Here is a 71,707-nt window from a genome sequence, read left to right as displayed (position 1 = left end):
AGTTTAGTTAACAGTAGTGGTAGTTTACAGGTTAGTACGTGAATATATCTCTGATACGTAATTAATATACCACTGTAAGAATGGGAAATATATAAATAATTAATAATGCCATTGTCGAGATTAATACCAACCGCTTTAAAAAACACAAACAAACGAATCGTAGCAGCAATGCTTTGCACTTTTAGGACTGACTATAAGAACAGATGAGGGAAATATATTGCGGTATAACCTAGAATTTATAGAATATACTAACTACTGTTATTTTTACGGTATCAAAGGAACTGCGACAAGATAAGAAAACAATCGTGTAACGTTATCTCAACTAAAGTGATTCATTTTTTTCAAAACTTCTTCTATAGATAAATGGTAATCAAAACGGTTATCAAGCATCGGCGACAGACATCGATATTTATAATGCCAGATACATAAAGTTGGAGCCGAACGGAGGAACAAAATTTTGCCTTAGAATAGAAGTGTGTGGTGAAGGTGAGTTGGTAGAATCTTTAACTGCCGGAAACGTTTTAATTTACCTTTTGATGTTAGCAAGAGAAGGGAGAGATGAGGTAGAGATGGTTTTGAAAATACGGCACAAAAATAAACCTAAGACTTTACTATAATGAGATATTTTTTCAGTTTAAATTTTCTCAGCTCAATCATGTCCACCTGTTGTAGTATAAAGCGAATAAACGTTTTGGTATTCTCGTTCCAGTCCAAACGCCTGCTCCCGTACAAAGGATTGTCGCCGAACCATCGTTCTATTCTGTTAATCTAACGTGGACAATACCAGTGGCTAAAAAGTCTTCTTTTATTACACATTTCATCATTTACTTGAACGGCACTGAAAGAGAAAGAATATCTCGTGTACAACATGGAAATAATTTCATTCTTCGAGGTCTGAAACCTAACACTTATTATAAAGTTGGCATAATGTCACAGGATGGATATTCAAAAAAGTCCATAGCGGTCTACAAAAGTTATAAAACTAAAAGAGCAGGTAAGAATAAAGATGCCAAGTCTGAACCTGGTTGGGCTTTATTATTGAGTGAGCCACTCTACCAGTTGCTTTTACTCCAACTTCTACGCTTTGGTTTCAAGTCAGCTTTAGTACGTTTGTAGTAAATTTAGATTGTTGATTTGGAAACTGACTGCATGTCTCCATTTTGCCCTATTACGTCATCTTGATTTGTTTTTTCACGCAAATAATAAAGGCTAGTATACTGTCCTTTCTACTTCAACACTGCTATTGTGAAGGTTGTATTGCAGCAATGAAAATATTTTGCACAAGAGTATAAAGAACACCGGAAATACAGTAGTAATTCAACATATTTGCAACTAACCGCACTTCTAAAAATTATGTTCTAATTTTCCCTGTCGACACTAAAAATAAGTTAAAATAAATTTTTTCGATCATGATTTAAAAGGTGTTTTTGGCTTTCTTATCCACCCTCAAGAATGAACATCTTAAGTTCGTATGATCTGTATTAAAGGGAATGTTAAAAAATGTATTTTTATTCTTCCGTTGTCAAGGGTTTTTTCTTAGACACACTCAGTCAGGAAAGTCTCGCAGCTAAAACTCCAACCTTTCTAAAAGATAAATATGGCACCCGTTATTGGGCTGAAATGGTCACCAACTGCTTGGATGATCTTGCACTGTTCCGTTATTTGGATAAAGAAATGTTGCATAATATCGAGACAGAAGGGAACGTCGTGTCTTCTTATGGTTCATACAGTAATCGTTTGTTTATATATGACGGGATAAATCAGGTTGGGAGAGATTTTGCAAACAGCACAAAACATCGTATAAAACAAACAGCTGCTGGATCTCTATATCTTTACAATGTGAATGATTGTGTGCAGCCTAATGTGCAGTATGTTGACGTGAAAGATACTTCATGCACCGAAGTAGCAGAACAAAAAATTACTTTTGGTAAGTAAAATTACTTTGCCGTTGAACTTATAAATTGGGTCGTTTCTGAACGTTCTTCCTGTTATAAGTGCTACATGCATTCTGTTGTCTGTAAGTAGTAATCAGAGAGGGAATCCTTTAAACCGACTTCTCACCGTTATTATGCTGTTTAGTTGATTTAAAACTCTTTTGCGGGCCTTCTAAAATAGCACCGTGTAAACTAGCACATTTTGCGGGGAGAGAAAATTAAAGAGAGAGGACTAAACCAGTGTCTTTTTAGGGATTTCTTCGTCGGGGGGGGGGGGTGGTGACAAAAGGAACCTTATGTCATGATTTAGAGGGAAAGCAGAAATAAAGAGAAAATATTTCATTCACTGGGGAGGGGGCGAAAATCCATCAATGGGGACGGAAGAGGGGCTAGGGGTTTATAACCTGGGGTCCCAGTTATAAGTTGAGAAGGCCCTGGCCTAACTAATGGAGTATTCCTTTTAACTTGTACTATTCGTGCTCTTCATTTTTCCCATTCTCTTGATGTTCATGTAATGATAACTACGAAACACTATGGATAGAGAAAATCTATAGATAGGGGTAATACCTAGTGTTAAACTTTGTCATCTCTGTACAGGGAATATCCTGCTGGGCTGATCATGTCGGACGACGCCTTTTATTTTTTATCGCCAGGCAGGGGCGCCGGAATATAGATAATAACGGGGGCAGATATTCATATATTCGTGTTCTGCATTATTAACTCCTTTTGAAATCGATTGTTTTCACGATCTGCGAACACGAATATATGAATATCTGCCCTCGTTATTATCGATATTCCGGCGCCCCTGTCGCCAGGCATATCGCATTAAGTTTCATGGGCCGAGTGTCTCTTCTGTTTGTTTCCAATATGACATGAATGTGCATTTTTTATAAACTTCTCCGTTGTTAGGTTCAGCGACCCAGTACGGCGACAAAATGAAAGATGTTCATTGTTCTCCAATACAACGTATGGTGATCCACAAAGCTAATTATGGAGATTTCATTGATGCTGCAACATTCAATGCCGGTGCAACGATTGATAAGAAATGTAGTGGACAAGCAAGTTGTGAAGTGAAATCTCTATGTAGTGGAAACAGATCTTGTGAACTGACCATTGACAATAATTTACTATCATCACCATATTGTCCTGACACAACGAAAGAACTTTATATCGAGTACACTTGTGTCGATAGTTATATGAGTCCCATAACAACAGGTATGATGCCTTATCTTTCAGTCTTTTTATATTTTATATTACTATAAAAAGCCCAATGATAGAGAAAATAAAATTTTGTGATGCCATGTATAAAAATCACTGTATTAGAAATCAACCTTAGGAATGTTTTTGACATCGACCCATGGTGAACCGTCTTCCACTGTGAATATTCCTCGCACGAAATTCCTCGCAATTTCAGATGGAGGAAGTTGGGATCTCAGATGAAAAAGCAAAATATTCAGATAATAACGCTAATTTGAAATGATATACATTGTTCGACAGTTTCAGCTCCCGACATAAGATTATCAAAGTCACCGAGCGAAGGTTTCATTGAAATAAAGAATTTTTCCACTTGGAGAAAAGTGCAAGAGGAAAACTGGGATATCACTCGTGAAAAATCGCTGTGTCAGCACTTCGGGTTTAATGGGACACTGGGGAACGTGAGTAAAACTCAAGGAATTGAAGATGGTCAAGCATTCGTAAGTGGTGACTTATGTTATGATGTACCTCAAAACGAGAGATGCTGTGTCCATCTTTATCCCGCTGTAGCAACGTCAAAAGTTGATGCGTCATATGTAACTTGTGAGTAGGATTTTAATCAAATCATTCCTGTGAATTTCATCGTAAAAACAGACAACAAAACCGTTTGGTCTCGTTTAGCTTGCTGACCTTTAAAAAAACTATACTCTGTTTCAGGTAAAATTTGTGAGAACCCATTATTACAGAACAAAACTAAGTTTCCAGACACGACATTTTCTGGAAGTGGTTCTACTGACAATACCAAGTACAAAGAAGCGAGGTTCTCTGGCGATGGTTGGTGTCCAACAGAGTCTAGAGACAAATATCTTAAAATTGACCTTAAAAACGAATATCACATAACGCGAGTTATGGTTATGGGTGATAAAGATCAGACAAAGTGGAGTGGATCATATTCATTGAAATACAGTGATGATGAAAGTTTGGTGGATGCCAGTCGTGCAGTACAGGTGTATAAGAATAAGAAATATATAGATTTATGTCAATATCATAATGAGTAAAGTTATCAAGATTTACTAACTTCTTTTGCTGTCAAGATTTACTAACTTCTAGCCGTTGTTGTTTATTTCAAAGCAACCAACGTTGGTGCAAGCTACGTTATGCATGAAAAAGATCAGAAAGCAATCGTGGAACGTAATCTTAACTGAAGTAACTCATTTTCTTCTAAACTTCTAGATAAATGGAAATCGAAACAGTTATCAAGTATCGGCCACAGACCTAAATATCTATAATGCCAGATACATAAAGTTGGAGTCAAACGGTGGAGCAGACTTTTGCCTTAGAATAGAAGTCTGTGGAGAAGGTGGGTCGGTAGAATCTTTAATCGCCGGAAACCTTTTAATACAGAAATTATATCGGACAGCTTGATGTTAGCGAGAGAAGAAAGAAACGAGGTAGAGAAGGTTTGGTAAATATGACACCAACCTGAAGACATAACCTTTGTCCATATGCTTTAAATTGTCAAAAAGCCAAAATGCACTGTACTGTAATGAAATATTTTTTCAGTTTAAATCCTCCCAGCTCAAGCGTAACTTGTGTTTACTTTTCTTTTCATTCCAGTCCAAATGCCAGCTCCGGTATACAGGGCATTGTAAATTATATAATCCTATAAATATCACAAATTTTCACGAGTGAGGGCAGCGAACGAGGAAATCATTGTGCATAATATAGTAGAATCTTGAATGAGGATGAACATGATATGAAGGATAATTAAGTTTGTCGTTATTAATTTTGATTAATTTAAAACTTTATTCACATTCGGATTTCACATTCTCGCTAATTATTCCAGTGTCTAGCGAACCTCCACAGAATGTGATTTTCAAATCTCGCGGTACGACATCGCTGGGAATTTCGTGGACAGCCCCTGTGAGTACAAGAAACGATGAATTGACAGGATATCAAGTTTGCTTTTCTACAAGAGATAAACTAAGTCTTCCAGAATGTTTAGTCCATAACAACACAAAAACACTTTCATTTACAATCACCGATCTTCGACCTTTCACAAAGTACTTTGTGACGGTTTCAGCCATCACAAAATTTAGTCATGGGAAGAAGAGTTTGAACGTCAGCAAAATAAAAAATGGAGGTAATGACGATTTCAATGTAAAATTTCAGGCCTGCCTATAGTGCTGCCGCACAGAAATACCCTTAAACGATGAACACTCTGATAATATTGGTAATCTCTGCATTTGAATATATATAGAACCAGTTATTCCAATCGCGACTTCCTATTATACTTTGACTTTGAGCATACCACGACCAGAAGGATATATCAAGTAAGTATTATCGTCACAATTTCTCTCTTTCTGACGTTTTAATCATGTTAATTAATTAATGCTTTAGGGAAGTTATGATCATCGTCCAAAGATCCAAAAGTAGAAACGTCTCGAGCGAGGAAATTACAACAAGTGATCTCAAAAATTACCAGCTAGACACACAAGATCCATACATCACTGCTTATATGAAAGCTGATGTTTTACCCTTGACGTTCGTGATAGGAAATGGCAAGAATTACAGTTCTGACAAAAATAACTACCACAACCAACCTTTAACGAGAAATTCAAGTTATAATGTGTTCTTGAGGTTTTTTGAGAGTCAGGTGAGTATTTCAATGGAATTAAAATATTTAAGTAGGTTACAGGAAGAGGACTTGAATGTGTAGAAAGCGACAATGCAAATATTACCGTTTCCTAGGACTCATACTACTCGACAGAGTGGAGTGGTAGCATTTACACAATGGGGAGACCTTCAGGTAACTAATTACCCGAAATTCAAGCGTTTTCATTATACGTTGAAATATCTTATCTGTATTCGTTTCTGCATAATTTTTTGTTTACAAACTAATAAATATCTTAAATATTTTGATGAGAACCGGAGTTTCATTATAGATGGGAGTGGGAAACAGTCAGTTCACGAGTGTACGGAAGACAAAACCCGGCTTGATCTCCTTATACCACTGAGTATTCTAGCATTGTGCCTTCTTCTCTCGTTTGGCGTAATCATATATCTATGTCGTCGTCAAAACAGCTATTCTAGCTCTGAAGGAGTTAGCCAAGCAATGGAGCTGGGTAAATAAACCATATTTTACTTTACAAGCATTTTAGGATTCATTTTAGGAAGAATTGTTGTCATTGTTCGAGCTAAAAATCGAATTTCTTTGGTCTTCGCTTACCTTTTTGATATCATTTCTTTTCGTTCAAAATCAGCCACAATCCTATTGCATGTACAGATTAAATGTTTGTCTTTTAATCTGTTAGTTTCCATTTAATATTTTTATCTGTTAGACTCCATTCAAACCCCTACCAGTCGCCAGACTGAAAATGCGAATGACTGTGTCCCTGTGACTGTGTACGAGATTCCAGACGAAATTGAGCAACATGAGGCTCCATACGAGACAGACAAAGAACAGGAATCATCGGATTACATGCCGTTGAATGACAACAGAGAACCAGCAAACGTTTATCAGTCACTGCAACCCCCCGGGACCAATAATGGTCAACGTCATCCTGAGGGGAGTGGTGAATTAATGGAATACGAAAATGCTGCCTTCAATTGAGATTTTAATTCTTACTGATATATTCACTAAAAATGCATGTATTGCTGAACTCCCTGCACATATATAACACTTAAATTCGAGTCATCAGACCATTTGCTGGTTTTTTATTCATAGACGTGCGAAATTAAATTATCCGCATTAACAATACACTTAAGTCTTTCCTTCTTCACTTTTATCAAATATGTAAAATTTCGTCCATCAGCCTAGGGCGTGAATTCCACAGAACCTTTTTCTCGGCGAAATGTGAAATATTTCGGCTGTTTTTTTGAATTTCGACTACTTGAATAAATTAATTCAGGCAGGCAAAATATTTCGCATTTCGATTGAAAAGTTTAGCACGTAGAAAATGTTCACTTTGTGAGCTACACAATTAAAAGTTTTATTGTACTATTGTGTTTATTAATAACGATATGGATTTTTAGGCCTGTTTTAGACGTCGAACATTTCATGTGCCGAACATAATGCAAATGAACTAAAGTCTTTGTTTTTGTTCATTTTCATTCGATTCGGCACATGAAAAGTTCGACGTCTGAAATCAAACGGGCCTTAATTGTCTTTTTTTTTGATACATCTGATATACCCTGCATGTAAACCTGTAAGACAAGACGACCCGCTCGCCTTAATAATTATAAGGTACAGCGGCATATGGAGGAAAAATATTCTTCTGAAATCGGTAAAAATAATGAAATCGAATGAGGATCGAAGATCTTCCTATTGACAAACGTATATATGCAAGGTAAAGTTTTCCTTCCGCGAAGGACTTGTTTACATCGACATGTCGCTATATCTTACCGCTTGCAGATAATTATGCATGGCTTTGTTGACAAAAATAGGGCGACGTGTGGAGAACAAACTCGTCAAAAGGAAGTCTGTCCTCGCGAAATTGATCATTTGATCTGACATAATATACATTTTGAAATTCTTTCTTGACTAATTTGCAGTGGCGTAGCCAGCCTGACAATTTAGTCATGCTATGCTAATAATTTGGTGTTCATTGAGTGTGAAAACAATGCGGAATTTCTAAAGAATTTAGTAATTCTAATGACTCGAAATTTGCATAGCATGACCAAATTGTCAGGCTGGCTACGACACTGCTAATTTGCAGTTGCAAAAAATTGTTTTTAACTTTGAAGATCGACACGCCGCCACCTTTATTGTAAAGGCTTGTTTTCATATAAAATTCGTCGTAATTCACATGCATGTCATAATTCCTTGTAATCATAGTTGTAATTCGTTGTTATGCAAAATCCGACATTATGAAAACAGAATTACAACAAACTACAACTGAATTATGACATATGAATTTCGACGAATTATGAAAACAAGCCTAGCTTTACGGCGACCTGCATGGCCAGGCGTGGGTTCGCTGATATCCGTATGAGAACTCTGCCGAGTTGTGTTTTCCGCAATGCTCACGGATCAGTCCATAAATTGTAATCAGTTTTAATTCCACAAATCCGGCCGTCTATTTAAATTTTAAAAACCCTTTACGCGAACCTGCTTAAGGCTACTTTCAACTTACGTATTTTTTACGCGCGGTAAACTTAAAAGCTTCCAAATTTTTATTATTTGACACATAGGCCAACAAATGCATACTAAAATATGCGGAAAACCAAGTTTTTTTTATCCTTATTTCAAACATCCTTATTTCATACAGACAAATGCGGAAGTATACTACAATATTGAGCAACGCGTGTCAGTTAGAGAGACAATTGTCAAAATGTCGTGGTTATTTTATCGATGGCTGCTTTTCTTTTATATATCAGTAATAACGATTCAAGGTAAGATATTTAGGTTTTATTGTAGAGTATAAGAGAAGCTGCGCCTGCGGTCCACAGTACAACCGAAATGAAGTGTTGAAGTGCTCGCATGACAAAAATCTTTGTCTAAAGGCCGTCCGACACACTAGAACTAAAAAGTCATTCGTGGCCATGGCCATTGGCGTAAGCCTTGCTCTCGTGTGCTGGCGTGGTTATTCGTACCAAAAAGTTGCCGGAAAAGTGACCCGCACACGAGAGCAACTGGCTTACGCTAATGGCCACGAATGACTTTTTGCAAAGCGCATAGGCTGATATAGCTCTATTGTGAGTAAATCAAGAAATCAACAGACCGCTTTCGCTCTTTTGGTCTGCCATGTCAATCTTTGGAATCCTGACGCCTGCAATGCTTTGATCAATCTTCAGCATAGACGTTGTCTATAGCGCCTAAAATCATGGACTGTTCGCATACATAGCTTATAAATAAACGGAGGAATTTGGGACCGTCTTTATCTAAATCGTACAACATCGATGTTCAGAACAGACAACTATAGACCAAACCAATAAAATCTTACGTAACCAAACATATGTATGCTTTTTTATCGTTTCATTGTAAAGGAAAGCTATTGTCTAAATATGATTACATCAAAATATTATGCCAATGTATACGCTATCCGTTTAGCGGGCGGGTAAAAACCCCTGGTAAAAACTCCCGTAGAGATGAGAAAATGGAACAATACTGGCGTTCAATTCAACTATACTGCACTGTTTCATTACTTTCCCTTTCAGATTTTCAGATTCCACGACATATATATATATATATATATATATATATATATATATATATATATATATATATATATATATATATATATATATATATATATATATATATATATATATATATATATATATATATATATATATATATATATATATATATATATATATATACAGTATTAAGTTAATGAATTTCTAAGCATTGCATATTTACGCTTCTATCCCCTCGAGTGTATTTCATGCACTTCAATACTTTGCAAATTTTCTTGTACTTATTGCTTCTGAAAGAGGATGAAAATTACTAACATTGAACAACTGCACTGTTTAATTCACGATTTATTTTTTTCTCGCAGATTCCTGGGAATTTTTTCTCAGGCAGACTGAAACCTCAGAGTGTATTGCACCTGAAGATAGTTATTTTGGGAGAGGTGATCATTCGAAACGTTATTGGGCTAGAATGGTTGACAACTGCTTGAAGAGTAGTGCACAGTTCCGTTATATTGACAAGACAGAAGTGATACACAATATCGACAAGAGAGGTTCGCTTATATGTATACCAAAGGATAGAACATATCGTTACAATCTGCTCGTTTATGATGGCGTTAAACCTGCCGCAATAACATTTGAAAAGGATAAAGATCATAGTATTAAACAAAAAGTGTCAGGATCTCTCTTTTTTTACGAAAGAAAGTATTGTGTTCGGTCTAATGGTCTAGGCGCTAGCGTGACAGTAGTAACGGAAGCTAATTGCAAAAACGCAAGAACTTTCACATTTGGTAAGTTAAATATAAAGTAATAATTACATGTAACCAAACGTATAGTAACATATATCCTACAATATCAGTCACAGCATTTGGAGTGTAAACGATGTTGGTAAACTGCTTTTTTTACAAAAGAATATGACTGTAGACCTGTGACGTATTTCAATAATGCATTTCAATTTTTTATGCATTTTTAAACTTATTCATTATTACCATTATTGACAGGTTCAGTGACCCAGTTCGGTGACAAAATGAAAGATGTTCATTGTTCTTCAAAACAACGTATGGTGATCCACAAAGCTCATTATGGTGATTTCAATAATAGCGGGAGCTTTAATACCAATGCAACTGTTGATATCAAATGTAGTCAACGAGCAAGTTGTGAGGTGAAACGTCTTTGTGGTGGAAACAGATCTTGTGAACTGATCGTTGACAACAATTTACTGTCATCACAACATTGTTCTGACACAACAAAAGAACTTTTTATCGAGTACACTTGTGTGGATAACTATATGAAGCCCATAACAACGGGTCAGTAATGCATATTGTAGAGGGGAAGACTTTTAAGGTTAAAATCGAGCGCCTATTATTGTATAGATATGCCACAATGCTTTGAATTTGCTAATTTGGAAGATTATGGATATTCTCCAAAATTAAATGTATAAATGTTTTGTATTTTACGCCAATCGACAGTCTGTTACTGTACAAGGCTTTTCAAAAGATCAATAAAATTCGAAATTATATGTACACGGTACTACTTTACCAAAGAATTTTTGTGGTTTTAGCTCCCAATATAAAATTATCAAAGTCACCGAGCGAAGGTTTCATTGAAATAAAGGATGGTTCCACTTGGAGAAAAGTTAAAGAGGAAATTTGGGATATTATTCGTGAAAATTCGCTGTGTCAGCACTTAGGATTTAATGGGACACTGGGGAATGTTGCTAAAACAAGGAGAATTAAGAAAGGTCAGGAAATTGCAAGTGGTAACCTTTGTTATGATGCACCTCTGAACAACAGTGTCCATTTTTATCCCTTTACAACAACGTCAAGCGTTGATGCGCCATATGTGACATGTGAGTAGGATTTTGGTGCAACTTTTTTAGTCGATTTGCCGAACACTTTTTAAAACACTGTTCCTTCACTTCCTTGTCTTAGGCAAGATATGTATGAATCCATTATTACAGAACAAAACTAATCTCCTCGACACGATATTTTCTGGAAGTGGTTCTGCTGACAATACCAAGTACAAAGAAGCGAGGTTTTCTAGCGATGGTTGGTGTCCAACAGAGTCTGGAGACAAATATCTTAAGATTGATCTTCAAAACGAATATCAAATAACACGAGTTATGGTTATGGGTGATAAAAATCAAACAAAGTGGAGTGGATCATATTCATTGAAATACAGTCATGATGAAAGTTTGGTAGACGGTAGTAGTGGTTTACAGGTTAGTACGTGAATATCCTTGATGCGTGATCAATATATTGCTGTAATCAACCTTAGTTTAAAGACTTATATTTTCTTTGCAAAAGTACTGGCTCGAAATATTCTTTGCATTTATGCTATGAAATAAGAAAGTGTGTTTCTTCCTAAATCCTCTTTTAGATAACAGGAAACATGTACAGCTTTCAAGAATCGACTACTGACGTTGATATTTATAATGTGAGATATATCAAGTTACAATCAACTGAAAACACAGACTTTTGTCTCAGAATAGAACTCTGCGGAGAAGGTGCGGCTTTTTTACAAGTTACTTGTCATTTTACTTGTCAAAGTTTCATCGAACTGAATTAACACCATCTTTCTCCCAGTGCAATCTCTGGCTCCTGTTCAAAACGTTGTTGCTAAACCATCAAATTTCTCTGTTCATCTGTCATGGACAATACCATCACCTGAGGCATCCACTTTTATCACACATTTCATCATTTACTTAAACGGTACCGAGGTCAAAAGAATATCGCGCGCATATTATGTAAATCAGTACAATCTTCGAGAGCTCACACCAAACACTAATTATGTTGTTGGCATAAAGACACAGGATGGTCAACTAAAGAATACACAGACAATAGTTTACCACAAGTTCAAGACCAAAGAAGCTGGTATGCATAATGCTGGGAGGCGTCTGATTTTTCTCTGAATAATTCAAATAATTGTTTTTATTTTTTATTATCATAGTTCCAAGTGGAGCTCCACGGAGTGTTATGATTAAATCTCGTAGTAAAAACTCGCTCGAAATTTCTTGGAAAGCGCCTGATAAGATATTTTGGAACGGTGAATTGGTGGGATATCAGATTTGTTTTTCTACAAAGGAAAATGATGAAAGTCCGAAGTGTTTAAACATAAACGTTTTGTCCGCCTTATCATACGTTTTTTCTAATCTTATTCCTTCAACAAAATACTTTGTGACAGTCTCGGCTGGTACAAAAATTGGTTTTGGAAACAAAAGCTCAGAAATAAGTGAAATAACAAATGGAGGTAAAGAAAATAAAAAAGGACTTTTTAAAGAAGCGTACAGCATGGAAAAGAATTGCCGAATATGCACTATTTGATCACATGTAAAAATTGTTAATTTTTTACTCCAAAGTTAAATTAACGTGTGTTATTTTATGATATAGAGCCTGTGAACCCTGTTGTGATGTCCCACTTTGATCTTGGTTTAAGGATACCTAAGGCAGCGCCGTATATAAGGTGCGTGTACATTTCAGGCGTAACATTTTGTCAAAGCAAGTGTGTGTGAACATCATTCATGTTTTTTCCATTCAGAGAAGTACTGATTATTGTTCAAAGAGCCACAAGAAGTCAAACACCAAGTGAAGACATAAGAGCAAGTAAACTGAGACCATACAAATCAAACACTCAAGATTTTTACATCACCGCTTATTTGAGAGCAGACGTTTTCCCTGTGTCGTTCGTGATCGGTGATAGCAAGGAATACAACTATGAAAACGTAACATACGTTAACCAACCTCTTCAACCAAACACAAGTTACAACGTGTTCCTGAGATTCTTTGAAAGCCAGGTAGCTAACTAAACGAATGTGATAGCATGTATGTATGTATAAATAATAAATTTGTTTCCATTGGATCCCAGAGTTAACTATATGTCTTTCGTCTAGAATTCCTACTACTCCACAGGGTGGAGTAAAGGTGTGAAGACGAAGGTAACCCCAGGTGAAAAATTATGAATATACAAGTTTTTTATTGTTCAAATATTTCATTGCAACTGTAAGTTTACGTGAATTATATCAAATCAGATGTATCAGATACTTAGTCTAATTCACACCCCTAAAACTATTGGATTTGGTTCACTATTTGATTCACTAATCTGTTTCTCGTTCAAAAAAGGACCCAGTGGACCTCCACTGGATGTTTCTTTAAAATCTCGTGGTAAATACACATTGGAAGTATCGTGGGAGGCTCCTGAAGAAAGTTCAAGAACTGGAGAATTGATTGGATATCAAGTTTGCTTTTATACCAACGAGACTCCTTTAGAATGCTTTGTGCTGAAAAACACGAATGTGCTTGCACTTACTCTGAAAAACCTTCAGCCTTCTACGAAGTACTTTGTGACTGTCGCAGCGAACACAAAAGCTGGTTACGGAGAGAAAAGCTCGGTAGTGAGTAAGATAACCAATGGAGGTAAGAAAGACCACAGTATATAAGTTCATATGCATTATCACCAAGCATGTTTTAGTATAATATAACTTAAATGCATATATACTTTGAATCTATTATTCATGCTATACCAGTTTATTGTTTCTAGAGCCGTTGAATCCTCTCACAACTTCCTATTACACTCTGACGTTAAACATCCCCAAAGCAGCAAACTATATTAGGTAGGTAATTTTTGAAACTTTCAAAATGTTTATTCAGAATTACATGTACAGGCGTCGGGTCAACGTCAATTGAAAGCAAACATTACAATAATAAATAAATAACGTCTGACAGAACCAGAAGCCTATAAATCCTGTTGACACATACAGCAACGCGTTTAATTTGAAGCTTATCATTTGTACAACTCTAGGATCCCTGTAATGAATAATAATTTTATACCTTAATTATGACCAAATATTTTCCATAAATTTAGGCAAGTGATGGTGATCGTTCAAAAAGCCGCGAGCAGTTCACTACAAAGCCAAAATATTGAAACAAGTAAACTCAAGGCATATCAGGCGAACACCCAAGATCCTTATGTCACTGCTTATTTAAAAACTGATGATCTTCCTTTGATGTTTGTGATTGGCGATGGCAAAGAATATAATTTTAAAACAGAAAAATACTTCAACCAACCTTTGACAACCAATTCGAGTTATATCGTGTTTTTGAGATATTTTGAGAGTCAGGTAAATGAAAAAAGAAAATAAATATTATGTTAATGATTTGAAATAAGGTGTTTCAAAATAATTATTGAATCACTAAGAATGTGTACATGTATGTACTTATTTGCCCAAGTAATTACAGGCAGATCTAGAATTTGTGCTAAATAATTACTTTCCAGAATTAATACTCCAGTGAATGATTTTAATACTTCTGTTAAGGATTCGTACTACTCGACGGAATGGAGCAGCAGTTTTAAAACTATAGCAAAAGCACCTGCAGGTGAAGATCTTCTATTTATTAATTTCCAGTTATACTTTTGTTTCATCGTTCTCTGCACCGCAGATTACCGTGCGAACCAGATAAAGATTCTTAAATTGTTTTTCTAGTTTGTTTGAAAAGTAACATTTCTAAACAATCAGCTAAAGACAAAACACACATGGGTTTTCTTATACCGCTGATTATTCTGGCTTTATGTTTTCTGGTTTCACTTGGTGTTATTGTGTACCAACGTCGTCTTCTTCGAAATAAAGATGCGAATCATGGATATGAAACCTCAAAGCAGACGAACGAAATGAAAGAGTTTGGTAAGTTTAAAGTTTTCGAAGTGGTAAACTAAGTTGCCATTACTTGGTTACTTCAGCATAATGATTAAGTTTAGATATTAAGAAAAAAATATTTGTTTGTCATCATGCAGGAAAATATAAGTTATGGAAAGTTTAGTAAAGAAAAGTTTGAAAAAATCAGTAGTTGTCATAACATTCGTAGCTACTTTTTTACACTTCCCTATACTCGTGCATGATTATAGGCAATGGAAAAGTAATAATGTGTTATAGATAGAGTATAATCGTGTAAAACTTTCAAAAAAAATTGATTGTACAAATTATTGCTAGATTCTAGAAAAAACAAAAGAGCAAAGTATGATCAAAGAACTCAAAATGATGAGACTGTTTACGAGACTCCAGATGATGTTATTGAAGAAATTGAGCGAAACGAGGGTGCACGTTCACGTGGAACAGAAAAAGGACAAGAATCATCGAACTACATGTCGTTACAAGACAAAAAAGAACCAGCAAACGTTTATCAGGCATTGCAACCCTCCGTCACAAACGATAATCAACGTCACACTAAGGAGGGTGGTCAATCAGTGGAATATCAAAATCCTGCTTTCAATGCAGATTTCAGTGGTGAATAGTTATTCGAGAAACAAATTCTACAAATATTATAATATAGACATAGTCATACATGCATTGGCATTTCTTAGCATTACATACACATGAAAAAATTCTCTCAACATAATTTTAGTAATGTATACTATATTTGTCGGGTTTAATTTGACTGTGTATACAATGAACAAGAAGGAATTTCGTTTTAGCCAACCAGCAAGTTTGTTTACATTTTCAGTAACCCAATCAGAATGCATAAACTTTGATAAGAAGTACAATACATATCATTTTACATGAAGTACTAAAAATTTAGGCATTCTGATTGGCTTTGCTTAAAAAATGTAACCAAATATGGTGATTAGTTGTAAACAAAATTCCTCGTTGTTTATACAATGACAATATAGTCCACAGACTCGCGGTAACTCGTTACGTTCGTTCGTGTAAAGGCAACACTTAAGGCCATTTTATACAGTGCAATTTTTCCTGGAATGCAATTCTTCTTTTGAGAGATGTAAATTTGGCAACTACCAAACTTGTCTTTATTGCACTCCGTGACGTTTCTTACACTTACATTTCGAAGACTTCTTCGACACAATTAAACGCAAAGCACAAACTATATAGAAAATTTGTCAGAGTTAATGATATATACGCAAGGAAATATTCTGGTAGTCTTTTAGCGCCGCAAAATTCGCCATGTGAGTGAATTTACATAATATTCGTTTTCGGAATTTGATGCATCGCGAATAGTCGATGAAAGAGTCCACGGCCCACGGATATAATATCGCTAGTACGTATTTTGCACTGAATGGAATGAATGAAAATTTTTTATAATGAGGTAAATATAAGCGATCAATATTAAATTTCCAAGGGATCGTATTTATCTGTGTATTCAATATTCGAATATATAAAACACATTTTCAATATTTTCAATGGTATTGTGATTAACGGATAAGATTGTTTATTTTTCTTCAGATAATATAATACAGGCATAAAACTAAAAAGCAAGACTCAAAACGTTAAAGCACCGGGATCGAGGATCAACGTTAAAGAGCTCATCCTAATCTCGAAACGAAAGCCAGCGATCGATCGGGGGAAGCTTATCCTCGTGGAGAACAACGGAGCTAGGCTCTGGTGACGAGGATGTGTAGAGCTATATTTGCTAATACGTTCATCGTGCACCACCAATTAAAAACGTTTTTTCTTGAGGTTCACCACAGTGACGATGTAAAACTAACAGCTTCCGTCACAAAGAAGTTACGGTACATTTATACTATAATTATAGTGATAATTAATAATTTTCTCAGGCATAATAGTCCCGGAAGTGTTTTGCAGCTGAAACCTCGCTGATAGTATAGGAAGCGAGTACCTTTGTTTGCTCTGTTTAATGGTTGGACTTTACTGCGCAAATACGATATTTGAATTATACAGAATGATGTAGCATAGTACATGCAAAAGATAGCGAGTAGAGAGATGCTAAATAAGGTTTCTCGGCGGTCAGATTGTTATGTTGTGTAGACAAAAGGCTTAGTGTAATGTATGGAATCGAGGTCGACGTACAGGGTGATTAAGCGAATCATCACGAAAGCGGAATGTTTTAGTACCGGATTCATGTTGCTGTTTATACACGCAGCAACGAATCCGATAGAAAATGTACTCGGTTTTAAGCCGTATCCGGAAACTTTGAATGCGTAAAAGTTTGTGGAAACTTCGTATCCAGAAACATTTGAATCCGGAAAATTTTCTTGTGTAAACGCTTTGCACGACGAATCCGAAGAAATTCAAACGTGACGACCAAACAATTCTCCAAGAACAAGTAATGTAAGTTAAAACGGACAAATCCGCATACATGCAGAGACAACTAAAGTGTAGTGTAAACACCTGACGAATCCGATACATGTGTGTAACAATGAATCCGGATAATTTTACAAATCCGGAAACTTTCATTCTAGTGTAAACGCGGGGTCTAAGAAATGAAAACATTGTCTGCACTTTGCATAAAGTAGATTTCAACACCTATTATGCTTTTAGCCTCTACTCTCTAGTCTCTAGGATTTGAAGATATATTTCAACATTTCTTTTCACGACTACACAAGTTCAGTTGGGAATATCGATTACTTGTGAGAGAATTAAAGAAGTTGAAATGTGAATCAACGAACTCAATGATGGCTATAGAAATCCAAGTATTGTGCCATAACCCGATACCGGCTTGAATAGTGATTAGAATTAAAGTATTTTGTTTTGTACAGAAAAATGCGGAAGTATGACGACGTATTATTGAGCTATTTGTGTCAGTTGTCAGTTGTCAAAATGTCGTGGTTATTTTATCGATGGCTGCTTTTCTTTTATATATCAGTAATAACGATTCAAGGTAAGATATTTAGGTTTTATTGTAAAGTGTAAAGGCGGATTTCCACTTACAGCGAAATCGTTCGCTGGCGAAATATTTGCATATTTTCTTTTGAATTGAGAACACTCAAGTCGCACTAATTTTTTTATGCTGTTTAAATTCAAAAGAAAATATGCCAATATTTCGCTAGCGAACGATTTCGCAGTAAGTGGAAATCCGCCTTCTGCAGTCCACAGTATAATTCGTCATTCGATTCGTCGGCGGAAAAGTCGCCGGCACACGACATCAACTGGCGTACGCTATACTGGCCACAACTGACTTTTTGCTAAGCACGTAGGCTGACATAGCTCTGTTGTGCGCCAGCCTTAAATCCCATGCATGTAAATAAGTCCAGAAATTAACAGACCGCTTTCGCTTCTTTGGTCATGTCAATATTTGGAATCCTGACGCCTGCAATGTTTTGATCAATTTTCAGCATAGACGTTGTCTAAAGCCCCTAAAATCATGGAATGCTGGCATGCATTGCTTATAAATAAACGGTGGAATTTGGAACTGTCCTTATCTAAATCGTACAACGTCAATGTTCAGAACAGACAAATAGATCTAACAAGTAAAACCTTACGTAACCAAATATATGTATGCTTTTTTATCGTTTCATTGTAAGGGAAAGCTATTGTCTATATACGATTATAACAAAATATTATGCAATGTGTACGCTATCCGTTTAGCGGGGGGTAAAAACCCCTGGTAAAAACTCCGTGGAAACGTCGAGAAGTGTTTTGTCTATTTTAGGCATGCAGTTGTTATACCACATTTGATGCTAAGTTGAGTTTGAAAACGCTGCCACGCTGCTCCCTGGTTATATTGGGACGGTCAATAAAAGCCGGCGCACACTAGAGCTATGTGCTTAGCAAAAAGTCATTCGTGGCCATTGGCGTAAGCCAGTTGCTCTCGTGTGCGGGCGACTTTTCAGGCGACTTTGGTCATTCGCACCACTTACGGCAAATATCAAGCATGTTTGATAATTTCTGCCTCGCGTGCCGAAATCTTTCCGCGTGTGCGGCAAACTGAAAGCTATATCTGCTTATGGATTGTCTTAACAGCGCATGCGTTATATACGAAAGTAAACATCCAAGATAGCGGTGCAAACAAAGCAAAATGAATTGGTGGCTGAGGTCATATTGGAAGACAAACTGGTTGATCTTTGGCCAGAATACAGGTGTTTATACAATTTGAATTCTACAGATTTTAGAAACAGAGAGAAACGGGAATGCGTTATTGCAGAAATATAGCTAGTAAACTTTCTCAAACAGGTAATATAATTAATAGCACTTGGATAACGGTGTTTAGTCTAGTCCGACGCAACAGCAACAAAAAAAACAACACCTCTTCGTCTTCACTTTCATCCATAATTTTGTTTTTGCAATCTGTACGGCATCTTGGATGTTTACTTTCGTATATTACGCATGCGCTGTTAAGACAATCCATAAGCAGATATAGCTTTCAGTTTGCCTCACACGGAAAGATTTCGGCACGCGAGGCAGAAATTATCAAACATGCTAGATATTTGCCATAAGTGGCACGAATGACCAAAGTCGCCGGAAAAGTGGCCCGCACACGAGAGCAACTGGCGTACGCCAATGGCCACGAATGACTTTTTGCTAAGCACATAGCTCTAGTGTGCGCCGGCCTTGTTAGGATTAGGTTAAGGGTCAGATTTAATATATTATATAGCGCGATATTTTAGCTTGATCTGCTGCAGGGCAGTTGAATGAAATGATTTTTTTTTCTTTTCAAGGGTTTTTTCTCAGGCATACTCAGTCAAAAAAATGTATTGCAGTAGAAACTCCCGGCTTTCATGTTGATGACTATGCTGCGCGTTATTGGGCTGAAATGGTCAGCAACTGCTTGGGTGATACTGCGCTGTTTCGTTACCTCGATAACAATCTGTTGCATAATATCGAAACAGAAGGGAACATCGTGTCTCAATATAGTGATGGGAAGTACAAAAAACGTTTGTTTGTATATGATGGTAAAACTTCGGGTGCGAGAACTTATGCGAACAAAACAAAACATCGTATAAAACAAACATTTGGTGGATCTTTATCTCTTTACGAACTGAGTTATTGTATTCAGCCAAGTAGTGGACGATATGTTGACGTGAAAGATTCTTTATGCAGCGACACAGCAAAGCAAATGATTACTTTCGGTAAGTAAAATATTTTACACTTTTTTTTCTTTCAATACGTCAGTAAATTTTAATTTGCGTGACTTTTACAATGCTTATTTCTGACATCATTTCTTAAAAGTACTCCGTCATTGTACGCAAAAGGTGGGTCATTGACTGGTTTCTTTCGTTGTAAATGCTGTACATGCATGTATGTAACTCCGTAAATAAAAATATGGGTCGTCCTCAAAAAATAACCTAGGGTTACTGTCCGAGATTTGGAAGGCTGCTATCATCTGCGAAATTATGACACTGATTTAAAATTACCAAAACCAAGAACCAATTTTTTAAAACGCAGTTTCAATTACAGTGCGTCCAGTATGTGGAATAGTCTTCCGACAGAAGCGAAAAAAGCTACTTCAGTTAGACAATTTAAGCGCTCAATCTCAAATTCAACCTCATTTAATCTATGATATAAAATAAGTCATTATTCCTCCACACATTTATCTCTAATCTTGTAAATATTGTACTATCTTCCAATCTTGTAAATATTGTACGATGTTAGTATGTATTATTGTACTATCTCTATATTTTCTTTGAATTATTCACACGCCCCTCCTGGACTATCAAATATTATTAAAGTTGAGTGAGGCTAGCGTGTTTTAAATAAAGTGACGTATGTATGTATGTACAGTATGTCATTGCCCTGTATATTGGAATAGCTAGTAGAGAATTCAAACCGGTGCCTTTAGGTTTGTGTCGTCACCGACGTCACGCATATCGCATTACGCGCTGTTATCACTTTACCATCAATAAACCGTCCTACAAAACCCTATACTGTGTCATTGACGACACGAATGTACCTGTTTATTAACGTCTCTATTGTTAGGCTCAGTGATACAGTTCGGCGAAAGAATGAAATATGTTCATTGCGCCCCAATACAACGTATGGTGATCCACAAAGCACATTATGGCGACTTCAATAATAGCGGGACATTTGATATCAATGTAACTATTGATAAGAAGTGTAGTCGACAAGCAAGTTGTCAAGTGAAATCTCTTTGTGGTGGAAACAGATCTTGTGAACTGACCATTGACAATAATTTACTGTCCCCATACTGCTCTGATACTAAAAAAGAACTTTATATCGAGTACACTTGTGTGGATAACTATATGAATCCCATAAAAGCAGGTATTATGCGTTATCGTAAAGTCTTTTAATTAAATGACTGCTTTGAGTGCTTTTAAATTGAGTGTTTTTCAACGGGCATAGGCTATATTGGGGAAACTGAAGTCCTTTTAGATTTCATGTTAGAATTAGCCCATGCAGTGATAGAAAAAAACAAATTTTGTGTTTGCCATGTGTAAAATTCGCTCAAAATTTTTATATTTTTTTTGGGCAGCAATTTTTTTCAAATGTCTGATACAGGCACGCCGCATCATCGATGTTGCGTTTGTTGGTTTGTTCGTGATGACATGTTATGAAATGAAATGTTTGTTTGAAGGGACTGATATACATTGTTTGTTTCAGCTCCCGACATAAGATTATCAAAGTCACCGAGCGAAGGTTTCATTGAAATAAAGATTGGTTCCACTTGGAAAAAAGTGAAAGAGGAAATCTGGGATATCACTCGTGAAAAATCGCTGTGTCAGCACTTCGGGTTTAATGAGACACTTGGGAGCGGTAGTAAAACTCAGGGAATTAAAGCAGGTCTAGAATTCGTAAGTGGTGACTTGTGTTATGACGTACCTCAAAACGAGAGATGCTGTGTCCATCTTTATCCCTCTATAACAACGTCAACAGTTGATGCACCATATGTAACATGTGAGTAGATGTGATCAAGCCATTCTAGCTAATTTCATCCTAAAAACAGACAACATAACCTTTTAGTCTTGTTCAGCTTGCTGACCTTTAAAAAAATGTTCTCTGTTTTAGGTAAAACTTGCGAGAACCCATTATTACAGAACAAAACTAAGCTTCCAGACGCGATATTTTCTGGAAGTGGTTCCACTGACAATACCACGTACAAAGAAGCGAGATTTTCTAGCGATGGTTGGTGTCCAACAGAGTCTGGAGACAAATATCTTATGATTGACCTTCAAAACGAATATCACATAACACGAGTTATTGTTATGTGTGATAAAAATCAAACAAAATGGGGTGGATCATATTCATTGAAATACAGTCATGATGAAAGTTTGGTAGACGGTAGTAGTGGTTTACAGGTTAGTACGTGAATATCTTTGATACATGATTAATATACCACTGTAAGAATGGGAAATAATTTATATAAATAATGCCAATGTCAAGATTAATGCCAACCGCTTTAAAATACACAAACAAACGAATCGTTGTAACCGCAATGCCATGCACTTTTTGGACTGACTATAGGAACAGATGAGGGAAATATATTGCGGTAAAACCTAGAATTTATACAATATATTAACTACTGTAATTTTTACGGTATCAAAGAAACTGCAACAAGATAAGAATCAAAACAATCGTGTAACGTAATCTTAACTAAAGTGATTCATTTTTTTCAAAACTTCTTGCATAGATAAATGGTAATCAAAACGGTTATCAAGCATCGGCGACAGACATCGACATTTATAATGTCAGATATATAAAGTTAGAGTCAAACGGGGGAACAAAATTTTGTCTTAGAATAGAAGTGTGTGGTGAAGGTGAGTTGGTAGAATCTTTAATCGCCAGAAACCTTTTAATTTACTTTTTGATTTTAGCAAGAGAAGGGAGAAATGAGGTAGAGAAGGTTTTGTAAATACAGCAACCGAAAGATTTTACTATAAGATATTTTTTCAGTTTAAATTCTCTCAGCTCAAGCATGTTCACCTGCTGTAGTATAAAGCGAATAAACGTTTTGGTATTCTCGTTCCAGTCCAAACGCCTGCTCCCGTACAAAGTATTGTCGCCGAACCATCGTCCTATTCTGTTAATCTATCCTGGACAATGCCAGTGGCTAAAAACTCTTCTTATATTACACATTTCATCATTTACTTGAACGGCACAAAGAGAAAAAGAATATCTCGTGTACAACATGGAAATAATTTCATTCTTCGAGGTCTAAAACCTAACACTTATTATAAAGTTGGCATAATGTCCCAGGATGGATATTCAAAAAAGTCCATAGCGGTCTACAAAAGTTATAAAACTAAAAGAGCAGGTAAAAATAAAGATGCCAAGTCTGGACCTGGTTGGGCTTAATTATTTAGTGAGCCACTCTACCTGTTGCTTTTACTCCAACTTCTACGCTTTAGTTTCAAGTCAGCTTTAGTACGTTTGTAGTAAATTTAGATTGTTGATTTAGAAACTGACTGCATGTCTCCGTTTTCCCCTATTACGTCATCTTTATTTGGTTTTGCACGCTAATAATAAAGGCTTAGTATACTGTCCTTTCTACTTCAACACTGCTATTGTGAAGGTTGTATTGCAGCAATGACAATATTTTGCACAAGTGTATATTTTCCCTGTTGACACTGAAAGTGAGTCAAAATAAAATTTTTGAATATTCAATCGTAAATTATGATTAGGCATCCTTCCGATCATGATTTAAGATGTGTTTTGGGCTTTTTTATCCACCCTCTAAGAATGAGGATCTTAAGTTTGCATGATCTGTATTAAAGAGAATTTTAAAAAACTCATTTTTATTCTTCCGTTGTTCAGGTTTTTTTCTTAGACACACTAAGTCAGGAAAGTGTCTCGCAGCTAAAACTCCAACCTTTAGCCATAATAGCTATGGCACCCGTTATTGGGCTGAAATGGTCACCAACTGCTTGGATGATCTTGCCCTGTTCCGTTACCTGGATAACGAAGTGTTGCATAATATCGAGACAGAAGGGAACGTCGTGTCTGATTATCCTCATTACAATAGTCGTTTGCTTATATATGACGGGAACAATAAGCGTGGAAGAGATTATGCAAACAGCACAAAACATCGTATAAAACAAACAGTTGGTGGTTCTCTATATCTTTACGATGTGAATGATTGTGTTCAGCCTAGTGTGCAGTATGTTGACGTGAAAGATACTTCATGCACCGAAGAAGCAGCACAAAAAATTACTTTCGGTAAGCAAAATTACTTTGCAATTGAACTTATACATTGGGTCGTTTTTTCCTGTTATAAGTGCTACATACATTCTGTATAGTCTATAAGTTGTAATCAGAAGGGGAATCCTTTAAACCGACTGCTCACTGTTATCTTGCTGTTTAGTTGATTTAAAAATCTTTTGCCGGCCTTCTAAAATGGCACCGTGTAAACTAGCACAGATTGCGTCGGGAGATGATTAAAGAGAGAGGACTAAACCAGTGCCTTTTTAAGGATTTCTTCGTCGCGGGGAATGACAAAAGAGACCTTTTGTCACGATTGAGAGGGAAAGGGGAAATAAAGGGAAATATCTTTTTCATTGGGGGGGGGGGCGAAAGTCCATCAGTGAGAACGGAAGAGGGACTGAGGGTTATAACTGGGGGGCAGTTTTTTTATCTCCAGGCATATCGCATTAAGGCGGATTTCCATTCGGTGCAAAATATCGCGCGATCGACTTTATATGATCGCTTTCTTTTGAAATGCAAACAGTCAAGCGGAATTAATCCCATTAGATCAGCTTGAATTAAAACATTTTAAAAGAAAGCGATCGCAAAAAATCGATCACGCGACATTTTGCACTGAATATGAATCCGCCTTTACGCATCGCATTACTGGCTTGTGCGAAATTACTTTATTGCAAAAAATCAGAGAACGTTCTATGGGCCGAGTGTCTCTTCTGTTTGTTTCCAATATGACATGAATGTGCATTTTTTATAAACGTGCCCATTGTTAGGTTCAGCGACTCAGTACGGCGACAAAATGAAAGATGTTCATTGTTCTCCAATACAACGTATGGTGATCCACAAAGCTCATTATGGAAATTTCATTGATGCTGCAACATTCAATGCCAATGCAAATATTGATAAGAAATGTAGTGGACAAGCAAGTTGTGAAGTGAAATCTCTTTGTGGTGGAAACAGATCTTGTGAACTGACCATTGACAATAATTTACTGTCATCACAACATTGTCCTGATACTACAAAAGAACTTTATATCGAGTACACTTGTGTGGATAATTATATACGTCCCATTACAACAGGTGGGCTATGATGCGTTATGGTTCAATCTTTTTGATTTTATATTACTATAAAAAGATATCCAATGATAGAAAAAAATCAAATTTTGTGATTCCATGCATAAAAATCGTTCTAGTAGAAATCAACCTTAGGACTGTTTTTGACGTCGCTCAGGTTTCTTTTCATTTGTTACAAGTCGACTGATTCGGATCCATTTGATCCGGTCATTTATTCGAAAAATTTAGCCTCATGGTGAACTGCCTTCCTCTAAAAATGTTCCTTGCACGAAATTTCAGATGGAGGAAGTTGGGATCTCTGGTACAAAAGCGAAATTTTCGGAATAATAACGCTTGTTTGAAATGATATACATTGTTCTACAGTTTTAGCTCCCGACATAAGATTATTAAAGTCACCGAGCGAAGGTTTCATTGTCTGCAAGCTACAAGACTTTCCAAAAAGATAGTAAATATATTCGAAATTATATACACTTTATTAGGTATTTTGTTTGTTTCAGCTCCCAACATAAGATTATCAAAGTCACCAAACGAAGGTTTCATTGAAATAAAGAATGCTTCCACTTGGAGAAAAGTGAAAGAAGAAATCTGGGATATCACTCGTGAAAAATCGCTGTGTCATCACTTCGGGTTCAATGGGACACTGGGGAGCGTTAGTAAGACTCAGAAAATTATAGAAGGTGAAGCATTCGTAAGTGGTGACTTATGTTACGACGTACATCAAAACGAGAGATGCTGTGTCAATCTTTATCCCTCTGTAGCAATATCAAAAGAGGATGCACCATATGTAACATGTGAGTAGGATTTTGATCAAATCTTTTTAATGAATTTCATCCTAAAAACAGACAACATAACCGTTTGGTTTCGTTCAGCTTGCTGACCTTTTAAAAACTATACTCTGTTTCAGGTAAAATTTGTGAGAACTCATTATTACAGAACAAAACTAAGTTTCCAGACGCGATATTTTCTGGAAGTGGTTCTACTGACAATACCAAGTACAAAGAAGCGAGATTTTCTAGCCATGGTTGGTGTCCAACAGAGTCTGGAGACAAATATCTTAAGATTGACCTTCAAAACGAATATCACATAACACGAGTTATGGTTATGGGTGATAAAGATCAAACAAAGTGGAGTGGATCATATTCATTAAAATACAGCCATAATGAAAGTTTGGTAGACGGTAGTAGTGGTTTACAGGTTAGTACAGTATCTCTGATACGTGATTAATATACCACTGTAAGAATGGGAAATATATAAATTAATGCCATTGTCAAGATTAATACCAACCGCTTTAAAATACTCAAACAAACGAATCGTTGTAGCAGCAATGCCCTGCACTTTTTGGACTGACTATAGGAACAGATGAAAGAAATATATTGCGGTAAAACCTAGAATTTATAGAATATACTAACTACTGTTATTTTTACGGTATCAAAGGAACTGCAACAAGACGAGAAAATAATCAAGCAACGTAATCTTAACCAAAGTGATTCATTTTTTTCAAAACTTCTTCTATAGATAAATGGTAATCAAAACGGTTATCAAGCATCGGCAACAGACAGCGACATTTATAATGCCAGATACATAAAGTTGGAGCCGAACGGAGGAACAAAATTTTGTCTTAGAATAGAAGTATGTGGTGAAGGTGAGTTGCTAGAATCTTTAATCGCCGGAAACCTTTAAATTTACCTGTTGATGTTAGCAAGAGAAGAGAGAGATGAGGTAGAGAAGGTTACAATACGGCACAAAAAATAAACCTAAAGAATTTGCTTGATAAGATTTTTTTTCAGTTTAAATTCTCTCAGCTCAAGCATGTTCACCTGCCGTAGTATAAAGCGAATAAACGTTTTGTTATTCTCGTTCCAGTCCAAACGCCGGCTCCTGTACAAAGGATTGTCGCCGAACCATCGTTCTATTCTGTTAATGTATCGTGGACAATTCCAGTGGCTAAAAAGTCTTCTTATATTACACATTTCATCATTTACTTGAACGGCACAAAGAGAAAAAGAATATCTCGTATACAATATGGAAATAATTTCATTCTTCGAGGTCTGAAACCTAACACTTATAAAGTTGGTATAATGTCCCAGGATAGATATTCAAAAAAGTCCATAGCGGTCTACAAAAGTTATAAAACTAAAAGAGCAGGTAAGAATAAAGATGCCAAGTCTGAACCTGGTTGGGCTTATAATTATTGAGTGAGCCACTCTACCTGTTGCTTTTACTCCTACTTTTACGCTTTAGTTTAAAGTCAGCTTTAGTACGTTTGTGGTAAATTTAGATTGTTGATTTAGAAACTGACTGCATGTCTCCGTTTTGCCCTATTACGTCATCTTGATTTGTTTTTTCACGCTAATAATACAAGCTTAGTGTACTGTCCTTTCTACTTCAACACTGCTATTTTGAAGGTTGTATTGCATCAATGAAAATGTTTTGCACAAGTGTATAAAGAACACCGGAAATACGGTAGTAATTCAACATATTTGCAACTAACCGCACTTCTAAAAATCATGTTCTAGTTTTCCCTGTCGACACTAAAAGTGAGTTAGAATAAAATTTTTCGATCATGATTTAAAAGGTGTTTTTGGCTTTCTTATCCACCCTCAAGAATGAACATCTTAAGTTCGTATGATCTGTATTAGAGAGAATGTTAAAAAACGCATTTTATTCTTCCGTTGTCAAGGGTTTTTTCTTAGACACACTCAGTCAGGAAAGTGTCTCGCAGCTGAAATTCCCACCTTTAGCCATGATAGCTATGCCTCCCGTTATTGGGCTGAAATGGTCACCAACTGCTTGGATGATTTGCGCTGTTCCGTTACCTGGATAACGAAGTGTTGCATAATATCGAGACAGAAGGGAACGACGTCGTGTCTGAATATGGAAGATACAACAATCGTTTGCTTATATATGACGGAAAAAATCAGGCTGGGAGAGATTTTGCAAACAGCACAAAACATCGCATAAAACAAACAGATGGTGGATCTCTATATCTTTACAATGTGGGTGATTGTGTTCAGCCTAGTGTGCAGTATGTTGACGTGAAAGATACTTCATGCACCGAAGTAGCAGCACAAAAAATTACTTTCGGTAAGCAAAATTACTTTGCAATTGAACTTATACATTGGGTCGTTTTTTCCTGTTATAAGTGCTACATACATTCTGTAGTCTATAAGTTGTAATCAGAAGGGGGATCCTTTAAACCGACTGCTCACCGTTATCTTGCTGTTTAGTTGATTTAAAAATATTTTGCCGGCCTTTTAAAATCGCTCGGTGTAAACTAGCACAGTTTGCGGGGGGGGGGGGGAGAGTTTAAAGAGAGAGGACTAAACTAGTGCCTTTTTAGTGATTTTTCGTCGGGGGAGGGGGTGACAAAAGGGACCTTTTGTCATGATTTAGAGGGAAAGCGGAAGTAAAAGAAAATATTCCATTCACTCGGGAGGGGGCGAAAATCCATCAATGAGAACGGAAGAAGAGCTAGGGGTTTATAACCTGGGGTCCCAGTTATAAAGTTGAGAAGGCCCTGGCCTAACTAATGGAGCATTCCTTTTAACTTGTACTTTTCGTGCTCTTCATTTTTCCCATTCTCTTGATGTTCATGTAATGATAATTACGAAACACTATGGATAGAGAAAATCTATAGATAGGGGTAATACCTAGTGTTAAACTTTATGTCATCTCTGTACGGGGAATATCCTGCTGCGCTGATCATGTCAGACGGAGCCTTTTATTTTTTATCGCCAGGCATATCGCATTATGCATCGCATTACTGGCTTGTGCGACATTAATTTATTGCGAAAAATCAGAGCACGTTCTATGGGTCGAGTGTCTCTTCTGTTTGTTTCCAATATGACATGAATGTGCATTTTTTATAAACGTCTTCATTGTTAGGTTCTGTGACTCAGTACGGCGACAAAATGAAAGATGTTCATTGTTCTCCAATACAACGTATGGTGATCCACAAAGCTCATTATGGAAATTTCATTGATGCTGCAACATTCAATGCCAATGCAAATATTGATAAGAAATGTAGTCGACAAGCAAGTTGTGAAGTGAAATCTCTTTGTGGTGGTAACAGATCTTGTGAACTGACCATTGACAATAATTTACTCTCGTCACAATATTGTCCTGATACTACAAAAGAACTTTATATCGAGTACACTTGTGTGGATAGTTATACGAATCCCATAACAACAGGTATGATTTTATATTACTATAAATTGCCTAATGATAGAAAAAATAAAATTTTGTGATTCCATGTATAAAAATCGTTCTAGTAGAAGTCAACTTTAGGACTGTTTTTGACGTCGCTCAGGTTTCTTTCATTTGTTTGAAGTCGACTGATTCGGATCCAGTTGATCCTGATCGTTTAATCGAAAAATTTCGCCCGATGGTGAACCGCCTTCCGCTAAAAATATTACTCGCGCACGAAATTCCTCGCAATTTCAGATGGAGGAAGTTGGGATCTTTGATACAAAAGCAAAATGTTCGGATAATAACGCTAATTTGAAATGATATACATTGTTCAACAGTTTTAGCTCCCAACATGAGATTATCAAAGTCACCAAACGAAGGTTTCATTGAAATAAATGATGGTTCTGCTTGGAGAAAAGTGATAGAAGAAACCTGGGACATCAGTGTTGAAAAATCGTTGTGTCAGCACTTGGGATTTAAAGGGACCGTGGGGAGCATTGTTAGGACTGAGGGAATCGAGCTAGGTCGTGAAATTGCAAGTGGTGACTTATGTTATGACGTACCTCAAAACGAGAGATGTTGTGTCCACCTTAATCCCTCTGTAACAACAACAACAGTTAAGGCGCCATATGTGAAATGTGAGTATATAGGATGTTATTAAAATGATTTTAGTATTCATCCGGCTTAAACACAAATAACACGATAATCACGTGTCAAATCAAAAAACCGTTCTCGTTTTAGGCAAGATATGTGAGACTGCATTATTACAGAACCACACCAAGTTTCCAGACGCGATATTTTCTGGAAGTGGTTCTTCTGACGATACCAAGTACCAAGAAGCGAGGTTTTCTAGCGATGGTTGGTGCCCAACAGAGTCTGGAAAAAAATATCTTAAAATTGACCTTCAAAACGAATATCACATAACTCAAGTTGTGGCTATGGGTGATAAGGCCCAAATAGGTTGGGGTGAATCATATTCTTTGAAATACAGTCATGATAAAAGTTTGGTGGATAAAAATCGTGCAATAAAGGTAGTGATAATAGGCATTTTAACGTGACACTAAAATTCGTATTCGTCCTTAACAATTAGCTGTCTCGATGTTGGGAAAACTTGACCATGACAATTGAAGCATGAAATGTAAACTAAGCTGTCGAAATCCTGTATAGTGTTCATACTTTCTGATGTGAGTTAAAGTTTTCGGTTACTGGGTTCGTGTAAGATCTTTTGAACTCTATTGTATGCTACAAATATTCCACTTTCAGGTGATAGGAAATCAAAACAGTCATCAAGCATCGACTACAGACGTTGATATATACAATGCGAGATATATAAGGATAAAACTAAATGCAACAACACTCTTTTGTCTGAGAATAGATCTCTGCGGTGAAGGTAAGGTTTCACTACTGTTTTTATAAATCCTACCGAAAAAACAATAGATCAGAATCTTAATCTTGGATTTTTCTTTAAGTTTAATGTATATAATTGCAGTGCTCTGTTTCTTTAGCCCAAACTCCAGCTAAAGTAACGAAGTTTATGATCACACCATCTGATTATTCTGCCCATCTGTCTTGGAACATACCAGGTCCTAATGAATCTTCGTACATAACACATTATGTTATTTATTTGAACGGGACCGAAGTGCGTAAAATATCTCGTGCAATGTATGGTAGTCAGTACACTCTTCAAGGACTTGAACCATACAAGAACTATACTGTTGGTATACAGACACAGGATGGTAATTCTCAGAATTCCTGGGTGGAATACAAAACCTTCACGACCAAAGAAGCTGGTAAGCATATAGGGAAATAAAGTATTGTTTTGAAATTATTGAGATATCTCGGTGTGGTTTTATGAAGAGAAAGCATAGAACGGCATAACTTCTCAACTATACGCTTATATATTCTCCCCCCCCCCCATTTTGGGATGTACAATCACCACAAATGTGTACATTGCGTAACGCTAGAAAATTCAAATTGAACAGAACGCTGATTTCTCAACAGAAAACATCCAGCGTTCCATATTAAGTTCATATCCAATGAGCTGTTCATATCCAAACACTGTTCCTTGTTTTAGTGAAGATATGCGAGAATGCATTATTACAGAACCACACCAAGTTTCCAGACGCGATATTTTCTGGAAGTGGTTCTACTGACAATGCCAAGTACAAAGAAGCGAGGTTTTCTAGCGATGGTTGGTGTCCAACAGAGTCTGGAGACAAATATCTTAAGATTGATCTTCAAAACGAATATCACATAACACGAGTTATGGTTATGGGCGATAAAGATCAGACGAAGTGGAGTGGATCATATTCATTGAAATACAGTCATAATGAAAGTTTGGTAGACGGTGGTAGTGGTTTACAGGTTAGTACGTGAGCATCTCTGAAACGTGATCAATATTCTGCTGGTTATCAAGCTTAATTTGGAGACTGCAATTATAATTTCTTTCCAAAAGTACTGACTCGGACGTAGATAAAAATCTCTTGCTTTTAAGCGATATTCTCTACATTTATCCTATGAAATAAGAAAGTGTGTTTTTTCCTAAATCCTCTTTTAGATAACAGGAAACCTATACAGCTTTCAAGCATCGACTACAGACATTGATATTTATAATGTGAGATATATCAAGTTACAATCAACTGGAAGCACAGACTTTTGTCTAAGAATAGAGCTCTGCGGAGAAGGTGCGGCTTTTTTACAAGTTACTTGTCATTTTACTTGTCAAAGTTTCATCAAACTGAATTAACTCCATCTTTCTCCCAGTCCAATCTCTGGCTCCTGTTCAAAACGTTGTTGCTAAACCATCAAATTTCTCTGTTCATCTGTCATGGACAATACCAGCACCTGAGGCATCCACTTTTATCACACATTTCATCATTTACTTAAACAGTACCGAGATCAAAAGAATATCGCGCGCATATTATGCAAATCAATACATTCTTCGAGAGCTCACACCAAACACTAATTATGTTGTTGGCATAAAGACACAGGATGATCAACTAAAGAATACTCAGACAGTAGTTTACCACAAGTTCAAGACCAAAGAAGCTGGTATGCCTAATGTTGGGAGGCTTCTGATTGTTTTCTAAATATTTCAAATTGAAATAATTGTTTTTATTCTTTACTATCATATAGTTCCAAGTGGAACTCCACGCAATGTTATGATTAAATTTCGTAGTAAAAACTCTCTCGAAATATCTTGGAGAGCTCCTAATAAGATATTTTGGAACGGTGAATTGGTGGGATATCAGATTTGTTTTTCTATAAAGGAAAATGATGAAAGTCCGAAATGTTCAAACATAAAAGTTTTGTCCACCTTAACATACGTTATTTCTAATCTTATTCCTTCAACAAAATACTTTGTGACAGTCTCGGCTGGTACAAAAATTGGTTTTGGAAACAAAAGCTCAGAAATAAGTGAGATAACAAATGGAGGTAAAGAAAATAAGAAAGGACTTTTTAAGGAAGCGTACAGCATGGCAGAAGAACTGTCGAATATGCACTATTTCATCACGTGTAAAAATTGTGAATTTTTTACTCCAAAGTGAAATTAACATGTGTTATTTTATGATATAGAGCCTGTGAACCCTGTTGTGATGTCCCACTTTGATGTTGGTTTAACGATACCTAAGGCAGCGCCCTATATAAGGTGCGTGTACATTTCAGGCGTAACATTTTGTCGAAGCAAGTGTGTGAACAACAGTCATGTTTTTCCATTCAGAGAAGTACTGATTATTGTTCAAAGAGCCACGTCAAGTAGTCAAACACCTAGTGAAGACACAAAAACAAGTAAACTCGGACCATACCGATCAAACACTCAAGATCTTTATATCACTGCATATTTGAGAGCAGACGTTCTCCCTTTGTCGTTCGTGATCGGTGATGGCAAGGAATACAACTATGAAAACGTAACATACGTTAACCAACCTCTTCAACCAAACACAAGTTACAACGTGTTCTTGAGATTCTTTGAAAGCCAGGTAGCTAACTAAACGAATGTGATAACATGCATGTATGTATAAATAATATATTTGTTTTCATTGTATCACGGAGTTAACTACATGTTTTTCGTCTAGAATTCCTACTACTCCACAGGGTGGAGCGAAAGTGTAAAGACGAAGGTAACCCCAGGTGAAAAATTATGAATACACAAGTTTGTTGAAATAATTCATTGCAGCTGTAAGTTTACGTGTATAATTCTAAACGCTTTAAAGAGGCCTTGATTTCGAGTGGAATTATACATTCTTCAAATTCAAGCCAGGAACAGTGGAAGGAAAAATGAGTCAACTATACATTGGTCCTCCGGCAGGAATCGACAGATACTTAGCTTAATTCACAGCCTTAAAACTATTGGATTTGGTTCACTATTTGATTCACTAATGTGTTTTTCGTTCAAAAAAGGACCCAGTGGACCTCCACTGGATGTTTCTTTGAAATCGCGTGGTAAATACACATTGGAAGTATCGTGGGAGGCTCCTGAAGAAAGTTCAAGAACTGGAGAATTGATTGGATATCAAGTTTGCTTTTATACCAACGAGACTCTTTTAGAATGCTTTGTGCTGGAAAACACGAATGTGCTTGCACTTACTCTGAAGAAGCTTCAGCCTTCTACGAAGTACTTTGTGACGGTTGCAGCGAGCACAAAAGCTGGTTACGGAGAGAAAAGCTCGGTAGTCAGTAAGATAACCAATGGAGGTAAGAAAGACTGCAGTATATAGTTCACATGCATTATCACCAAGCAAGTTTTAGTATAATTTAACTTAAATGCATATATACTTTGAATCTATTATTCATGCTACTATTTTATTGTTTCTAGAGCCGTTGAATCCTCTCTCAACTTCCTATTACACTCTCACGTTAAACATCCCCAAAGCAGCAAACTATATTCGGTAGGTATTTTATGAAACTTGCAAAATGTATGTTCAGAATTACATGTACAGGCGTCGGGTCAACGTCCATTGAAAGCAAGCAATAATAAATAAATAAACTGTATATGATGTGTTTGGCATTTGAGTCTGACAGAACCAGAAAGCTATATATCCTGTTGACACATACAGCAACCCGTTTGAAGCTTATCATTTGTACAACTCTAGGATCCTTGTAATGAATAATAATTTTATACCTTAATTATGACCAAATATTTTCCATAAATTTAGGCAAGTGATGGTGATCGTTCAAAAAGCCGCCAGCAGTTCACTACAAAGCGAAAATATTGAAACAAGTAAACTCAAGGCATATCAGACGAACACCCAAGATCCTTATGTTACTGCTTTTTTAAAAACTGATGATCTTCCTTTGATGTTTGTGATCGGCGATGGCAAAGAATATAATTTTGAAACAGAAAAATACTTTAACCAACCTTTGACAACCAATTCGAGTTATATCGTGTTTTTGAGATATTTTGAGAGTCAGGTAAATGAGTAAGAAAATAAATATGATGTTAATGATTTGAAATAAGGTGTTTCAAAATAATTATTGAATCACTAAAATGTGTACATGTATGTACATATTTGCCCAAGTAATTACACGCAGATCTAGAATTTGTGCTAAATAATAGACCCTTTGCATGTTAGACTACTTTTTGATCTGTGCAAAATAATCCAATCAAATCACCACAGCTGAAAAGAGCGTACCAAAATTAGTAAAAATGCAAAGTTTGGTTGCGAAATGTCGTAAAATACGGAAAATATAGCCTTGCAAATTTGTATAATTTTGTTTAACGCAGGCAAAAATTAAGTTACCGTTTTGGGCCCGAATGTGGTAACATTTTTCGTGCGTAAAAAAAAGTATACAAATTTGCAAACTTTGCAAGGCCATATTTCCCGTATTTTACGACATTTCGCAACCAAACTTTGCATTTTTGCTAATTTTGGTACGCTCTTTTCAGCTGTGGTGATTTGATTGGATTATTTTGCACAGATCAAAAAGTAGTCTAACATGCAAAGGGTCTAGTGCTTTCCAGAATAAATATTCCGGTGAATGATTTTAATACTTCTGTTAAGGATTCGTACTACTCGACGGAGTGGAGCAGCAGTTTTAAAACTCTAGCCAAAGCACCTGCAGGTAAATATCTTCTATTTATTACTTTATTTATCTTCTGTTATTTCATTAATTTCCAGTTATACTTTTGTTTCATTGTTCTCTGCACCGCAGACTAACGTGCGAGCCAGATAAAGATTGTTAAATAATTTTTGTAGTTTGTTTGAAATGTAACATTTCTAAACAATCAGCCGAAGACAAAACACACATGGGTTTTCTTATACCGCTGATTATTCTGGCTTTATGTTTTCTGGTTTCACTTGGTGTTATTGTGTACCAACGTCGTCTTCTTCAAAGTAAAGATGTGAATCATGGTAAGTTTAAAGTTCACGAAGTGTGAACTAAGTTGCCATTTGCTTGGTTACTTCAGCATAATGATTGAGTTTAGAGATGAAGAAAAAAAGATTTGTTTGTTACCATGCAGGGAAATATGAAATAAGGAAAGTTTGGTAAAGAAAAGTTTGCGGAAAAAAATTCACTAGTTGTCATATCATTCGTAGCTACTTTTTAACACTTCCCTATACTCGTGCATCATTATAGGCAATGGAAAAGTAATAGGGGGTTATAGATGGAGTATAAACGTGTAAAACTTAAGAAAAACTTTTTGTATAAATCATTGCTAAATTCTCATGTAACTTCATAGATTTTATTTCAAAAGATCCGAGAACAAACAAAAGAGCAAAGTATGATCAAAGAACTCAAAATGATGAGGCTGTTTACGAGACTCCAGATGATGTTATCGAAGAAATTGGGCGAAATGAGGGTACACGTTCACGTGGAACAGAAAAACAACAAGAATCATCGAACTACATGTCGTTACAAGACAAAAAAGAACCAGCAAACGTTTATCAGGCATTGCAACCCTCCGTCACCATTGATAATCAACGTCATACTAATGGGGCTGGTCAGTCAGTGGAATATCAAAATCCTGCTTTCAATGCAGATTTCAGTGGTGAATAGTTATGCGTGGAGAACAAACTCGTCAAAAGAAAGTCTGAAATTGATAATTTGATCTGGCGTAATATAAATTTTAAAATTCTTTCTTGACTAATTTGAAGTTGCAAAAAATTGTTTTGAAGGTCGACACGCCTCCATCTTTATTGTAAATTGGAATTGAAATAACTAAAAAATTTAAAAATCCTATACACGAACCTGCTCAGGAATTTATCACACGCTTCGTTTGATGTCGGGTAGCCAGGATCATTCATGTAAACAGACCCATAGGGAGAAATTGCCGCATTTTTGTTGTGCGGATGGTTTCAATGAATAATTAACAATCCGTAACAAAGAAACAAGCTATATATTGTCATGCTAAATGTCTTTGCTTTGAAAACGCCTGAAAGTTGAATTAACCCAAATTTAGGATCGTCGGTAAAGTCATGACATGCGGAAGTTCAAGGAGCATTAGTGATTTATCATCTTTCGTCTAAACTCAAATCGCTCGGTAAGATGTCTTGGTTATTTCATCGATGGTTAGTTTTATGTGGTGTGTCATTGCTGGTGATAAAAGGTGAGAATTGCCTATTATAGATATACCTGTCTAGCGTTGCTTTGATTCGATGTGAAACATATAAATACAAGACTGCATGTTTAGTTGTTAAAACATCAGGGTGAACCATGCACAGCTTGCTTGTTTAAATATTTGAAATTTGACTGAGTGGTTTTCAAGAACTGACTTGGGATGATAAGTTTATTTTTATACAAAGCTATACAAGTCAAATATTAGTTTGTAAACCTTGAAATGAATTACGTCAGCTTATTTATTAAGTCATTTATTATAGTGGGGCATTTCAATAAAGTCACACAATAGAGCGATTTATACGTGGCAAAATAAGTCTCGACTTATTTTTCCTCGTGTAAATGGCACTAATGATTCTGGGATGTTAGAATATCAAGACAAACAGAGGCATGCATGTGTCCTTAAAAACCACTCGACTTAAGGGCTGTTTACATGAGCCCGGTTACCCGAGATTCAACGAAGCGTGAGAGGGCTTTGAGGTATTGAAATAAGTCTTTACCACACCAAACAAGCACATGCTATCATTGTGGTGATTATACGACTGCTAGGATCTGCTCATTTCAATATCTCAAAATCATCTCACGCTTCGTTGAATCTCGGGTAACCGGGCTCATGTAAACAGCCCTTATTGAACGAGTTTAATTAATACAGTCGGTGTCGGGACTCCGTGATGTCGTTCAACGCTACAATTGATCGATGAAATACTGTAGGATTAATCATGGATGAAATACAATATGAAATATTCAGTTTCTCTCGGTTGCGCTCGAATGAATGTGACGACTTTACATAATATTGAGTCGTCCAACGATTTAATTTTTACGTAGCAAGAAATAGGAGATACTTTACTTAGCGAATATTATTTTCCACCTGAGTATCACTATAGCTTGATATAACCAAATAATCATCAAATCATGTGTTAGGATCGAAAACGAGCCACTGTACACGCATGAAATTCATGTATTTGATGGAAAAGCCGTGGGTTGAAGATGATCAATCACATACCGGTATATAACCTGGTATATGTTTATCAGTATTCATGCCCCAAAGGGCAGCAGCTGCCACTGACCTTAGATGTTCCTGCATGTAGAACGAGCGAGGACTTCTGCCACCCGCTATATATAGCAATAGCATAGTTATATATTCTTGTTATAAGATGTAGTTATTATGCGGGCATTAAAACGTAGTGATCTATTGATAAAAATATGTTCTCCTGCATATGTGCCTATATGGGAATATAAGCTTCCTCTCCCACACGAAAAATGAAATTAAGACCCGCCGCCCTGAGCTGTTAAGGTGACCATGACTCATTTTATGTTCGCAGGTTGCCGCTGTTTTTTTCTCAGACACACTAGTTCTGGAAAGTGTATTGCAGCTGCAAAGGTCTCTTATAACAGTAATACTTATGGACATCGATATTGGGCTGTGCTGTCTGATTGCTTGAATGTTAATGCGCAACTACAATATTGGCCAAATTCAGAAGCGGTGCATAGCATGGCGAGAAAGGGGTCGCTTGTGTTTCTCGATGGTAGTAAATACAAACAACGCTTGGTCATTTTTGACGCCACAAAGAAGCCAAATTTTGAACGTGATGCTCAACATAGCATGAAACAAAGAGATGCTGGACCTTTATTTTTTTACAATAGCAAGACTGACTCGTGTGCTCAACCTGATGCCAATCAGAAATATATCATGCGGAAAAATGATGGATGCGACGACACAGAAGAACAACAAAAGTTCACATTCGGTAAGATTCCACATCTCGATAACGAAATGGTTTCAACCAAGATGACGTCTTTTCATATCCTAAAATAGACAAATGCTGGATTTATATACGGACGATATTCTCACAAATTAATCTGTTCATTTCATAGGATACATGAAATTTTTTTTCCAAAAATGCAAAAAATTAAATTGTGCCGCCACATGTCCATGTCCCATCACGGCCCATGAGGCCTTGCAGAGAAGGGTCTGGGGCAAACTAACCGCCTTGTCCCACTCCATGAAGCAGGGGTCGTCATGGTTGAGTATCTTCATTCTATGTTAGGTTCAGTGACGCCGTTTGGTGACAAAATGAAAGATGTTCATTGTTCTCCAATACAACGTATGGTGATCCACAAAGCTCATTATGGTGATTTCAATAATAGCGGAATATTTAATGCCAATACAGCTATTGATGCGCAGTGTAGTGGACAAGCAAGTTGTGAGGTAAAATCTCTTTGTGGTGGAAAAAGATCTTGCGAACTAACCGTTGACAATAATTTACTGTCATCACATTATTGTTCTGACACAACGAAAGAACTTTTTATCGAGTACACTTGTGTGGATAACTACTATATTAACCCCATAATAACAGGTAATAATGCACCTGATATTTGTAAGTAATAAAACATGCACTTCGAGTTTATTACAAAAACTTTAATCTCGTTGTCTTAACTAGTACTTATATAAAGAATGCTGCATGAGTATAAACTTTTCCAGGTATAATTTTATGCACCACACGGGCAACATCGTGGTCAATATAGTTTGTCAATCAATACACGTAATTTTCTGTAATTTTCCAACAAGTCCCATGTGGAGCTCCTGGGCTAATTGAGGTTTAATCGTAAAAGGTATTCGTTTTGAACAGAGCGTCATTATACCTCATCTCCATACCATTCCTATCTCCACCCGTAATTATATACTTTTATGCTCACATACACTCACACAATCTATGACTACCTTGCATGTTTAAAGTATGCCATGATAAAATAAACCTTGTTGCGTAAATCTTTCCTGGGAATGTGGTTGCAATACGAGCATTGCTCATTTGGCATTTGATAATGACAGTGCCTCTTTTTCAGCTATAGTTTTCTTGTACTGATAGGTCCAAACGGGACTCAATAAATTGATGGTCTCGACAACAAATTGCATTGCAGTACATTCCAGATGTCATTTGTCATGTTTTCGTTCTAGTGACAAACATAAGACTATCAAAGTCACCCAACGAAGGTTTCATTGAAGTGAAGAATGACACAACGTGGAGAAAGGTTATTGAGGAGAATTGGGATAAAAATCGTCAAAAAATTCTGTGTGAACACCTGGGATTTAGCGAAACGAGCGCTAATACTATTAGAAACATGGAGATAGCTGCAAATGAAGAAATTGCATCTGGAGATTTGGTTTGTAATAATAACACAGGATCAAGTGGAACATCCTGTTGTGTCGATCTTGTTCCCTCTACAACGTTTTTAAATGTTAATATATCATATGCTGAGTGTGAGTATATACTTAAAGCTCTTCCACTCATCGCAAAATCAAACTCGCAAACTCGCTGCGAGTGTTTGAATCAAAATAATTAAATTGTCAAGCATTGTGATTGTCAAGCACGAAATTACACGCAGCTGGCTTGCGGGGTTTTTTTTGCGACGAGTGAGTGTAAGCCTTTAGAACTTTGGGTTTGTAGAGGTTGCGGGTATTTTCTTTAACACTCAGGTAGTAGTTTGGTTAAAATAATTTGTCTTAATGTCTTACGTTATTTCCCCTCTAGATAAGATATGCGATAAACCAGCGTTACTCCAAGACGAAAGTACTTTTGCTGACTCTGTGTTTTCTGGTAGTGGCTCTTCTGGTTATAGCAATGCAAGATTCACCAAAGATGGTTGGTGTACCCAGACACCACAAACACATTATCTTTTGATTGATCTTTTGAAAGACTATCACATCACACGAGTCGTGACAATGGGTAACAAAGATCAGACAAAGTGGAGTAATCAATACACAATGACATACAGTCATGATGACAGTTTTAGCAATAGCAGACAGGTATTTACAATTATTGGTATATCCATGATTATTTGTCGCTTTATAATTATTGTATGTTGTCATATGTATCTATAATCCTAATAATAATCCTAAATTCCCGGATTAAGAAGGTCACACTAATCCCTGTCTTAAGAACCTTAAGAGTGTTGTCGATCAATTGACCATTCCTATCTCAATCCATAATCCTGAAAACCTCAACAACATTAAGACAGACACTTTAATCCAGTTTAGTTAGTACTGAGGAAATTATTTTGTTCAACTATACTCATATTATGATAATCATAATCATATTCACACGATATTCGTGTATTATACATTTTTTATATTTTGTATTCTCAGGTGATCATCGGAAACCAAAACGGCTATCAAGCTTCGAGAACGGCTCTCAATATTTACAACGTGAGACATATCAAAATACAATCAACTGGAACAAATGATTTTTGTCTGAGAATAGAACTCTGTGGAGAAGGTAAACAAAAACATACGGGAAAGAGTGAATATACTGGTTGCTTACTAACCTTTGCATTGTTTCATTTTAGTCCAAATGCCTGCTCCTGTACAGGATATTAAAGTTACACCTTCGAATACCTCGGCAGATGTCACATGGAAGATACCAGAACCTAAAGACTCGAGTTACATAACGAACTACAATATTTTCATCAACGGAAAACTTCAACACAGAATATCCAGAGAGAAATATGACAATAAATTTACTATTCGTGGACTTAAACCATACACTGACTATAAAGTTGAGATTGAGACAGAAGATGGTTCAGGAGAGAAAGGCGGTAAAATTTCTGAAGATTTCAAAACCAAAGAAGGAGGTAAAATATACAAAGGATGAGGATTTGAAATGACATCAAACTCCTTAATTGGGTTATACTGAATATCGATATTTTGATCCACTTCCAGGACTTTATCCGTATCAATAATTTCTATTTCTCCTCAATCCAGTTCCTAGTGGTCCTCCAATGAATGTGACCTATACATTCCGAAGTAATTATTCACTAGAATTATCCTGGATGCCTCCAGAAAGTGATATACGTAATGGAATACTGACAGGCTATCAAGTTTGTTATTCTTCCCAAACCATGTCAACTAGTCCGAAATGTACTCAAACGAATACGACATTGTCTTATACTGTCGATAATCTTAAACCATCGACAAAGTATATTGTGACTGTGGCGGCTGGTACAAGTGTTGGTTTTGGCAACAAAAGTGAGAAAATCATTGAAACGACAAATGAAGGTATCAGCTTGATTACAAAGTCGTGATTTTATTTTATATTCGTGCTTGTTTGAAGCTCCTAGAAACCTTTGATTACCTATTTAAATGTTAAATTGTAGTGAACTTTCTGAAACATATCAGACTAACTCCATGTCGTTTACGATAACTAAATTATTTTTTAGATCTCATTATCAAGGCTTTCTTATTTATTGACTACCTTATGATTTGCATACATGCATTGCATGCAAATTCGAGTAATTTAAAATACAGTTGCTCACCTAAATGAATTGGTATTTATTATACTTACATAGAGCCTGTCAATCTAATCGCCTCCTCGTTTTACACTTTGACTGTAAACATACCAAAACCACCGGAATATATCAAGTAAGTTTTTGTTCGACCACTGATTTACTCCATTAGCCAATCGATCCTGCATGCTTATTGAATTCAATAAACCCTTCTCCTTTTTGAAAACATTAAAATAAAATTTTCTGTACTTTGATTCATTGTATGTATTCAGAGAGGTAACCAGAATTTCCGGGAAGGGGGGAGGCAGCATAAACGTAGGTGGGGTAATGGTATCAGTGTGACTCGAGACAAGATTCATGCTATACATTCTGGGCAAAATTTTCTGACATTAACGATGAACGGCATTTCGATGCGCAAAATCGCACACAGATTATTGCATTTTTGACGGAATAGATAGGATGCACTTCATTTTCTCAGCAGCGATCCATATATTCAGGGCCTTACGTCTCTGTTTGTATTCAATTTATTCTATTTAATAGACTGCCTTGTAGCTGGATTATACTAATATAGCTACTATATTTTATTTTTTTTGAGAAAAGTATGTATAACTGATCTTAAAGAAGATGTCATATAGCAACCTGACTTTCTCCATCATATCATTAAATTTTTTATGCTTTAGAGAAGTTATGGTCATCGTGCAAAGTTCTGCGAATGATCAAGTTTCAAGCAAAGACATTAAAACAAGTGATCTCAAAAATTTCCAGTCAAACACACGGGATCCCTACATCACTGCTTATTTGAAAGCTGATGTTTTACCCTTGATGTTCGTAATAGGAGATGGCAAAAGTTACAGATCTGAAGAAGAAAATTACCACAACCAACCTTTAACGGCAAATTCAAATTATGTCGTGTTCTTAAGGTTTTTTGAAAGTCTAGTATGTAGCTAAAAAAATATTCATATCAAAAACTTCAAACTGTTCAGTTAAAGAGCGTTGTTCATCCATGCATTAGTATCCAGAAAGTGTGATACAACGCATATATACTTTTTAGGAATCATACTACTCGACAGAATGGAGTGATAGTATTCACACAATGGGGAGACCTTCAAGTAACTGATTACCTGAGTCCTGAAATTCAAACCTTTTCATTATTTTTTGAATGATCTTATCTGTGTTCTTCGTTTCTTGATAATTTTTTGTTTACAAACTGATAAACATCTTAAATCTTTTAGATAGAAGTGGAAACCTGTCAGTTCACGAGTGTACGGAAGACAAAACCCGACTTGATCTCCTTATACCACTGAGTATTCTAGCATTGTGCCTTCTTCTCTCGTTTGGCGTAATAATACATCTATGTCGTCGTCAAAACAGCTATTCTAGCTCTGAAGGAGTTGGCCAAGCAATGGAGCTGGGTAAATAAACCATATTTTACTTTACGTGCATTTTAGAATTTATGAACGAGAAGAATTGTTGTCATTTTTCCAGCTACAAATCGAATTTCTTTCGTCTTCGCTTACCTTCTTGATATCATTTCTTTTCGTTCAAAATCATCCACAATCCTATTGCATGTACAGTTTAAATGTCTGTCTTTTAATCTGTTAGTTTCCATTTAATATTTTTATCTGTTAGATTCCATTCAAAAACCTACCAATCGGCAGACTGAAAATGCGAACGACCGTGTCCCTGTGTACGAGATTCCAGACGAAATTGAGCGAAATGAGGCTCCACACGAGACAGACAAAGGACTGGAATCATCGGATTACATGCCGTTGAATGACAACAGAGAGCCAGCAAACGTTTATCAGTCACTGCAACTGCCCGGGACCAATAATGGTCAAAGTCATCCCAAGGGGAGTGGTGAATCAATGGAATACGAAAATGTTGCCTTCAATTGAGATTTTAATTCTTACTAATATATTTACTAAAAATGCATGTATTGCTGAACACCCTGCACATATATAACACTTAAAATTCGAGTCATCAGACCATTTGCTGATTTTTTTTATTCAAGGACGTGCGAAATTAAATAATCCGCATTAACAATACACGTAAGTCATTCCTTCTTCACTTTTATTAAATATGTAAAATTTCGTCCATCAGTTTAGGGCGTGAATACCACAGGAGCTTTTTCTCCGCGAAATGCGAAATATTTCGCCTGTTTCTTTTGAATTTCGACTACTTGAATAAATTAATTCAGGCCGGCGAAATGTTTCGCATTTCGCTTGAAAAGTTTGACACGTAGAAAAAAAATGTTCACGCTGTGAGCTACACAATTAAAAGTTTTATTGTACTATTGTGCTTATTAATAACGATATGAATTTTAATTGTTTTTTTTTATACATCTGATAACCCCTGCATGTAAACCTGTAAGACGACCCGCTCGCCTTAATATAAGGTACAGAGGCATATGGAGGGAAAATGTTCTTCTGAAATCGGTAATGATAATGAAATCGAATGAGGATCGAATATCTTCATATTGACGAACGTATCCACGGTAAAGTTTTCCTTTTGTGAAGGACTTATGTACTGTACGCTATATTCTATCGCTTGCAGATAATTATGCATGGCTTTGTTGACAAAAATAGGGCAACGTGTGGAGAACAAACTCGTCAAAAGGAAGTCTGTCCTCGCAAAATTAATCATTCATTGGATCTGACATAATATACATTTTAAAACTCTTTCCTGACTAATTTGAAGTTGCAAAAAATTGTTTTCAACTTTGAAGATCGACACGCCTCCATCTTTATTGTAAAGACTTGTTTTCATGTAAAATTTGTTGTAATTCACGTGCATGTCGTAATCCTTTGTAATCATAGTTGTAATTCGTTGTTATGCAAAATCCGACATTATGAAAACCGAATTACAACAAACTACAACTGAATTATGACATGTGAATTTCGACGAATTATGAAAACCAGCCTAGCTTTACGGCGACCCGCGTGGCCAGGCGTGTGTTCTCTGATATCCGTTTGAGAACTATATGACGAGTTGTATTTTCCGCAATGCTCACGTCTCAGTCTTTTAATTGTAATCCGTTTTAATTTCCCAAATCCGTCCGTTTATTTAAATTTCAAAATATCCTTTACGCGAACCTACTTTTTTTCACATTCTAAAAGGTTAGGCTTTTAACCATCGAATGACATGTTTTTAATACCAAATGGTGAAAAAATGAGCAAATAGGAGGCTGATAAGTGATAATCAAAATCGCATATTTTCACCTCTGAGAGTTGGGACTAAAACCATGGAAAATTAACTCTCTTTGGGACTCAATTGAAGAATTTTGCTTTTGAATAAACTACCCGCATATGCATGCATATTAAGTAGGAATAAATCACATCAGGAGAACATTCCAAGCTATGCGGAATAAAGCGAGTGCAAGCTGTGACATGTTCGTGATTAATTGTTTTTTTTTCTTTTGTTATGCACTTTTTTAATTAGGCTCAAAGGTGAAATATCAGCCTCGTATGTGCTCACTTTTTCCCCATTTGGTATTAAAAACATGTCATCCGATAGTTAAAAGCCTGATCTTTCCGAATGTGAAAAAAGATCGTTCATAGACTGAATAGTTCACCTACAATAGCGTGTTGAAGTTGGATTACCTTTTTTTTGATACACCCTGTATAAGATACATAAAGTTTTATGGGTATGAAAAACGCGTAAGTGGAAAGCAGCCCTTATGAGTTTATCAAACGCTTTCCGTTTGTTTGATGTCGGATAATCAGGATCATGTCAATAGAACAATAGAGAAAGACATTGTCGTTGCATTTTTGTTTTTTGAATGATTTCAAAGAATAGTTAAGATTCCGTAACAAAACAAGCTAAGAATGGCATTGTTTATATTGTCATGTTAATAAATTAAAATTTAAGTTTTGAATAAAATTTGATTAACACACATTTAAGATGTCATTCCCGTGGGAAAATCATGAAATGCGGAAGTGTAGAGCAAGAAACTTTCGTCTAAGCTTTTACTCTCTTTGTAAAAGACAAGATGTCTTGGTTATTTCATCGATGGTTAGTTTTATGTGGTGTGTCACTGTTGGTGATTAAAGGTGAGAAGCCAAACCGTAGTAAAATATCTATAGAATTGATTCGAAATATCTAGTATGTGATCGACAATGATAACTATTTATATTTATAAGTATATTTATATATAGTGTGTACTGTAATACATACAGACTATAAATACAGTAATAGAATACGGTAGAATATAAATACAGTAATTTTCTACTGCGGAGAATTATAAAACTTCTGCCGTGCACTCTTTTTAGTACAACATAAATAATTTCCTGCCATGCACATTCGTCTAAATATCCCCGTACCGACTTTATGAACGCGTTGGTCTGACTTAGTCGTCTATACATATACTTCGTCTAAATAGTTCACATGCATGCATCAATGCAAACCACAGCTCGTTTGATTAAATATTTGAAATTTGACTAAATTGTCATCTAGAACTGACGTCTATTTGAGACGATGATGTCGGTTTGAACAAAATAATATCGATATTAAATGCATGTATCGTATAGGTATAGTTTGAGGTTGATAGAGTTACGTGATAAAGTATTACCTCTTAAGCCGGTTTTCCACCAGCGATATTTTTCGCGCGAATCGACATTTTACTTTTGTTCCAGAGCTCTCAACTGCAACCATGTGGAACATATTGCTCAAATACAAAGGAATAAAGTCGCTTCGCGCGAAAAATATCGCTAGTGGATACAGACGAGCAAGTTTTCTATTGCAAATTTTTATATGACAAGTTTTAATTTGCAATTGCACATGTTTTTGTACAACAATTTTTCTTTAAAAATTTTTTTTTGACAAGTTTTATTTTCTCGTTTGAGCGTGCCAACAAGTTTACTTTGACAATTTAGTTTGAACTGAGCCAGCGATGTAATCGTACAGCGGACAACGTGAGCGCGCCATTGCAAAATACTATACTCCGCAGGCCAACCGCATACAAGTGGTCACATTATGTGACAAGTTTTCTTTGTTGACTCGTACAGACGAGGGCGACATACAGGGTGATTAAGAACTGACAACATTGTCTGCACTTTGCATAAAATAGTTTTCAATACCGGCTCAAAACCAGTTATGCTTTTAGCCTCTACTCTCTAGGATTTGAAGATATATTTCCACTTTCCTTTTCACGACTACACAAGGTGAGTTGGAAATATCGATCACTTGTAAGAGAAAGAAGATGAAATGTGAAACAACGAACTCGATGGCTTTGGCTACTTCTGTAAATACCCATGGCTAGAAATCCCAGTATTGTGCAGTAACCCGATACCGGCTAGAATAGTTATTAAAATTAAAGTATTTTTTCATTCAGACATAAGCGGAAGTATATGACTCGTATTGAGCAATGCGTGTCAGTTAGAGAGACGCTTGTCAAAATGTCGTTGTTATTTCATCGATGGCACCTTTTCTTAGGTTTTTAGGAGGAGCTGCAGTCCACAGTATAACGTGAATGAACTGTTGAGATGCTCGCATGACAAAAATCTTTGTCCAGAGGTCGGCGCACTCTAGAGCTATGTGCTTAGCAAAAAGTCATTCGTGGCCATTGACGTAAGTCTTGCTCTCACGTGCTGGCGTGTGGTCATTCGTACCAAAAGTCGCCGGAAAAGTCGTCCACACACGAGATCAACTGGCTTACGCTAATGACCACGAATGACTTTTTGCTAAGCACGTAGGCTGACATAGCTGATAGCTCTATTGTGCGCCGGCCTTAAATCCCATGCTTGCAAAAAAGTCCAGAAATCAACAGACCGCTTTTGCTTCTTTGGTCATGTGAATGTTTGGAATCCTGACGCCTGCAATGCTTTGATCAATCTTCAGCATAGACGTTGTCAGTAGCGCCTAAAATCATGGAATGCATGGCATATAAATAAACGGAGGAATTTGGAACCTTCCTTATCTAAATCGTACAACGTCAATGTTTAGAACAGACAACTAGACCTAACCAATAAAACCTAACATAACCAAAGATATATATGCTTTTTCATCGTTTCATTGTGAAGAAAATCTGTTGTCAATATATATCAGACATATTATGCCAATGTATACGCCATCCGTTAGCGGGCGGGTAAAAACCCCTGGTAAAAATCCCTGGTAAAAACCCCTGGTAAAAACCCCGTAGAGATGAGAACATGTACCATTACTGGCGTTCAACTACTGCGCTGTCTAATTCAGGATTACTTCATGTCTTTCATATTCCAGGGCACATATATACAGTATTAAGTTAATCCATTTCTAGGCATTGTTTTTCGCTTCTAGATCACCTCGAGTGTATTTCATGCACTTCAATACTTTGCAAATTTTCTTGTATTTATTGCTTCTGAAAGAGGATGAAAATTACTCCGGTACATTCAACTACTGCACTGTTTATTTCACGATTCATTTTTTGTTGCAGATTCCTGCGAATTTTTTCTCAGGCAGACTGAAACCTCAGAGTGTATTGCACCTGAAGATAGTTATCTTGGGTTTATTAAATATGCGAAACGTTATTGGGTTAGAATGGTTGACAACTGCTTGAAGAGTAGTGCACAGTTCCGTTATATTAACAAGACAGAATTGATACACAATATCGACAAGAGAGGTTCGCTTATATGTATACCAGGGGATAGAACATATGGTGACAAACTGCTCGTTTATGATGGGGTTAGCGCTGGCGGAAAAACATTTGAAAATGATAAAAGTCACAATATTAAACAAAATGCGTCAGGATCTCTGTTTTTTTACGAAAGAAAATATTGTGTTCAGTCTAATGGTACGGGCGCTAGAGTGATAGCAGTAACGGAAGCTGATTGCAGCAACGCAAGAAATTTCACATTTGGTAAGTTAAATATTTAAAGGTTATTCTGCGAACTCGAGTCGTATATGAGCTGATAGTTTTATTATATACACAAACTTTGTCGCCCTTTCGGTGCATTTTGGTGTGCTATTATCAACTAAAACTTGGATTTCTATTTCACTCAACTCCTAAAATCTTTCAGCCATTTTGTTTACTTTCTCTACTAGACAGATATGAGCTAATACCTGTCTAGTAGCCAACCAATAAAATTGCAGCACACCTCATATCTGGCGCTTGTGTATATAATAAAAAGTAATAACTACTTGCTACCAAACGCATATTTACGTATATCCGAATATATCAGTTGCAGCATTTGGAGTGTAGACGTGCATGTCGGCAAACTGCTTTTTTTTGCAAAAGAATATGACTGTAGACCCATGACGTATTTCAATGCATTTTAATGTTTTTATGCATTTTAAACTTATTCATTATTACCATTATTGACAGGATCAGTGACTCAGTTCGGTGACAAAATGAAAGATGTTCATTGTTCTTCAAAACAACGTATGGTGATCCACAAAGCTAACTATGGTGATTTCAATAATGGCGGGAGCTTTAATACCAATGCAACTGTTGATATCAAATGTAGTCAACGAGCAAGTTGTGAGGTGAAACGTCTTTGTGGTGGTAACAGATCTTGTGAACTGATCGTTGACAATAATTTACTGTCATCACAACAATGTCCTGACAAAACAAAAGAACTTTTTATCGAGTACACTTGTGTGGATAATTATATGAATCCCATAACAACGGGTTAGTAATGCATTGTAGAGGGGAAGACATTTAAATGTAAAATTGAGCGCCTGTATGATTGTATATATATATATGCCACAATGCTTTGAATTTGTTACTTTGGAAGATGATGGATATTCTGCAAAATCAAACGTATAAATGTTTTGTGTTTTACGCCAAACGATAGTCTTTTACTGTACAAGGCTTTTCAAAAGATCAATAATATTCGAAATTATATGTACACAGTACTACATTACTAAAGAATTTTTGTGGTTTTAGCTCCCAACATAAGATTATCAAAGTCAGCGAGCGAAGGTTTCATTGAAATAAGAAATGTTTCCACTTGGAGAAAAGTTAAAGAGGAAATCTGGGATATCATTCGTGAAAATTCGCTGTGTCAGCACTTAGGATTTAATGGGACACTGGGGAATGTTGCTAAAACAAGGGGAATTAAGAGAGGTCAGGAAATTGCAAGTGGTAACCTTTGTTATGATGCATTTCGGCAGGATAAATGTTGTGTACATCTTTATCCCTCTACAACAACGTCAACCGTTGATGCGCCATATGTAACATGTGAGTAGGATTTTAGTGAAACTATTTTAGTTAATTTGCCGATCACTTTTTAAAACTCTGTTCCTTGTTTTAGGCAAGATATGCATGGATCCATTATTACAGAACAAAACTAAGTTTCCAGACGCGATATTTTCTGGAAGTGGCTCTGCTGACAATACCAAGTACAAAGAAGCGAGGTTTTCTAGCGATGGTTGGTGTCCAACAGAGTCTGGAGACAAATATCTTAAGATTGACCTTCAAAATGAATATCACATAACACGAGTTATGGTTATGGGTGATAAAAATCAAACAAAGTGGAGTGGATCATATTCATTGAAATACAGTCATGATGAAAGTTTGGTTGATGGCAGTAGTGAAGTACAGGTAGGTACGGGAATATCTCAATATACGAATGTATAGGAATGGGAAATATATAGATTAATGCCAATATCACAATAAGTGAAGTTGTCAAGAATAATACCAACCGCAGCAGCAATGCCATGCATATTTTTGCACTGACTTGGAACAGATGAGGAAATGTATTGGGGTAGAGAATAAAATTTATAAAATATACTATTTGTTAATGACAAAGCAACTGCAACAAGATCAGAAAGCAATCGTGGAACGTAATCTCAACTGAAGTAATTCATTTTTTTCTAAATTTCTTTTAGATAAATGGTAATCAAAACGGTTATCAAGCATCGGCCACAGACGTAGATATTCATAATGCCAGATACATAAAGTTAGAGTCAAATGAAAGCGCCGACTTTTGCCTTAGAATAAAAGTGTGCGGAGAAAGTGAGTTAGCAGAATCTTTAATCGCCGGAAACCTATTAATACAGAAATTACATCGGACAGCTTGATGTTCGGCAAAACATGTGTCACAAAACCAGTTGTTCTTTAATATAATAGATTTTGGAATATACAGTATCTTCAGTTTAAATTCCCTCATTTCAAGCAGGCTCACTTATTAAAGTTTAATTTAAACATGCGATGTATTTACTTTTCTTTCATTCCAGTCCAAAAGCCTGCTCCCGTACAAAGGATTGTCGCTGAACCATCGTTCTATTCTGTCAATCTGTCGTGGACAATACCAGTGGCTAAAAAGTCTTCTTATATTACACATTTCATCATTTACTTGAACGGTACAAAGAGAGAAAGAATATCTCGTGTACAACATGGAAATAATTTCATTCTTCGAGGTCTGAAACCTAACACTTATTATCAAGTTGGCATAATGTCACAGGATGGATATTCAAAAAAGGCCATTGCGGTCTACAAAAGTTATAAAACTAAAAGAGCAGGTAAGAATAAAGATGCCAAGTCTGAACCTGGTTGGGCTTATAATTATTGAGTGAGCCACTCTACCTGTTGCTTTTACTCCTACTTCTAAGCTTTAGTTTAAAGTCGGCTTTAGTACGTTTGTAGTAAATTCTGATTGTTGATTTAGCAACTGACCGCATGTCTTCATTTTGCCCTATTACGTCTTCTTGATTTGGTTTTGCACGCTAATAATAAAGGCTTAGTATACTGTCCTTTCTACTTCAACACTGCTATTTTGAAGGTTGTATTGCAGCAATATAACAATATTTTGCACAAGTGTATAAAGAACACCGTAATTACGGTAGTAATTTAACATAATATTTGCAACTAACTGCACTTCTAAAAATTATGTTCTAATTTTTTCTGTCGACACTAAAAGTGAGTTAAAATAAAATTTTGGAATATTCAATCGTGAATTATGATTAGGCATCCTTTCGATTTATTACTGCAGATTTAAGAGGTATTTTTGGCTTTTCTATCCACCCTTAAGAATAAAAATCTTAAGTTCTGTATTAAAGGGAATGTTAAAAACTCATTTTTGTTGTTCCGTTCTCCAGGTTTTTTTCTTAGACACACTCAGTCAGAAAAGTGTCTCGCAGCTGAAACTCCAACATTTCGAAATAATGAATATGGCACCCGTTATTGGATTGAAATGGTCACCAACTGCTTGAGTGATTTTGCGTTGTTCCGTTATCTGGATAACGAAGTGTTGCATAATATCGAGACAGAAGGGAACGTCGTGTCTGAATATGGTTTATACAGTAATCGCTTGTTTATATATGACGGTAAAAATAAGGTTGGAAGAAATTTTGCAAACAGCACGAAACATCGTATGAAACAAACAACAGGTGGATCTTTATATCTTTACAATGTGGATGATTGTGTTCAGCCTAGTGTGCAGTATGTTGACGTGAAAGGCACTTCATGCACCGGAGTAGCAGCACAAAAAATTACTTTCGGTAAGTAAAATTACTTTGCCATTGAACTTATAAATCGGGCCGTTTCTTCCTGTATAAGTGCAACACGCACTTTGTAAGCCCCATTTACACTACAGTCAATTTGTCGGCACGGCACGGCTAAAATGGGTACCTGTGCCCAATTTTACTAGTGCTCAGGGGCCGGTTGTATGAAAGCCGGATAGCGCTATCCACCGGATAGTGATTTTTTCAATCGCTTTAAAATCGCCCGTTGTTGGGTATAACTTTGATTAACACTTAGTATTCCTAAAGTGAGGGTCCTCTTTAACCAATGTTGACTACAAAGCTGAAATTTTATAGCTATTCAAGCATTTTTAGAAGGGTTGAAAAAATCACTATCCGGTGGATAGCGCTATCCGGCTTTCATACAACCGGCCCCAGGCTACCAAAACAAAGGCCGGGCACGGATGAAATGGGCACGGGTACCCATTTTAGCCGTGCCGTGCCAATAAATCGAGTCTATAGTGTAAACGGGGCTGTAGTCTGTAAGTTGTAACCAGAGGGGGCATCCTTTCAAACGCGCGACTGCTCGCCGTTATCTTGCTGTTTAGATTTAAAAATTTTTTGACGGGCTTCTAAAATAGCATCGTGTAAACTAGCACAGATTGCGGGGGGGGGGAAAGATTAAAGAGAGGGGACTAAAACCATGCAGTGTCTTTTTAGGGATTTCTTCGTTGCGTGGGGGGGGTTGACAAAAGGGGCCTTTTGTCCTGATTGAGAAGGAAAGGGGAAATTAAAAGAAAACAGATTGCGGGGGGAGATATAAAGAGAGGGGACTAAACCAGTGCCTTTTTAGGGATTTCTTCGTCGGGGGGGGGACTACTGGGACCTTTTGTCATGATTAAGAGGGAAAGGGGAAATAAAGAGAGAATATCTCATTCACTGAGGGGGGTGGGGCAAATATCCATCAATGGGAACGGAAGAGGGGCTAGGGGTTATAACTGGGGTACTAGTTATGAAGCCCTGGGCTAACTAATGGAGTATTCCTTTAACTAGTTTTATTCGTGCTCTTCATTTTTCCCATTCTCTTGATGTTCATGTTGAAAATTACGAAACACTATAGATAGGGAAAATAGCTAGTGTTAAACTGTATGTCATCTCTGTACAGGGAATATCCTGCTGGGCTGATCATGTCAGACGGAGCCTTTCATTTTTCATCGCCAGGCATATCGCATTACCCATAGCATTACTGGCTTGTTCGACATTAATTTATTGCGAAAAATCAGAGCACGTTCTATGGGCCGAGTGTCTCTTCTTTTTGTTTCCAATATGACATGAATGTGCATTTTTTATAAACGTCCCCATTGTTAGGTTCAGTGACTCAGTACGGCGACAAAATGAAAGATGTTCATTGTTCTCCAATACAACGTATGGTGATCCACAAAGCTCATTATGGAGATTTCATTGATGGTGCAACATTCAATGCCGGTGCAACGATTGATAAGAAATGTAGTCGACAAGCAAGTTGTGAAGTGAAATCCCTTTGTGGTGGAAACAGATCTTGTGAACTGACCATTGACAATAATTTACTGTCATCACCATATTGTCCTGATACCACAAAAGAACTGTATATCGAGTACACTTGTGTGGATAATTATATGAGTCCCATAACAACAGGTAAGTTATGATGCGTTATCGTTCAGTCTTTTTAGATTTTATATTACTATAAATAGCCCAATGATAGAAAAAATTTAATTTTGTGATGCCATGTACAAAAATCGCTCTTGTAGAAATCAACCTTAGGACTGTTTTTGACGTCGCTCAGGTTTCTTTCATTTGTTCGAAGTCGACTGATTCGGATCCACTTGATCCTGATCATTTAATCGAAAAATTTAGCCTCAAGGTGAACCGCGTTCCGCTAAAAATATTACTCGCACGAAATTCCTCGCAATTTCAGATGGAGGAATTTGGGATTTTTGATATATAAGCAAAATGATCGGATAATAACGCTAATTTGAAATGATATACATTGTTCTACAATTTTAGCTCCCAATATGAGATTATCAAAGTCACCGAACGAAGGTTTCATTGAAATAAATGATGGTTCCACTTGGAGAAAAGTGATAGAGGAAATCTGGGACATCAGTCTTGAAAAATCGCTGTGTCAGCACTTGGGATTTAAAGGGACCGTGGGGAGCATTGTTAAGACTGAGGTAATCGAGCCAGGTCGTGAAATTGCAAGTGGTGACTTATGTTATGACGTACCTCAAAACGAGAGATGTTGTGTCCACCTTAATCCCTCTACAACAACGACAACGGTTAAGGCGCCATATGTGAAATGTGAGTATATAAGATTTTATTGAAATAATTTTTTATATTTATTCAGCTTAAACACAAATCACAGGATAATCACGTGTCAGATCAAAAAACTGTTCTCGTTTTAGGCAAGATATGCGAGAATGCATTATTACAGAACCACACCAAGTTTCCAGACACGATATTATCTGGAAGTGGTTCTGCTGACAATACCAAGTACAAAGAAGCGAGGTTTTCTAGCGATGGTTGGTGTCCAACAGAGTCTGGACACAAATATCTTAAGATTGATCTTCAAAACGAATATCACATAACACGAGTTGTAGTTATGGGTGATAAGGCCCAAAAAAGTTGGGGTGAATCATATTCTTTGAAATACAGTCATAATGAAAGTTTGGTGGATGAGAATCGTGCAATAAAGGTAGTGATAATAGGCATTTTAAGGTTCACGTTTACGGCGAACCTTAAACGTGAAACTAAGATTCGTACTCGTCCTTAACAATTAGCTGTCTTGATGCTGGGGGATCTTGACCATGACAATTGAAGCATGAAATTTAAACTAAGCTTTGGAAATCCTGTATAGTGTTCATACTTTCTAAAGTGAATTAAAGTTTTCGGTTACTGGTTTGCCGTTAACGTCAAATCGTCAATCTTAAGATCTCAAACAGCGCCTGTACCAGAATATTTTCAGAGATGAAATTCGTGTTAAAATCTTTTGAACTCTATTGTATGCTACAAATATTCCACTTTCAGGTGATAGGAAATCAAAACAGTCATCAAGCATCGACTACAGACGTTGATATATACAATACGAGATATATAATGATAACACCAAATATAACAACACGCTTTTGTCTGAGAATAGATCTCTGCGGTGAAGGTAAGGTTTCACTACTGTTTTTATAAATCCTACCGAAAAAACAATAGATCAGAATCTTAATCTTGGATTTTTCTTTAAATTCAATGTATATAATTGCAGTGCTCTGTTTCTTTAGCCCAAACTCCAGCTAAAGTAACGAAGTTTATGATCAAACCATCTGATTATTCTGCCCATCTGTCTTGGAACATACCAGGTCCTAATGAATCTTCGTACATAACACATTATGGTATTTATTTAAACGGGACCGAAGTGCGAAAAATATCTCGTGCAATGTATGGTAGTCAGTATACGCTTCGAGGGCTTAAACCATACAAGAACTATACTGTTGGTATACAGACACAGGATGGTAATTCTCAGAATTCCTTGGTGGAATACAAAACCTTCACGACCAAAGAAGCTGGTAAGCATATAGCGGAAAAAAGTGTTGTTTTGAAATTATTGAGATATCTCGGCGTGGTTTTATAAAGAAAAAGTATAGAACGGCATGATTTCTCAACTAAACGCTTATATATTCCCCCCCCCCTTTTGGGATGTACAATCACCACAAATGTGTACATTGCGTAACATTGGAAAATTCATATTGAAAAACCAAACGCTGATTTCTCAACAGAAAACATCCAGCGTTCCATATTAAGTTCATATCCAATAGCCTGTTCAGTGGCGTAGCCAGCCTGACGATTTTGTCCCGCTATGTAAATTTCGAGTTATTATAATTATTCATGTCTTTAGAAATCTACTGTTTTCACAATCAGTGAACATGAAAATATTAGCATAGCGGGACAAATCGACAGGCTGGCTACGCTACTGGGCCTGTTCATATCCAAACACTGTTCCTTGTTTTAGGCAAGATATGCGAGAATGCATTATTACAGAACCACACCAAGTTTCCAGACGAGATATTTTCTGGAAGTGGTTCTAGTGACAATACTAAGTACAAAGAAGCGAGGTTTTCTAGCGATGGTTGGTGTCCAACCGAGTCTGGAGACAAATATCTTAAGATCGACCTTCAAAGCGAATATCACATAACACGAGTTGTAGTTATGGGTGATAAAGATCAAACAAAGTGGAGTGGATCATATTCATTGAAATACAGTCATGATGAAAGTTTGGTAGACGGTGGTAGTAGTTTACAGGTTAGTAGATACGTGAGTATCCTTGATGCGTGATCAATATTCTGCTGTAATCAACCTTAGTTTTAGGACTGCAATTATAATTTCTTTGCAAAAGTGCTGACTCGGGCGTGGGTAGGGGTTTGCTGCCTTAAGCGATATTCTTTACGTTTATCGTATGAAATGAGAAAATGTGTTTCTTCCTAAATCCTCTTTTAGATAACAGGAAACCTTTACGGCTTTCAAGCATCGACTACAGCCGTTGATATTTATAATGTGAGATATATCAAGATACACTCAACTGAAAACACAGACTTTTGTCTCAGAATAGAGCTCTGTGGAGAAGGTGCGGCTTTTTTACAAGTTACTTGTCATTTAAATTTGTCATTTCAAAATTTCATCAAATTGAATTAACTCCATCTTTCTCCCAGTGCAATATCCGGCTCCTGTTCAAAACGTTGTCGCTAAACCATCAAATTTCTCTGTTCATCTGTCATGGACAATACCATCGCCTGAGGCATCCACTTTTATCACACATTATATCATTTACTTAAACGGTACCGAGGTCAAAAGAATATCGCGCGCATATTATGCAAATCAATACATTCTTCGAGAGCTCACACCAAACACTAATTATGTTGTTGGCATAAAGACACAGGATGGTCAACTAAAGAATACTCAGACAATAGTTTACCACAAGTTCAAGACCAAAGAAGCTGGTATGCATAACATGGGAAGGCTTCTGATTTTTTTCTGAATAATTCAAATTCAAATAATTGTTTTTATTCTTTACTATCATAGTTCCAAGTGGAGCTCCACGCAGTGTTATGATTAAATCTCGTAGTAAAAACTCGCTCGAAATTTCTTGGAGAGCTCTTGATAAGATATTTTGGAATGGTGAATTGGTGGGATACCAGATTTGTTTTTCTATAAAGAAAAATGATGAAAGTCCGAAATGTTCGAACACAAAAGTTTTGTCCACCTTATCATACGTTATTTCAAATCTTATTCCTTCAACAAAATACTTTGTGACAGTCTCGGCTGGTACAAAAATTGGTTTTGGAAACAAAAGCTCAGAAATAAGTGAAATAACAAATGGAGGTATACAGAAAATAAAAAAGGACTTTTTAAAGAAGCGTACAGCATGGCAGAAGAACTGCCGAATATGCACTATTTGATCACGTGTAAAAATTGTTAATTTTTTACTCCAAAGTGAAATTAACATGTGTTATTTTATGATATAGAGCCTGTGAACCCTGTTTTGATGTCCCACTTTGATCTTGGTTTAACGATACCTAAGGCAGCGCCCTATATAAGGTGCGTGTATATTTCAGGCGTAACATTTTGTCGAAGCTAGTGTGTGAACATCAGTCATGTTTTCTCTATTCAGAGAAGTTTTGATTATTGTTCAAAGAGCCACGTCAAGTAGTCAAACACCAAGTGAAAACATAAAAACAAGTAAACTCGGACCATACCAATCAAACACTAAAGATTTTTATATCACTGCATATCTGAGAGCAGACGTTCTCCCTTTGTCGTTCGTGATCGGTGATGGCAAAAAATACAACTATGAAAACGTAACATACGTTAATCAACCTCTTCAACCAAACACAAGTTACAACGTGTTCCTGAGATTCTTTGAAAGCCAGGTAAATGAATGAATGTGATATAGCATGTATAAATAATAAATTTGTTTTCATTGGATCCTATAGAGTTAACTACATGTCTTTCGTCTAGAATTCCTACTACTCCACAGGATGGAGCAAAAGTATAAAGACGAAGCTAACCCCAGGTGAAAAATTATGAATTGTTAAAATAATTCATTGCAACTGTCAGTTTAAGTGTATAAATCTAGACGCTTTAAGGGGTCTTAATTTCGAGTGGAATTATACACACTTCAAATTGAAGCCAGGAACAGTTGATGGAAAAATGAGTCAACTATAGGTCCTATGTATGTTTACGTGTATAATCATATCAAATCAGATGTATCGGATACTTAGTCTAAATCAGCCCTAAAACTATTGGATTTTGTTCACTATTTGATTCACTAATCTGTTTCTCGTTCAAAAAAGGACCCAGTGGACCTCCACTGGATGTTTCTTTGAAATCTCGTGGTAAATACACATTGGAAGTATCGTGGGAGGCTCCTGAAGAAAGTTCAACAACTGGAGAATTAACTGGATATCAAGTTTGCTTTCATACCAACGAGACTCCTTTAGAATGCATTGTGCTGAAAAACACGAAGGTGCTTGCACTTACTCTGAAAAAGCTTCAGCCTTCTACGAAGTATTTTGTGACTGTCGCAGCGAGCACAAAAGCTGGTTACGGAGAGAAAAGCTCGGTAGTCAGTAAGATAACCAATGGAGGTAAGAAGGACTACAGTATATAGTTCACATGCATTATCATCAAGCAAGTTTTAGTGTAATTTAACTTAAATGCATATATATTTTGAATCTAATTTTGATGCTATCATTTTATTGTTTCTAGAGCCATTGAATCCTCTCTCAACTTCCTATTACACTCTCACGTTAAACATCCCCAAAGCAGCAAACTATATTCGGTAGGTATTTTATAAAACTTGCAAAATATATTCAGAATTGAACTTGCAAATCCTCAGAAGCAAGACTATGTACATGTACAGGCGTCGAGTCAACGTCAATTGAAAGCAAGTTACAATAAGTAAAGAAACTTTATATGATGCGTCTAGTATTTGAGTCTGCAGACCGAACCAGAAGGCTATATATCCTGCTGACACATACAGCAATTATCCGTTTGAGACTTATCGTTTGTACAACTCTATAGGATCCCTGTAATGAATAATACCTTAATTATGACCAAATATTTTCCATAAATTTAGGCAAGTGATGGTGATCGTTCAAAAAGCCACGGGCAGCTCACTGCAAAGCGAAAATATTGAAACAAGTAAACTCAAGGCATATCAGACGAACACCCAAGATCCTTATGTCACTGCTTATTTAAGTACTGATGATCTTCCTTTACCGTTTGTGATCGGCGATGGCAAAGAATATAATTTTAAAACAGGGAAATACTTGAACCAACCTTTGACAACCAATTCGAGTTATATCGTGTTTTTGAGATATTTTGAGAGTCAGGTAAATGAGTAAGAAAATAAATATTATATTAATGATTTGAAATAAGGTGTTTTAAAATTGAATCACTAAAAATGTGTACATGTATGTACATATTTGCCCAAGTAATAACAGGCAGATCTAGAATTTGTACTAAATAATTAATTTCCATGCAGAATTAATACTCCGGTGAATAATTTTAATACTTCTGTTAAGGATTCGTACTACTCGACGGAATGGAGCAGTAGTTTTAAAACTATAGCCAAAGCACCTGCAGGTGAATATCTTGTATTTATTAATTCTCAGTTATTCTTTTGTTTCATTGTTCTCTGCACCACAGATTAACGTGCGAGCCAGATAAAGATTCTTAAATTATTTTTGTAGTTTGTTTGAAAAGTAACATTTGTAAAAAATCCGTGGATTTTCTTATACCGCTGATTATTCTGGCTTTATGTTTTCTGGTTTCACTTGGTGTTATTGTGTACCAACGTCGTCTTCTTCAAAATAAAGATGTGAATCATGGATATGGAACCTCAAAGCAGACGAAGGAAATGAAAGAGTTTGGTAAGTTTTGTCATTTACTTGGTTACTTCAGCATATTGATTAAGTTCAGAGATTAATAAAGAAATATTTTTTGTTGATATGCAGGGGAATATATGTTAAGGAAAGCAGGGGCGGCGGAACAGGGAGGCTAAGGAGACTTTAGCCGCCCCCCCAGAAGTAAAAGTGGGGGTGCAAATGCTAATAAGATATCCTATATTGTTATACGGATCAAGTGAATGTAAATTGACTTTCTTTGATCTTTCATAGTTGTCTTTAACAACAGAATATTCGTGGTTGTATATTGTTATTATTTCGCACCGTTTTTTTTTGGGAAATTATTTTGAGAATTTGAGAGATGATTTTTCAAGATGTCACTACACGCGCTGTGCCGTTTCAGTTTGATTTTGCCCACGAAAAACTACGATTGAAGCGGCAAGTAAGACTCTGAAATGGCCATTTCCAAAGATCTACAGCATTGAAATTAAAAAAAAATTCGTTCGGCGCCAACCATGGTGGCGCCTCGTGAAATTAGCAGGAGGAAACTAAAGGAAAGTTTGGTAAAGAAAAATTTAAAAACATTATAGGCAATGGAAAAGTAATAGGGGGTTATAGATAGATTATAAACGTGTAAAACTTAAAAAAAACTTATTGTACAAATTATTGCTAAATTCTTATGTAACTTCATAGATTCTATTTCAAAAGATCCGAGAAAAAACAAAAGTGCAAAGTATGATCAAAGAACTCAAAATGATGAGACTGTTTACGAGACTCCAGATGATGTTATTGAAGAAATTGAGCGAAACGAGGGTGCACGTTCACTTGGAACAGAAAAAGAACAAGAATCTTTGAACTACATGTCGTTACAAGACAAAAAAGAACCAGCAAACGTTTATCAGGCATTGCAACCCCCCGTCACTAATGATAATCAACGTCATACTAAGAAGGGTGGTCAGTCAGTGGAATATCAAAATCCTGCTTTCAATGCAGATTTCAGTGGTGAATAGTTATTCGTGAAAAAAATTCTTCAAATATTATAATATAGACATAGTCATACATGCATTGGCATGCATTGTCTCTTAGCAGTACATACATATATAAACAAATTCTCCTAACATAATTTCAGTAATGTACACTATATTTGTCGGGTTTAATTTGACTATGTATACAAATACAAATATTCACTTTGTGACAAACAAATTAGAAGTTTCATTGTACTAGTGCGCTTAATAACCATATCAATTTTAATTGATTTTTTTATACATCTGATAACCCCTTCATGTAAACCTGTAAGACGACTCGCTCGCACTAATATAAGGTACAGCGGCATATCGAGGAAAAATATTCTTTTGGAATCGCTAATGATAATGAAATCGAATGAGGATCGAATATCTTCCTATTGACGAACGTATGCAAGGTAAAGTTTTCCAAGAAAGTTTTCCTTCCGGGAAGGACTTGTTTATATCGACATGTCGCTATATTCTTCTGCTTGCAGATAATTATGCATGGCTTTGTTGACAAAAATAGGACGACGTGAGTTCTTTCGATTTATTCACATAGCTTTTTCAAATATGATATATATAAGGATTTAAACTTTTACGTATAGGAGTTTATCAAACGCTTTCCGTTTGTTTGATGTCGGGTAACAAAGATCATGTCAATAGACCAATACAATAGGGAGAAAGACATTGTCGTTGCATTTTTGTTCTTTGAATGATTTCAAAGAATAATTAACATTCCGTAACAAAACAAACTAAGAATGGCATAGTTTATATATTGTCATGTTAATTTTAATCTATTAACACGACAAAATAAACTATGCCATTCTTAGCTTGTTTTTTTACGGAATGTTAATGACATCTTAAATGTGTGTTGAATAAAATTTTATTCAAAACTTAAATTTTAATTTATTTAAGCCTTGAATAAAATTTTAATTAACACACGTTTAAGATGTCATTCCTTTTGGAAAATCATGAAATGCGGAAGTGTAGAGCAAGAATCTTTCGTGTAAGCTTTTACTTTCTTGGTAAAAGACAAGATGTCTTGGTTATGTCATTCGATGGTTAGTTTTATGTTGTGTCTCACTGTTGGTGATTAAAGGTGAGAGGCCGAACCGTATTAAACTATATAGAATTGATTCGGAGTGTGTGATCGACAATGATAACTATTTATATTTATGGTGTGTACTGTAATACAGACTATAAATACAGTAATAGGTTTTTCTACAATTCTACTGCGGACTGCGGACTACAATTCTACTGCATTCTTTTCAGTACAACATAAATAATTTCCCTGCCATGGACAATCGTCTCAATATTCCCGTTGCATGCAACGTTCTATAAACGCGTTCGTCTGACATATTCGCGTCTACATAATTATACAGGGTGTATCAAAAAAAGGTTATCCAACTTTGGTGCGCTATTGTACGTGAACTACTCATTCTATTAACGAATTTTTTTCACATTGCGAAAGGTTAGCCTTTTAACTATCGAATGACATTTTTTTAATACGAAATGGTGGGAAAATGAGCAAATAGGAGGCTGATAAAAAGTGTTAGTAAAAATCGCATATTTTCACCTCTGAGAGTTGAGACTAAAACTATTGAAAATTAACTCTCTTTGGGACTGAGTTGAAGAATTTTGCTTTTGAATAAACTACCCGCATATGCATATTAAATAATAAATCACATCAGGAGAACATTTTAAACAATGCGGCATAAAACCAGCGCAAGCTGTGACATGTTCGTGATTAATTGTTTTTTTCTTTTGTTATGTACTGCTTTAACTAGGCTCAAAGGTGAAAATATGCGATTGCAATAACATTTTTTATCAGCCTCGTATGTGCTCACTTTTTCACCATTTGGTATTAAAAACATGTCATCCGATAGTTAAAAGCCTGATCTTTCCGAATGTGAAAAAAATTCGTTCATAGACTGAGTAGTTCACGTACAATATATTTTTTATACACGCTGTAGAAATACCTCAGATGAATGAAATAGTTCACATGCATCAATGCAAACCACAGCTCGTTTGTTTAAATTTGACTGAATTGTTATCTAGAACTGATGTCTATTTAAACGAAATATTATCGATATTAAATGCATGTATCATATAGGAAAAGTTTGAGGTTGATAGAGTCACTTGATAGAGAATAGCCTCTTAAGGTGGATTTCCACTTACAGCGAAATCGTGCGCTAGCGAAATATTTGCATATTTTCTTTTGAATTGAGAACAGTCAAGCCGCACTAATTTATTTACGCTGTTTAAATTCAAAAGAAAATATGCAAATATTTCGCTACCGAACGATTTCGCTGTAAGTGGAACTCCGCCTTTATAGACGAGCAAGTTTTGTTTGACAAATTTTTATATGATAAGTTTTAATTGGCAATTGCACATGTGTTTGTACAACAAATTTTATATCACAAGTTTTATTTGACAAGTTTTATTTTCTCGCGTGAACGTGCCAACAAGTTTAGTTTTGCAATTTAGTTTGAAGCCAGCGATGTAATCGTACAGCGGACAACGTGAGCGCGCCATTGCAAAATACTATACTCCGCTGGCCAACCGCGCTCACATTATGCGAAAAAGTTTTCTTTGTTGACTCCTACCACAGTAATTAGAATATACATGGTTTGGAGACTAGATGGAAGTACAATACAACTCATTATCTATGTTATTGTCCAGGTTTATGCAAAAAATGGTTCCTTATCCGTCACATGTCTATTGTATTTTAGTCCAACTAACCAATAGCAATGGCTTGGCTTAGCTCCTCAACCGTGACTTGAAGAACATGTTAATTCAGACCTTACTATTGGTTTATTTGTTCAAAGTACAATAGACACGTGACGAATAAGGGACAACTTTTTGCATAAATGTTCCCCGACATAGATAATGAGTTCTATTGTACTTTTATGTGGTCTCCAAACCATGTATATTCTATTAACTGTGCTCCTACAGACGAGGGCGACATACAGGGTGATTAAGAACTGACAACATTGTCTGCACTTTGCATAAAATAGATTTCAACACCGGCTTGAACTATTTCTTAAAATTAAAGTATTTTATTTTATACAGACATAAGCGGAAGTATACGACTTATTCAGCAATGCGTGTCAGTTAGAGAGACAGTCAAAATGTCGTGGTTATTTCATCGATGGCTGCTTTTCTTTTGTATATCCATTACAATGATTAACGGTAAGGCATTTTTGTACGTATCATCAGATATACAACTAGTGAAATGGTGCTTTGTTAAAATAATATACAAGACCTGAACTCGTACCGAATTATAAAAGAACTTATTGCTTTCTTATACCAATGGTTGAAATCTTAAAATAAACTGTTTGAAACACTTGCATGATGTGGTTTTGACAATTTGAAAATCCACGAAGGTTACTTAAGTAAACTTGATAATTAAGGGGAAAGGGACAGGACATACGGTGATACAGCTGTAACGGGCATGAAACCATAACACGCTTAGTAAACTTACATTTGATATTTACGCGCTTCGTTAATGTCAATTCAAGTAGTTTACATCTAAGATGAGTCTGGTAAATCAGATGACGTATGACTACAAGGCAAATATCAGAAAACTTTCGCATTGTCATCTCTGTCAGATATTTAACTTTAAATGACAATTCTGAAACATTCACGGATCATAATTTTTAATCAAATTTTTGGCAGCTCAGAATTAGGACATTTCCAGCGCAAAAATTTTAAGAAATTATTTTTTTGCAATGTTCCCGTCTCACTGAGTATGATTTTGTCGAGATTCATTTTCTCGTATATAGCCTATAGTTATGCCATGTCACACTCACATGGGAAAGAGACTGAAAAAAGCCCAAAAAAGCTGTGACACTGTAATAATATGTGCCTTTGTTAAATACAAAAGTTACTTGGGTTAAAAATAGAGTTAATTATTGCTAAGGATCAAGGTTTACAATAGGGTTAAAACGAAATTCGGAATATCAAGTATGGATTGTTTATAGCCTATATAAACTAATATATAATACAGGGTTACGTTTGTAGTAAATTTCGATTTATTATGCTCAAGAATGAAGATCCTAGATTCGTAGGATCTTTACCAAGCGGAATGCTAAAAATATTGGGTTTTTTTCTTGCACGTTGTTAAGGGTTCTTTCTCAGACACACTCAGTCAGAAAAGTGTCTCGCAGCTAAAACTTCAACCTTTCGAAATGATAACTTTGCCATCCGTTATTGGATTGAAATAGTCACCAACTGCTTGAGTGATTTTGCGCTGTTCCGTTATCTGGATAACGAAGTATTGCATAATATCGAGACAGAAGGGAACGTCGTGTCTGATTATGGTTCATACAACAATCGTTTGCTTGTGTATGACGGGAAGAATCAGTTTGGAAGAGATTGGGCGAACAGCACGAAACATCGTATAAAACAAACAGCCGGCGGATCTCTATTTCTTTACAATGTGGATCATTGTGTTCAGCCTAATGCGCAGTATGTTGACGTGAAAGATACTTCATGTAGCGACGTGGCAGCACAAAAAGTTACCTTCGGTAAGTAAAAATATTTTATACTTCATTTTTTTTACTTTTTTAATTTAGATCGATCTTTTGACTTGAAACTTGTTAAATGCATCTTTGGTAAAGTTACTTCGCCATGGAATGTATAAATTGTGTCGTTTCTTTTTAATTTAGTCATGCTATGCCAATTTTATGTTATTATCATTATTCATTTCTTTCGAAATTCATTGTTTTTATAGTCGATGAACACCAAAATATTAGCATAGCATGACTAAATTGTCGGGCTGGCTACGCCACTAATAATTATGTAACTCTATAGTCCGTAAATTGTAATCTGGGGGATGCATACATGTATAACCTTTTAACCGACTGGTCACTGTAATCTTGTCGTTTGCGTGCCGTCTAAAATAACAAATCTGATAACTGAAAGTGTGAGTATTTGTTTTGAGGGTAGGTGGGCGTGATTTTGATATTTGTAGACAGTTGTTTAAGAGGACGAAAGACTAGAATATCGAAATATTTAGGACTATACTCGGTAAGGAGCATTAATGGATTATCCTTTTTAACTTGTACAATTTGTTAGCAATTTCCCTATTCCCTTGATGTTATGATCATTACGACGTTAGTTCACACATTATAGATAGAGGAAATAGTAAGGCCACTATAGTCTGTAGTTATAAAGGCGGAAGTGTGTCATTTCTGTTTATCAGTTTCCAATACAATATGAATGTGCATTGTTTATAAACGTTTAGGTTCAGTAACACAGTACGGCAAAAATATAACCGATGTTCACTGTTCTCCAATTCAACGTATGGTGATCCAGAAAACTTATTACGGTGATTTTTATGATGCTACTGCAACATTCAACGCCAATGCAAGCATTGATCAGAAATGTAGTCGACAAGCAAGTTGTGTAGTGAAATCCGTTTGTGGTGGAAACAGGTCTTGTGAGCTAACCATTGACAATAATTTACTGCCATCAAAATATTGTCCTGACATTACAAAAGAAATTTATATCGAATACACTTGTGTGGATAACTATGTAAAACCCATAAAAACAGGTATAATGCGCTATCGTAACTTCATGTCCAACAGGCATGTTCTGACGTACGAAAAATTGACGCCTTTTTAGATTTAATATAAAAGAGCCAAATTTTGAATGCAAATGGACGTATAAAAATCGCTCAAGTAGAAAACAACCTTAAGGCAATTTCCCATTGCAGTCGCTTTGCCCGCGCGGGTGAAGAGCGCTTTGTTTTTCAGACACGTCACGGTCGCATTTAAATCGCGTTTAGTATGGTTACGAGCTACGTCGATTTTCAGTTTTTATTTGTGAGAAGTCAACTGATTCAAATCGACCTGATTGTGATACCAATTGTAAAGAAAATAAAACAGCACGAAAAATTTCGCCTTCTGGATTAACGAATTTATTATTTTGTCTTTGGGCAGTTTGTCTCTGTAATACAGAGGAATAATGCACGAAAAAAACGTTAGTTTCAATTTATATATGTACATTGTTTGTTTTAGCTCCCAACATAAGATTATCAAAGTCACCGAGCGAAGGTTTCATTGAAATAAAGAATGGTTCCACTTGGAAAAAAGTGAAAGAGGAATTCTGGGATATCAGTCGTGAAAAATCGCTGTGTCAGCACTTAGGATTTAATGGGACACTGGGGAATGTTGCTAAAACAAGGAGAATTAAGAAAGGTCAGGAAATTGCAAGTGGTAACCTTTGTTATGATGCACCTCTGAACAACAGTGTCCATCTTTATCCCTTTACAACAACGTCAAGCGTTGATGCGCCATATGTAACATGTGAGTTGGATTTTGATCAAATCATTCCAGTGAATTTCATCGTAAAAACAAATAACAAAACCTTTTGGTCTCGTTCAGCTTGCTGACCTTTAAAAAACTGTACTCTGTTTTAGGCAAGATATGTGAGAATGCATTATTACAGAACCACACCAAGTTTCCAGAGGCGATATTTTCAGGAAGTGGTTCAATTGAGAACACCAAGTACAAAGAAGCAAGGTTCTCTGGCGATGGTTGGTGTCCAACAGAGTCTGGACACAAATATCTTAAGATCGACCTTCAAAACGAATTTCACATAACGCGAGTTATGGTTATGGGTGATAAAAATCAAACAAAGTGGAGTGGATCATATTCATTGAAATACAGTCATAATGAAAGTTTGGTAGACAGTAGTAGTGGTTTACAGGTTAGTACGTGAGTATCTCTGATACGAGATCAATATATAAATTAATGCCATTGTCAATATTAAAATCAACCGCTTTAAAATACACAAACCAACGAATCGTTGTAGCAGCAATGCCCTGCGCTTTTTGGAGTGACTAGGAACTAATGAGGGAAATATATTGCGGTAAAACCTAGAATTTATAGAATATACTAACTACTGTAATTCAGTTTTACGGTATCAAAAGAACTGCAACAAGGTAAGAAAACAATCGTGTAAAGTAATCTCAACTGAAGTAATTAATTTTTTTCAAAACATCTTCTATAGATAAATGGTAATCAAAACGGTTATCAAGCACCAGCCACAGACGTCGACATTTATAATGTCAGATACATAAAGTTGAAAACAAATGAAAGCGCAGACTTTTGCCTTAGAATAGAAGTGTGTGGAGAAGGTGAATCAGTAGAATCTTTAATCGCCGGAAACCTTTTAATTTACCTTTTCATGTTAGCACAGTTAATAGAATATACATGGTTTGGAGACCATATAATACAACAATACAACTCATTAACTATGTTGAGGCACATTTATGCAAAAAATTGTTCCTTTCGCATCACATGTCTATTGTATTTTGCACAGATAAACCAATTGCAATCTTATAATTACCATATTTTTCAAGTCAAGGTTGATGAGCTTAGCTAGACGAATGCCATTGGTACGTTTGGCTAAAATACAAAAGAACCATTTTTTGCATAAACGTGGACAATAACATAGTTAATGAGTTGTATTGTACTTTTATTTAGTCTCCAAACCACGTACATTCTATTAACTGTGATGTTAGCAAGAGAAGGGAGAGATGAGATGGACAAGGTTTTGTAAATACGGCAAAATAATAAACCTAAAGACTTTACTATAATGAGATATTTTTTCAGTTTAAATTCTCTCAGCTCAAGCATGTTCACCTGCTTTAGTGTAAAGCGAATAAACGTTTTGGTTTTCTCGTTCCAGTCCAAACGCCTGCTCCTGTACAAAGGATTGTCGCCGAACCATCGTCCTATTCTGTCAATCTATCGTGGACAATACCAGTGGCTAAAAACTCTTCTTATATTACACATTTCATCATTTACTTGAACGGCACAAAGAGAGAAAGAATATCTCGTGTACAATATGGAAATAATTTTATTCTTCGAGGTCTGAAACCTAACACTTATTATAAAGTTGGCATAATGTCACAGGATGGTTATTCAAAAAAGTCCATAGCGGTCTACAAAAGTTATAAAACTAAAAGAGCAGGTAAGAATAAAGATGCCAAGTCTGAACCTGGTTGGCTTATGATTATTGAGTGAGCCACTCTACCTGTTGCTTTTACTCCTACTTCTACGCTTTAGTTTAAAGTCAGCTTAAATACGTTTGTAGTAAATTTAGATTGTTGATTTGGAAACTGACTGCATGTCTCCATTTTCCCCTATTACGTCATTTTGATTTGGTTTTGCACGCTAATAATAAAGGCTTAGTATACTGTCCTTTTTACTTCAACACTGCTACTGTGAAGGTTGTATTACAGCAAGTACAATATTTTGCACAAGAGTATAATAACACCGGAAATGCGGTAGTAGCTAATTCAACATATTTGCAACTAACCGCATTCTAAAAATTATGTTCTAATTTTCTCTGTCGACACTAAAAGTGATGTGAAATAAAATTTTTGAATATTCAATCGTGAATTATGATTAGGCATCCTTCCGATTATGATTTAAGATGTGTTTTTGGCTTTTTTATCCACCCTCAAGAATGAAGATCTTAAGGTCGTATGATCTGTATTAGAGGGAATGTTAAAAAACTCATTTTTATTCTTTGGTTGTTAAGGGTTTTTTCTTAGACACACTCAGTCAAGAAAGTGTCTCGCAGCTAAAACCCCAGACTTTCTAAAAGATAAATATGGCACCCGTTATTGGATTGAAATGGTCACCAACTGCTTAAGTGATTTTGCGTTGTTTCATTATCTGGATAACGAAGTATTGCATAATATCGAGACAGAAGGGAACGTCGTGGCTTCTTATGGTTCATATAGTAATCGTTTGTTTATATATGACGGGAACAATAAGGGTGGTAGAGATTTTGCAAACAGCACAATACATCGTATAAAACAAACAGCTGGTGAATCTCTATTTCTTTACAAGGTGGATAATTGTGTGCAGCCTAGTGTGCAGTATGTTGACGTGAAAAATACTTCATGCACCAAAGTGGCAGTACAAAAAATTACTTTCGGTAAGTAAAATTACTTAGCCATTGAACTTATAAATCGGGTCGTTTCTTCCTGTTATAAGTGCAACATGCACTCTGTAGTCTGTAAGTTGTAATCAGAGGGGGTATCGACTGCCCACCGTTATCTTGCTGTTAAGTTAATTAATTTAAAAATCTTTTGCCGGCCTTCAAAAAAGAACCGTGTAAACTAGCACAGATTGCGGGGGGAGAAGATTAAGTCATTAAAAAGAGGGGACTAAACCATGCAGTGCCTTTTTAAGGATTTCTTCGTCGGGGGGGGGGAGGAAGACGACAAAAGGGACCTTTTATCATGATTGAGAGGGGGAAAGGGGAAATAAAGAGAAAATATCTCACTCAATGGGGGGGGGGGCGAAAATCCATCGGTGGGAACGGAAGAGGGGGGGGGTTATAAATGGAGGCCCCAGTTATAAAGTTAAAAAGGCCCTGGAATAAATAATGGAGTATTCCTTTTAACTTGTACCATTAGTGCTCTTCATATTTCCCATTCTCTTGATCAGATGTTCATGTTATGATCATTACGACACACTATACAGTAGATATGGAAAATCTATAGATAGGGAAAAAACCTAGTGTTAGACTTTATGTCGTCTCTGTACAGGGAATATTCTGCCGCGCTGATCATGTCGGACGGAGCCTTTTATTTTTTATCGCCAGGCATATCGCATTACGCATGGCATTACTGGCATGTGCGACACTAATTTATTGCGAAAAATCAAAGCACGTTCTATGGGCCGAGTGTCTCTTCTGTTTGTTTCCAATATGACATGATATGCATTTTTTGTAAACTTCTCCATTGTTAGGTTCAGCGACTCAGTACGGCGACAAAATAAAAGATGTTCATTGTTCTCCAATACAACGTATGGTGATCCACAAAGCTCATTATGGAGATTTCATTGATGCTACAACATTCAATGCCGGTGCAACGATTGATAAGAAATGTAGTCGACAAGCAAGTTGTGAAGTGAAATCCCTCTGTGGTGGAAACAGATCTTGTGAACTGACCATTGACAATAATTTACTATCATCACCATATTGTCCTGACACAACGAAAGAACTTTATATCGAGTACACTTGTGTGGATAATTATATGAGTCCCATAACAACAGGTATGATTCCTTATCGTTCAGTCTTTTTACATTTTATACTGCTATAAGTAGCCCAACGATAGAAAAAAATTCTTCGGCCGATTCCGATCAACTCGATCATGATCGTTTAATCCAAAAATTTCCCACGA

The 71,707-nt window shown here is 36.2% G+C and overlaps 6 protein-coding genes and 1 long non-coding RNA gene across 7 annotated transcripts; all 7 read left to right on the top strand.

The window, feature by feature from the left end:
• Positions 1-425: 425 nt before the first annotated feature.
• LOC114522955 lies at positions 426-1,560 on the top strand. Its single transcript, XR_003686965.1, has 3 exons — positions 426-486; positions 710-994; positions 1,528-1,560. It is a non-coding gene; the product is annotated as an uncharacterized LOC114522955 (long non-coding RNA).
• Positions 1,561-5,337: 3,777 nt separating this feature from the next.
• LOC114522923 lies at positions 5,338-7,102 on the top strand. The gene is made up of 5 exons (XM_028543706.1): positions 5,338-5,461; positions 5,529-5,784; positions 5,880-5,937; positions 6,074-6,253; positions 6,470-7,102. The coding sequence occupies exons 2-5, from the start codon at positions 5,536-5,538 to the stop codon at positions 6,739-6,741; spliced, it is 759 nt and encodes a 252-aa protein (XP_028399507.1). The 5' UTR covers positions 5,338-5,461; positions 5,529-5,535; the 3' UTR covers positions 6,742-7,102.
• A 1,337-nt stretch (positions 7,103-8,439) lies between these two features.
• LOC114522811 lies at positions 8,440-15,637 on the top strand. Its single transcript, XM_028543560.1, has 17 exons — positions 8,440-8,522; positions 9,632-10,054; positions 10,265-10,570; positions 10,825-11,112; positions 11,195-11,484; positions 11,643-11,769; positions 11,849-12,136; positions 12,213-12,512; positions 12,653-12,725; positions 12,801-13,056; positions 13,153-13,207; positions 13,382-13,675; positions 13,800-13,872; positions 14,124-14,379; positions 14,575-14,635; positions 14,743-14,940; positions 15,247-15,637. The coding sequence occupies exons 1-17, from the start codon at positions 8,462-8,464 to the stop codon at positions 15,546-15,548; spliced, it is 3,651 nt and encodes a 1,216-aa protein (XP_028399361.1). The 5' UTR covers positions 8,440-8,461; the 3' UTR covers positions 15,549-15,637.
• A 4,235-nt stretch (positions 15,638-19,872) lies between these two features.
• Positions 19,873-26,921, top strand: LOC114522810. The gene is made up of 12 exons (XM_028543559.1): positions 19,873-20,075; positions 20,923-21,225; positions 21,565-21,858; positions 21,970-22,259; positions 22,592-22,718; positions 22,931-23,215; positions 23,716-24,117; positions 24,870-25,175; positions 25,667-25,846; positions 26,074-26,363; positions 26,685-26,811; positions 26,869-26,921. Exons 1-12 carry the CDS (start codon positions 20,063-20,065, stop codon positions 26,919-26,921), a joined length of 2,670 nt encoding a protein of 889 aa, XP_028399360.1. The 5' UTR covers positions 19,873-20,062.
• An 11,370-nt stretch (positions 26,922-38,291) lies between these two features.
• On the top strand, positions 38,292-43,139 carry LOC114522809. The gene is made up of 9 exons (XM_028543557.1): positions 38,292-38,659; positions 38,960-39,268; positions 39,868-40,170; positions 40,442-40,716; positions 41,056-41,185; positions 41,256-41,540; positions 41,671-41,964; positions 42,255-42,327; positions 42,872-43,139. The coding sequence occupies exons 1-9, from the start codon at positions 38,407-38,409 to the stop codon at positions 43,137-43,139; spliced, it is 2,190 nt and encodes a 729-aa protein (XP_028399358.1). The 5' UTR covers positions 38,292-38,406.
• Positions 43,140-43,258: 119 nt separating this feature from the next.
• Positions 43,259-44,141, top strand: LOC114522943. Its single transcript, XM_028543730.1, has 3 exons — positions 43,259-43,300; positions 43,424-43,603; positions 43,821-44,141. The coding sequence occupies exons 1-3, from the start codon at positions 43,285-43,287 to the stop codon at positions 44,084-44,086; spliced, it is 462 nt and encodes a 153-aa protein (XP_028399531.1). The 5' UTR covers positions 43,259-43,284; the 3' UTR covers positions 44,087-44,141.
• A 1,998-nt stretch (positions 44,142-46,139) lies between these two features.
• On the top strand, positions 46,140-61,639 carry LOC114522942. Its single transcript, XM_028543729.1, has 26 exons — positions 46,140-46,240; positions 48,601-49,023; positions 49,489-49,794; positions 50,053-50,346; positions 50,420-50,709; positions 50,997-51,123; positions 51,345-51,629; positions 52,206-52,607; positions 53,937-54,242; positions 54,612-54,905; positions 55,010-55,299; positions 55,632-55,758; positions 55,874-56,158; positions 56,602-56,891; positions 57,087-57,213; positions 57,299-57,586; positions 57,669-57,968; positions 58,112-58,184; positions 58,258-58,516; positions 58,605-58,659; positions 58,940-59,233; positions 59,355-59,427; positions 59,725-59,980; positions 60,173-60,233; positions 60,341-60,520; positions 61,187-61,639. The coding sequence occupies exons 1-26, from the start codon at positions 46,180-46,182 to the stop codon at positions 61,501-61,503; spliced, it is 6,063 nt and encodes a 2,020-aa protein (XP_028399530.1). The 5' UTR covers positions 46,140-46,179; the 3' UTR covers positions 61,504-61,639.
• The last annotated feature ends 10,068 nt before the right edge of the window (positions 61,640-71,707 follow it).

The sequence above is a fragment of the Dendronephthya gigantea genome, unplaced genomic scaffold, assembly GCF_004324835.1.
Source record: "Dendronephthya gigantea isolate DGI-Jeju-01 unplaced genomic scaffold, DenGig_1.0 000024F, whole genome shotgun sequence".
Classification (NCBI taxonomy): Eukaryota; Metazoa; Cnidaria; class Anthozoa; order Malacalcyonacea; family Nephtheidae; genus Dendronephthya; species Dendronephthya gigantea.
This window is presented reverse-complemented; position numbering and strand designations above follow the sequence as displayed.

Bases quoted from the DNA above. Each gene is read 5' to 3' on its own strand.
- LOC114522809 (XM_028543557.1), top strand. From the start codon at position 38,407: ATGGCGAGAAAGGGGTCGCTTGTGTTTCTCGATGGTAGTAAATACAAA. The intron at 38,660-38,959 runs GTAAGATTCCAC...ATTCTATGTTAG, and splicing joins ACAACAAAAGTTCACATTCG to GTTCAGTGACGCCGTTTGGT. The intron at 40,717-41,055 runs GTATTTACAATT...TTGTATTCTCAG, and splicing joins GTTTTAGCAATAGCAGACAG to GTGATCATCGGAAACCAAAA.
- LOC114522923 (XM_028543706.1), top strand. From the start codon at position 5,536: ATGATCATCGTCCAAAGATCCAAAAGTAGAAACGTCTCGAGCGAGGAA. The intron at 5,785-5,879 runs GTGAGTATTTCA...ACCGTTTCCTAG, and splicing joins TGAGGTTTTTTGAGAGTCAG to GACTCATACTACTCGACAGA. The intron at 5,938-6,073 runs GTAACTAATTAC...GTTTCATTATAG, and splicing joins CACAATGGGGAGACCTTCAG to ATGGGAGTGGGAAACAGTCA.
- LOC114522810 (XM_028543559.1), top strand. The intron at 23,216-23,715 runs GTAAAAATAAAG...TCCGTTGTTCAG, and splicing joins TTATAAAACTAAAAGAGCAG to GTTTTTTTCTTAGACACACT. The intron at 25,847-26,073 runs GTGAAGCATTCG...ACTCTGTTTCAG, and splicing joins GACTCAGAAAATTATAGAAG to GTAAAATTTGTGAGAACTCA.
- LOC114522942 (XM_028543729.1), top strand. From the start codon at position 46,180: ATGTCTTGGTTATTTCATCGATGGTTAGTTTTATGTGGTGTGTCACTG. The intron at 57,587-57,668 runs GTATGCATAACA...TTACTATCATAG, and splicing joins GTTCAAGACCAAAGAAGCTG to TTCCAAGTGGAGCTCCACGC. The intron at 58,517-58,604 runs GTAAATGAATGA...TCTTTCGTCTAG, and splicing joins TGAGATTCTTTGAAAGCCAG to AATTCCTACTACTCCACAGG.
- LOC114522943 (XM_028543730.1), top strand. The intron at 43,604-43,820 runs GTAAATAAACCA...TTTATCTGTTAG, and splicing joins TGGCCAAGCAATGGAGCTGG to ATTCCATTCAAAAACCTACC.
- LOC114522811 (XM_028543560.1), top strand. From the start codon at position 8,462: ATGTCGTGGTTATTTTATCGATGGCTGCTTTTCTTTTATATATCAGTA. The intron at 13,057-13,152 runs GTAGCTAACTAA...TCTTTCGTCTAG, and splicing joins TGAGATTCTTTGAAAGCCAG to AATTCCTACTACTCCACAGG. The intron at 14,941-15,246 runs GTAAGTTTAAAG...AATTATTGCTAG, and splicing joins GAACGAAATGAAAGAGTTTG to ATTCTAGAAAAAACAAAAGA.